At 40.9% G+C, this 72,089-nt stretch overlaps 1 protein-coding gene across 2 annotated transcripts; it reads right to left on the bottom strand.

Annotated features, from left to right (window-relative positions):
* Window positions 1-15,914: 15,914 nt before the first annotated feature.
* Window positions 15,915-55,974, bottom strand: VAPA (VAMP associated protein A). Of its 2 annotated transcripts, XM_070627448.1 has the most exons (7): window positions 54,246-55,974; window positions 36,523-36,675; window positions 33,463-33,566; window positions 32,702-32,782; window positions 24,364-24,498; window positions 19,918-20,091; window positions 15,915-16,684 (listed from the first exon to the last, which is right to left on the bottom strand). In XM_070627448.1, exons 1-7 carry the CDS (start codon window positions 54,322-54,324, stop codon window positions 16,526-16,528), a joined length of 885 nt encoding a protein of 294 aa, XP_070483549.1. In that variant the 5' UTR covers window positions 54,325-55,974; the 3' UTR covers window positions 15,915-16,525. The 2 variants fall into 2 exon arrangements, with proteins under 2 accessions (XP_070483549.1, XP_070483550.1); XM_070627449.1 differs by lacking the exon at window positions 24,364-24,498.
* Window positions 55,975-72,089: the final 16,115 nt, after the last annotated feature.

Here is a 72,089-nt window from a genome sequence, read left to right as displayed (position 1 = left end):
GAAGAACCACAAAAAACAAAGACACAGCATTGCCTGAAGGCATTTTTTTAATTATTGGATTAAGACTAGATTTCAAATGGAACAGAACGAAAATCGAGTTTCCTTTTATCACCCACCTAGCAGGTGGAGGATGGTGAGAAATGTCACTTTATCGGTAAAACAAAGCCCTGGTGTTTCCTCAGCTCTCCCAGCCGTGACTCAGCTGGAAGCCCACACTGCCTCACGGCCTGCACCATCTAAATGCACCGGGGGACCCCTTCCCTGTGGCTCCCGGAACGAGTTACCACAAATTTAGTAGCTTAAAAAACACAGACTTATTATCTTACAATCTGGAGGTCAGAAGTCCAAAACGAGAGTCCCCCGGTGAACCCACGGTGGCAGCAGGTGGTGCCCCTTCTGGAGGCCAAAAACGAGAATCTGTTTCTTTGCCTTTTCCAGATTCCAGTGGCCGCCACATTCGTCAGAGTGGAGCCCCTTCCTCCTTGTTCAAAGCCAGCAGCCTCGGCTCAGGCCTTCTCATGCTGCCATCTCGCTGGCTCTCCCTCTTCCAATTATAAGGACCCTCGTGAGGACCGTGGGCTCCCCTAGCTAATCTGGATAATGTCCGCATCTCAAGGTCAGTGGTTAGCAACCTTAATTCCATCTGCTACCTTATCCCCCTTGCTGTGGACCGTAACACAGCCACAATTGCCAGGGATCAGGATGTGGCATCTTTGGGGGCATTATTCTGCCTACCACACCTGGTAAACCTGTTTGATCCTCTGTAAAAGGGGGAGCATATGAAGGATTGCACGAGCTAACCTAAGACAACTAACAGTCACAGAGCAGACGCTCATTCCGTGCGTGGCAGTTCCACCCTTGACCCACCCGCATAATTGCTAACCTGCGCACTCACCCCTTCCTCTTACCCCCATGGCTATTATCTGGCCCAGACTGGGCACCCTTTTTTCCAGGTTCAGACCCTCAGAAAGAAGGGTTCTCGTCAAAGCTAAGCATCTTCTTCGTCCTCACTGCGCTGGTCATGAGGGTGGCGTGTTGAAGCCCAGGCGCGTGGGTCTTAAGACAGATCCATGCACGCAGCCCAGCCGGGGCGGAGAGCAGCCCAAGCTAAACTGAGTTCCAAAAGTGAGAAAGTTAACAAAACGACTCTCGTTAGAGCTCCAAAACAGTAAACTCAAAGACAGTTATGAATCGTTTCTAACAATAAAAAGAACTTAGGGGTTTTTGCTTTTTAAATTACTGCTATTTCTAAGCCCTGTGCAAGCTTTGCTTTCCCCTTGGCCAGAGGCTCCAGTTGACAGTTGGCGGATGGGCCGCGCCAATTACACGTTCACCTGGGCCGGGGGTTTATACGGAACCCAGAACTTAACCATTTCAATCACTAAATCAAAAAGATTTTCAACATTTGAGTTACGGGCCAGACACACACACGCAACATCTTATGCAATTATAAGGCATTATAAGAAACTAATGCTTGCAACAAAATAAGTCACACAGATGAAGGTTAGTAATGAAATTAAAGGTATTATTCTGTATATCTTTTCATCAAAGATACTACAAGGGTTTACCTACCTTATCGCTTTAATTATCCCAATTTTATAAAGGAAAAACAAACTTTACACCAACTATCTGATGTATTCTAAGATAGGAGGGAGAAGTTTTATATCTATCTTCAGAATCAAAACAAACGCTTCCTTCTGGTGATTATTACAGCTTGAATAAAAACATAATAGCTTGATTTTGTTTAAGATGTGGCTTTTTTGAAGGAATTCACATATCAGTACAGAAAGGATAAACCGACTCGGTTTTCCGGGGTCCAGAAAGACATCAGACACATGACATGAGACCACACTGCCACCTGGTGGCAGAATCAAATTTTGCATCAATTCGTTTCGCCAGCTCACCAGCCTTAGATTACATATGAAAAGTGAAAAGTATGTATTTTAGGTGATTATCAGAACTTTAAGAAAAATGAAAGGGTCTGAGGGATAGGGTGTTGGAGGTGTCAAATTAAAACAAAACGTTTTTGGAGTGCCAAATCATCTTAGAAAAGCCATTAGCCCAATTCCTTCTGTGGAACGAAGCCCCAGCCCCACCGACCACCTAGACGCCCCTGTGAGGTCACCTGCAGGGCCCCTGATGAGGAGTGACATATCAGCACTGCCAGGAACCCTGCTTCCTTGACCCTAAAATCCAGCAGTGCCATTTTGCCACAATAAAATCGGTAAGGCTTTGGAGGTTAGGGAGCCAAATACAGTTATTTACCTAGTTTTAGCCTAAAAGACACTCCAAGCATAGGGGTTACTTGAACTAACAAACGCTTGTGACTCCCTTCTCAGACACGTCACAGTGGTTAAAATATTGGGGTGGAGATATTGTAGAAAATTTCATAAGAAAAGTGATTTCACCCAGTAGCCGACGTTTTAAGGACACAGAGCGAAGCAGTGGAGGGGCGTCCTCAGCAATCGGTGGCGGGGAGGGCGTGCCCCCGATGCCCCTGAAACGGCCACCGCGAGGCTCCCTCTTGGTTGGTGACTTGGCCCTTCCTGGGGGTTGGAAGCCTTATCATCCTAAAAAAATCAACAAGATGATTCTATTTTAAACCAATACAATTTACGTATAACTATAATTGTATGAATTTGACCCAATTTTCAAATTGAGTCCACAGGCCTCTTCCTCATGGGATCACGAAGTCAAGCAACAAGCACCAGTGGCTTTCCCTGGGGCTCGCTCCCTGCATGCTCACAGGGACACATGGGGGTCCGCCAGCCAGTCCCCAATCCCCCCTGACCTCACCGTTGCCACCTCCCAGGAGAGGGACACACACGGAGTGTCCCCTGCTCTTCCCTCCTTGCTGGTGTCAGTGCCCCAGGCCTGCTGCACTGCCCTTCCCGGCAGAGGGCTGAGAGGCACCCAGCAACTCCTCACAGGATGAAGGAAGAAGCCTGAGGGTGTCCCGCAGGAAAACCGCCATTCTTCACCATCTGCTTGCAAGCCGGGGAATGCTACTGCGGCTGAGCTGAGAGGTGTCACCTGAGCCACACGCCCCTGGGGCAGGGAAGGGGCCCTGCTCTCCTGGCGTTCCTCTCACTGCCAGAGCTGCGGCCAGAGCACAGACACGCGCTGAGGCTGCAAGGACCCTCCAGGGCTCTGCCACCACGTCTCCGCCGAGGGAAGAGACCCCGTTCCACAAGAGCACAGGCAAGTCCATCACCACCCCAGCCGCCCTGGCTCTCTGTTCTTGGTCCTGGGCCAGAGAGCAGAGAGCAAGTCCCTCCTTGCCAAGGCCCAGGCTCGCCTCATTTCCAAATACCCATTTCCCAGAATGACTAATAATGGGCACACCAATACCTTACCAGAAAAGTCTCGACCCAGCCCCTGACGTCCCAACGACGGCCAAGAGGCCAGCACAGGTTCACTTCCTTCAGTCGGAGTGGTTTGGTCTTTCGTTCACATGATCACCTTGAATGCAATACTGGAAGGGCCCTAAACGAAAACAAAGGGGAACGCTCAAGCCCCTAAAGGTGTTTTCCAGACCGTCCCTGGACTGGAAGCTTCCCTGTGAGCCCAGAAAGGGCTGGTGTTCGCTAGATGGAGACGGAGAGGGGAAGAAATAGAGGTAAGCGTAGTGGCCAAGCAGGGATTATACTCACGGACAGTGGGACCAAGCCTGCATGAAGAAACCAGAAAACAAAGTTATTCTTAGTGAGAAGTCATCAACTTCGTGGTTGGAAGAGTTAGGGTCGAAAGTTACGGCAACAGAGGCTATTTCTGAAATGAAATGATAGGAAGCCGTGACTGCCAAGTAGATACGTGCAGTCAAGATTCCTCAATGTTTCTGTCCTGATGGTGACAACCTTCAGGAAGAGACTGGGAGGGCTGGGGGCAGAGGTGATGAGGAAGACAATGCCACTGGAGAGGGGAGGTCAGGAACTAGATGCCACCCAGTAAAGTCACTGGGAGTGACAAGAGCAGTGTGGAGAGGAGGGCTGGGAGCCAGCAGCGGCCGTGGTACATGAATGGGAAGCAACATGGTCACGACTAGAGAACAGCAGTGCGGCAAGGAGGCGGGCGGACCACAGAGAGAGCGCATTAGAAATGAGTGGCAGGGCCGGCCCGGGGCCAAGTGGTTAAAGTTGCCTGGGCTCTGCTTCAGCCGCCCAGGTTTGTGGGTTCGGATTCTGGGTGCAGTTCGCGGGTTCAGATCCTGGGTGCAGACCTAGTCCACTCAGCAGCTCCACTGTGGCGGCTTCCCACATAAAATGGAGGAAGATGGGCACAGATGTTAGCTCAGGGACAATCATCCTCAAGCAAAAAAGAGGAAGATTGGCAACAGGTGTTAGCTCAGGACCAATCTTCCTCACAAAAAAAAAAAAAAGGAAAGAAATGAGTAGTAGCTTTCGCAAGAGGAAGAGGAAATACTAATTCAGAGCGCATGAAAATGAGGAGGGAAACCAGCCCCTCCTCCTGGCTCTGAAGTTTCTTCTCCATTTGACGTCTAGGCTCCTATCAGAGCCTGGTTGCCCCAGGCCAATCCTAGACGGTGAAGAGGAGGAGGTCTGTTGATCACACATTGTGCAGAGACTAGGACAACGAGGAGGGCGAGGGCAGGGGTGAATCAGGAGGGGCTGTGAGAGTGCTCTCAACTCAAACCCACAGTAAGAACACGCTTTACACTGTTGGCCCCTTGTGCACGCACAATGGCCCCCTCGGACTCCCCCTTCTTCTCCCTCTCTCTCAACAAAGATTTATTGAGCACCTACTGTATGCCAGTGGGTTCCAGGCTCTGGGGACACAGCCGTGACCAAAACATATACAATCCCTGCTCTTAGGGAATTTTCACTCTGGTGGAAGAGCAGACAATGAACAGATACAGCACATAGCAGATTCGATGGAAGTGAGGGACGTGCAGGGGAGCAGAGCACGGAAGGAGGTGAGAGTGAGGAGGATAGGGTGCAGAGTTTTAGTTGGAGAGGCCCAGGAGCAAAGGCCTGAGAGAGGGGAAGGGTGAGCCATGTGGACACAGAGGGAAGGACATTCGGGCAGCAGTAAGGCCAAGTGCAGTCTCCCAAGACTGGAATGTGCCTGAGTGTTCCACAAATATCCAATGGCCAGCAAGATGGAGTGAAGGCTGGAGCAGGGAATGAGCCTAGAGAGGTAAGTGGTGGGGTTGGGGAGACTGTGGAGTCTTGGAGGACATTGTACGGTCTCGTGTTTTACTCAGAACGAAATGGGACGGCTCTGGAGCCTGAGGATGGGAAAGAGGCAATCTGACTGGACAGGCTCACTCTAAGAGCAGGCTGAAGGGGCACAGGGTGAAGTCAGGGAGACCTGTCCAAAGTCTACCGAGAACAGGAGGGATGTGAAGGGGACTCAGACCAGAGTGGCTGGGGGGAGGGGACAAAGTTACTGGATTCTGGAGGTATTCTGAAAGCAGAGCCAGCAGAAGTTTCTGGTAAGATTGGCTGTGACACGTGAAAGGAAAGAAAGAATCAAGAACAACCCAAGGTTTGTGGCCTCATCAACCAGAGGGGTGTCGACACAGAAGACTTGGATGGAGCAAGCAAGGGAGCGAGGACATATGTAGTTTGAGGTGTTCAATGGACGCCTGAGGCAGTGGACGCCTGGAATGCAGGGAGCTGATAGCCCGGCTGGGGAGCGGGCAGACAAGGGAATGGAGCCAAAGGAGGACAGCTCTCAGGCAGATGGAGGGGCGAGCCAGAGCACTGCTTCCTGTTGGAGACTGGAGGCCTCCTCGCCATGTGCCCCTCCCCGACAGGTGGCAGCCCTGGGAGAAAAGGAAGAGTAGTGTGGCCTGAGGAAGAGCCAGAGAGGGCGCAGCGTCCCCCTCCACCAGTCTGCTCTATGGAAGGACGCACAAGTTCCCGCTGGGGACTCAGAAACTAGCCCCGACTTGAGAACCAGCGGCCCTGCCTTGAGGGGACACAAAAGGGGAGGGGGAGGCAATACCAGAGCAGACACAGATGCAGAATGTTGCTGAGACCCAGGGCCCAGCAGTATGTGAAATCCAAATCTTTAAGATGAGAATGGTGCTGATAATGACTTGAATCTTGAGTTGAATATGAGAAAGACAGAACTAATCTGAAAGGACTGATTAAACCAGAAGAAACTAAGATCCGTTTAAGGGGTAAAGGTTTATTTTGTCTCTGGCTCTAGCTGGGTCACATTCCTCTCTCGACCAGCGGGATGTACCACTTGGCTTGGATGTAGATCTTCTACTTTGCCCTCTGCTGGAGGTGGCATCCAGCCTGGAGAACCCTGACTGAGTGGGGAAATGATGGTGCCTGTGCTCAGCGGAATGATGTCCCCCAAAGGAGTCCACATCATAACCCCCGGAACTTTTAGTATGTTATCTCCCAAGAAAGATAGGATTGTGTGAAGCGTCCTGAGATGGGAGATGATCCTGGATTCTCCAGGGGGCCACGTCATCTCAGGGTTGCTATAAGACGAAGGCAGGAGGGTTGTAGTGAGAGAAGTGATGCTGGAAGCAGAGTCAGAGGAAGCAGGTGGCCTCTAGATGCTGGAAAAGGCAAGAAATAGACCCTCCCAGGAGCCTCCAGAAGGAACCAGCCCTGCTCATACTTGGAGCCCATACTTTGAGTCATACAGTGACGGTTCTGGCCTTCTAGCCTCCTCCAGAACTCTAATAAATTTGTGTTGTTTTTAGCCACTAAGTTTGTGGTCATCTGTTACAGCAGCAATAGGAAACTCATACAGTTCCCCAAAGGAAATCGGAGTTTAACTACAAAAAGAGGAGGGAAAGAAGTCAGGTTGCAAAAACCAATGACCTACATCCATCTTTCCTTGTTCAGTTCTCCTTGATAAGCATGGCTTGTTGCTCTCCTTTTCATTATCTCAGCCTCCCTGTCCCACTCTTGACTCGGGAGAGAGGAGTCAAGGCCGGGGGGGTAGGGGGGTTCCTGTAGCCTGAGGTCACCATTCACTAGCAGAGAGCCTCCCGTAATTCTGCACGTGACACCCGGCGGACTGCCACCTGTAAGGGGCATGGTTCTGCTTGTTTGTCCACTTCACCTTTTGGAATAGAGTTTCCGGATTGCTGGGGCTTCCCCTACAAAGTCAATGGGATCAAATCCTTTCCCCAAATAAGAAGATGGACGTTGCTAGAGGTCTAGATCAGTCTGAAGTGTCAGTGAACATCTAAGCAAATGAGGGGAGAGAGGACCCAGATTGCTTCTGACGTCTCCTCTGCTGTTCTAACACAGACAGGAGGCCTAGTCCAAAAATGAAGAAGGAACACGGGGGTCTCACATGATCGCAGTGCTATGCAAACACACTTGTAAAGCACATAAAGAGAACCTGCCAATTTTATCACAATGCCTGAGGGTTGATTGGGAAATTAGCACCACTTTTACACTAAAAAGCTTCAAATATTTTCCACAAATGTCCAAGGATTTATCAGAATAGAATGAATCTGTTTTATCTGGTGATAGCCTTCAGCAGTGATCCTCGATTCCGAGTGAACGGGCTCGCTCCGTCTCTTGCAGGCAGAGCGGCACCCACGGCAGACTTCTCCAGCAGACTCAGGAGGGGCGCCAGCCCACCTTCTGTCCTGGAGGCTCTGCTGCAGGAGACACAAGAATGGACTCTCCCGATGTCTTCAAATCTCTTCAGCAGAAATTAGCAGAAATTAGGCGTGCTTGCAACACGTCTTGTGAAAACCAAATAGAGATGTCACGAATAAGGAGAGCTCAGTTAGTTCACAAGCCTTAAAATCCCATCTGCACAAGCTGAAACAATGCACAGAGCATGTCAGCAATTCTGAGACTTTCTTTTCCTACTTCTCAAATTAATGATAATAATTCGACCATTGGGAGAAGCAATTATCGATAATGATGGTTAGTACCCATGGGGCTGAATTATGTCGGTCACTGTTCTCAGCACTCTACACGTCTTAACTCATTTAATTTCGCAAACAACCTTATGAGGCGGGTATCAGTGCACTTTTTTTAAAAATTCCTTTTTTACAGATGAGAAACTAAGACACAACAATGTTGAAAGCTTGCCCAAGGATACATGGCAAAGCCAGCATTCAAACCCGGGCAGTCTGAATGCAGAGCCTTAACCACCCAGTGTGGGAGGCCCCTTCTCCCCCTACCCTGACTCAGTTGTATCTTCATTCAGAAGGGGGCAGAACCGCACGTGCCTCTGGGCATGATACCCTGAGGACATAATACCACTTCTGTAGTCATCCAGCTGAGAATCCATTCATTGAATCTAATCATGAGGAAATGTCAAAGAAAACCCATGAGAAATATTCTATTTTAAAAGTCGGAGGCAAGGGACGACTGGATTCTTCAAAAACATCAATGTGATAAAAGACAAAGGCAGGCTGAGGAACTCTTTCAGACTAAGGGAGGCTAAAGACACACGACAACCAACTGAAACACGTGACCCAGCCTGGACCTTGTACTGGAAAGGCGTGCTAGAAATGACATTAGTCCACTAGGATGTGGACAAAATGCGTCCTATCGATGTTCAACTTACTGAAGTTGAGAACTGTGCTACGATTATGTAAGAGAGCCTTATTCTTAGGGAATACACATTGAAGTGGCTAGGGATAATATATACATGCTATATGCTATATGCAACTTAGTCTTGAAAGGTTTAAACAGAAAATAAAACGTGGGTATATATGTGCATAGGTATGTAATACACATGTAAATGTGTACGTGTGTACATGTGTGCAATGCATTAGGAATGCGTGCGTGTGCATACGTATGTAGGCATATAAAACGCATATGTATCCATGTGTGGAGTGAGTGTGTGCAAATGACCATGTTTTGGACATTCTGGGGCCAATCAGCCGTTGACTAGGTACAAGTGACTTTAAATACTTTTTGCCTCTTGACAATAAGATCCCCCTAGATCCCACTGTCCAAAACTAAATTCCAACCTGGTACAATCTTACCCCACCTTCACCCCTCCCCCACTCCCACCGCTGTCCAGCACAGAGGAATTACTCAAAATTAGTAATATGTGATGACTGTCTAAACCAGGGGTCACAAATTCAGATGAATACAGGGATTGTGCAGATAACTAATAAGTAAAACAGAGTATAAAACAAGAAGTGATGGGAATTGTAGGTAAAACTGTTACTCAGTTCCAGCAAATTGTTGCATGTCGGAATGCAAGTCCTGTGCTCCAAAGCTTGAATTCTTCAAAAGTAGGAATTCCAGATTTTTGTGACATTTCTCAATTTTCAAAATACGCAAGAAAAACCACCTCCATACCAATATCCATGTGCACATACACTCAGTCTGCAGCACACGCATAAACTCGCAAACACCAACGTGCACAGTAACATGAAGATCTCACACACGTACCAGCCCGCCTCTCCACTCTTCCCTTAGGTTGGTTTTACTTACATCTAAAACTACGTGTGCATATTACATATGCACATTTACAGTCTCACATAGCAGGCAGCCTTTAGGGCAACATTTGTCTGACCAAGTGTCCTCTGGTCAGCCTTCACATCCCAGTCCTAGAACCACTGTGAGAGCCGGCTGCGGCAGCAGTGGCATGGCCTTCAGTAGGTATTCGTGTCATAATTTCAATCAGAGCACTGGCAGCGACAGAACACACCAGTACAATGGGTCCAAGCTGGTAGGGCAGAGGAGAAAACGTTGTACTACTTCATGGAACATATGTACACATATACACAAGGGATGCACCTCGAAGTGCGGGGGCTTCCAAGTAAGAACTTTAGGTGAAGGGACAGCTAGAGAAATATTCTGAGTAAAGCACATTTATGTCACATTTTAAAACATGCAAAATACTACTGATTATTACATACATGTGTAGTGAAGTCTTGATGCATGGAAAAGAATGATACACATCAACATCAGGTTAGTGGTTTGACATTGGGCAATGTGATCAGGGAAGGGTATAAAGTTCCATAATTATCTCCCATGATTTGCTCCTTAAAAGAAACCGAAAGATCAAAAGCAATTATGGAAAAATAAAATCTGGGGAAAACTTCATAATGAGAAAAACGAAGTCAAAGCAAAGGGGAAAGTAAACAGTATTCTCCAGCCACAACAGCCCATCTTACCCAACTGAAGTGCTGGGGGTAGGAACACAGGACACAAACGTAAATCCTCATTTCCCTGTGGCACCAGCATTGTGGTTTTGTGGAGTTAAGAGATTCAAGTATTGGTTGGAAATAATTGTTTACATATTTACAGTTTAAACACTATTTATTGGGAACATTTATCTATACCATTTACTACCTCAACCAAATGCACAGACGTTACAAGACTTGTTAAATACTAACAGTGTCTGAGCCCTCCTATTACATGGCGATGCAAACACAAGGATGAACACATTTTTAGCACTTTCAAGTTCACGCTGAAAAACTTTCAGCATATATTCCGAAATACTTCTCTCCCTGAAACTCCACTCCACCCACCGCTCATCTGACAGAGAAACCACTGCCCAACTAAAAACCAAGAATGTAAAACCTTGGTAAGAAACCATGATTTCTGAAAACGTAAGTAAACTCCTGGTTGACAAACTCCATGAGGGTGTCTCAAACTGCAAGAGCATTTTTCCCTCGGGTAAATGAAAATTCACTTATTTGATAAATTAACCATGATCATTAAACTTTTAAGAGAAAATCTGAACTCTATTTCAATAACTTCATAACACCTGTGTGATGGCAAAGTACATGAGAGTGTCAAAGAAGTACTCCACAACAAAACTTTCCTTGGATTCTCAAGTGTAAGTTGGATTTAGCAAGCGAAATATTTCCCTAAATTTAATTCATAGTAATCTGATACACATGTAGATATATTTATCTACATATTCTACATCTAAGGATATACACTTTGGATTAAAACAGCACACAAAGAAAAACCAAGTTTGTCCCCAAAACTGTATTAAAAACTCCTAACAGACCTCCACTTCTTAAAACAAGGAATGTACTAAAATGAGAGATTCTCATTGCTCAGGTATGTAAAATAGATTTCAATTACTTGCAATTTCAACTCTCTAGATTTGTTTAGAACTAGGGGTCAATAACTTCTCGCCCCACCCACCAAAAGATCTGGATTTTCCTCAAGGTTCTTAAGTACCTATTATTACTTGACATCCTTTGTTCTTTGTAGAACCATAAAAAGTGTCAAGAATTTAGACCACGAAATGTCAGAGTTCAGACACTTGGTTTAAATAATCCTTCAATCTTACAGGACGATAGAGAAGAGTGAGGTCACACTCTGTCCTCCAGCCCTGAAGGTTTACATAGCCGTTTCTATGAATGAACTCTGTAGCCTTCTTCTTTAACACATTGTTTAGAAGGTTCAATGTTGGTTTTGTTCAAGAGCTGAGACTGTTAACGGGCAGTGGTTTTCTTCTTCTATTCTTTGGGAAATAAAGACGAGGCAAAAAGGGTCCGAGGGGCTGGCCCCACGGCCTAGCAGTTAAGTTCAGCCCACTCCACTTCGGCAGCCGGGTTCGGTTCCCAGGCACAAACCTACACCACTCAGTGGTGGCCAAGAGAAGGACTGGCGCAGATGCTCGCTCAGGGTGAATCTTCCTCAGAACCAAAAAAAAAAGTCAAGTGTGAAAACTTAAGACCAAAAGTTTTCAGAGAGAAATATCAGTAAGGACTGCCTTTAAAGTAGAAGCACAGGCATCACGAAATTACCACGCTCATCTTCTGAGGAGACGCTATGCCTCGGACAGGGCGCGAGTCATTCCTGGAGCAGATCACAGCAGCATGCAGGCGCTAGGGCCCGGAACCTGAGGACCCAATCCCTGCCGAGTTACGGACAGCTGTGCAAACCGGAGCACGTCTAACCTCCACACATGTCCGCCCCTCCCATGAAACGGAGAAAGGAACAGGACCTATCTTATTGGATCTGGGTCAGGATTAAATGAGCTGACATAAAACTAACAGTGGGCACGTTGTGATAAGCATCTTTTGAAAACCACTTCATACTTTGAGAAATATATAATGGGCCCAAAGTTTCTCAGGTGGGTAAAGATAATCACTTTGGGTGTCAGCAAAGTGGCAATTAAAATCAAACCCCCTAAAATTTCTTAAAGCATTTCTTTCTGCACAGACAGCTCACATTTCTTACACAAGTCTTTACTGGTGTTCTAACAATCCTAACTTTACAGAAACAGCTCTTGCATTAAGCAATACCTAATGGTGACTCCTGCAACTTAGTGTTTTTTTTACAGATTAATCTACAAAGAATTCTGAAAAGGCAGTTTCCCTATATTGAAGGACTTAAGTCTTACTTAAACCTATTTTGTATCTGGTTTTGGCATTTAAAAGCCTATAAAGCAGTTGTCTGGCTGCAGATTAAAATGACTGGAAGTTAAAAACAAATGGTCATGCCATGTCTCCACTCCAGATTCAGGATCAACCAATTCACTATCTCTGGAGGCACTGTTCAAGGATCAGTATCCTTTAAGCTCATCATGTGAGTTAACGTCCTGCTGTAGTTGACTACCACCTACGAGAAACAAACAAGATGAACAGTTATCTCAGTAGTTCCCTGCGCCATCTTTCAAGATGGGTGTTACATATAGGAACAAGTGGAAAACAGGAAACTGAGTTTTAAAACAAAAGAAATGTGGTAATAGGAAGGTATGCATAACTAGAAATTACCTGGCACCTAAAATGTTCGTAACTTTACACTCAAGAAGGTGATCCCAAAAATAAAGCAAAGCATTTTGCAGCCACTTACACTGTTTTCAATAAACTAGAGAAATAATTAAGCAAAAAAAGTAGGATACAAAGTTGTATGTAATTTATGATTATGCTTAAAGAGCATTAATATTATAGGAAAATAAATCAAACGTTCATAGAAATTGATGCTGCTGGATGGTAGGGTTTAGCTTTTGTTTTCCAAATTCCCTAAAACGCACACATTATTTCTACAACCAGAAATGTAGGAAAATAAAATTTTCTTTCTAAGGATGGATGTTCAAACTTCTTTGCACCAATTCCCATCAGGCTGGGCATTCCCAAGAGGCCACTGTTCCTGCAGAGAACTCTCCAGAAGCATGGCTTCTAACAACAGTGGGCTATCAATGTGGGACTGAAAAAACAGCTATTCCTATTTCCTACTGAAAAGTACTTTACCACTAGGTCACTAAGCAAAAGACTCTCTCTCATCGGAACTCAAGTGCCAGTCAATGACTGGCTGGTGTTACTTGACAAACCATCATAATCCCTTGAAATCAAATTCCTTTTTCTGCTTTTTTTTTTGGAAAGGAAACTGACACTTCACCACGTTTTTAAACAATTTATTTTATTCACACAACAGTTTAATTTCCTTTGAAAGCTAGAAAATAAAGATCATTTATTTACTTTCTTTTGTTGTTCTTCCATATTGGTAAACAGTAATCTTTCCCCAATTCTCATAAAGGTCACGTTTTTAAAATCTATGCACACACCAAAATCAGTGAATAGGAATGTGCAAAGATCTAGGAAAACTGTTACTGCAATGTTTTTAAAGGGGCAGAAGATCACAATTAGGGGATATACCCTGAAAGAACTTTCTTCTTTTTTATCTTACTGATAAAACTTGTTCGCAACAGGTATATTTTGAATGATTACAGTTCAAAGTAATTCCCATAGCAGAAAATATCAATTTTAGAAGAACTTCTGAGCTAAGATAGTTGAAGAAGAAATTTAGGATATTTTTCTTTGACCAGAATTTTTGAATTTGATCCACACATTTTTTTCCAAAGGTTATTTTTTTTTAAGGTAACATACCAGACACGCAGAATACAGGTCTTAAAATTTGCTTCTTGTAAATACAAGAATGGGCAAAGTCAACGAACATGAGCTGTAGAAAGAATGAAGGAAGGTAGTGCATTTAGTGTCACATATGAACTTAAGGCCTTAGTTACTTGACTGGGATTTCAGTATTAGCAACAGTGCATTTCCATCATGCTTACACACACAAGTAAGCAAGCAGACAAAGCAAAAATTTCTAAACATAGAAGAATTGAAGACAAACAATTTAATCTATACATTCTCAATTAATACAGTTGGACTCTTTTAAACGTAACCATTGGTAGTAAAATAATCTAATCACATTTCATACAGCACTTAAAAAGAAGAGAAATTAAATGTCCCCTACAGAATCAGAGTATCTCCCAAAACGTAAAGCAGTTAAGAAGCCCATGTATACTTGATTTTGCAGATGCTACCCAGACTACAATCTATCTCAGAACCAACCATTGCATAATGCATTTTTTAAAATGCCTATTCTAAAAATACATTGCATTTTATAATATTTATTACCAATGTGGAGGGGAAGGGAGATTTCTAGCCTAAACACTAAAACCAAACATATACATGAGACTGTTGGACAGTAGCCTGTAATACAGTCTTATGATAGGAGACTTCACACACACCTATTAAATAGCATCTTACGTGCCTTACTCAGTCATGTCAAATTAAGACCAATTTTCTTTCCACAAAGTGACCAGAACAGACACTGTGCTTGAGTCAGGAGAGGCGACTTCTAGTCCCAGCTCTGCCTCTACCTAGCTGTGAGACACGCGAAAGTTCTCTTAACTCTCATAAAAGCCTGACTCCTCAACTATAAAGCAAAAGGACTGAAATAAATTCTAAGGAGCATTTCCATAAAACTGGATTTTGCCAAATTTTTTGAGAACTTTAATTTTTAAAAAAATGATAGCCATGAAATATCAAGCTTGATACTTATCACCAATAATGTTATTATAAAGAGAGCTTTAAGCTTTACTGATTCTGCATTTATGGGACAGAAACGAAAGACAAATTTTTTAGCATGCTTTTCCAGTTATCAGAAAGGGAGGGAAATTTTCCAATGACCATAAAGCACAGAATGGAAACACTACCCGCAGTAGCATGCTAGTAATGGACAGCATTACTTGTGTTTGTTTTTAGGAACTTTTGCAAACAAGCAAGAGGTTTTATAAAAGATAGCTTAGAGCACAATGATACAATCCATGTGATCTGACAAATTCAAAACACACCTGAAACGAAAAGGCAACCAAAGGACTTTACATTATGTCGCTCGTTTAGAAAATGTGCACACAGACCTGGGCCCAGCATACTTCACTGTGCCACATCGAGCCCCAAGTCCAATTCCCTTTCACAAGGAAGTGTGTCGTCTTTGACAAAACCAACACCTAGTTTCAGGAATCAAAACTCACTTGGATTAGAGTGTACTGAGTAGAAAAACAACAGATTTTCTCTGGTTCCAAAATTTTCTGTGCTAGTACAAGTGAGATAAATGAAAACATAAGACTAAGTACAGGAAACTATCAGACCCTATAATGCACATTTATACTGAAAATTTGTTTCACACTTAACAGGTTTACAAAGCATAAAGTCATTTTTCACAAAGAAAATTCCCAAGGCTTGCACAGTAACACCAAATTTCCATAATGGAAATTTACTTTGAACACCAAGTTGGGCAGGAAAAAACACCTACTTTTAACTATTATTATGAAACGTTACAAAATCAAAGGCATTATTAGGCTGGTTAAAAAGCACTTGACTAGAACCAAGAAGCAGTCATCTTTGAGAAGACACTAAAAGAACCTGCTAAGAATGGGGTAAATTAAATGCAGCAGAGCCAGAAGGCATACCTATAAGCTGACTGAAGTTCCAGCAGTTTTGTTCTCACGGTATTTGCTCATTTTATATTATCTTGAAGACAAACTGATTATGATCTTCCAAAAGCCCAAAAGTAGCTTAAAATGGTATCAATTCCTTTCCTTAAGAGGATGACTTTTAACTACAAATACTATAATATCCAAAAGGGTTTCAATGCAAGATAAAATGAGGCATTATAAATTTCACATTACCACACCGTGCACGCTCTGGTACCCATCTAATGACACGACAGACACAAACAAGCTATCGAGCAAGAATCTGTTAACAGTTTTATTATTTTTTTATGTTAAATACCATGGGACAGGATTGTAAGGATGAAAAACTCAGTCAACAACCGCCTCACAAGGGATAAGAAAAATTCTGCCATGATATTAGCAAAGGTAAAGGAGAAAATTTACACTGTAAGAGGCACCATTTCCCCACAGAATACCTCTTGGCATTTCCTGAATGAGTGGGATTAGCAATCTAAATAAATCATATTTCAAGAGGTAACAGCAACAGATAAAATTTAAAGGGATTATTAAAATAACATTTACAAGACTCTGAACAATTCTCGAACTCTTATTAAAACCACAAAGAAAGAACAAATCTTTATTTATGAATTTCATAAAGGACTGAATGTGCAACTGACATCTGCTAGTGATGATCTGGTAATATACAATTTGTCCAGTAGCCGAACAGTTTCTTTTTATTGTGTTTTCTAACCATAAGAGATCATTAAAGGCAAAGCCTAAATGACGCTGTACACACAAAAAAAATGGTCACCGTGGGCCATACTACCAATGAAATGGTAGGTAAACAAATCTTTTTCTGGTCAAGAGAAAAAAAAAGAAATAGCACTCTGCATGCTTCAATCTACAAGATGAATTTCCCTAGAAAGAATCCAATGAAAATGGCTGCAATCACAACCAGAAGTGAAGGAAGAGGACTGGTGACATTATCTCTGAAGGAAGCAGCTGAGGTGGATCCAGGTTTATCCGAATGTGCTACCTTTCTGAGCCTTAAGCCTTCATCCTAGAAAAAAACATACACACAAAAAGAGGTTTTAAAAACAGATATGTATATAGTAAGACTACTGAGCTACAAATCTGCAGACAGAAAGCAGGTCAGCACGCATCTGGCTGGGGACGGGAACAGGGAGTAAGTGCTAAGTGGCGTAAGAAAACTCCCTTAGGGTGATGGGAAGATGCTAAAACTGGATGCTAGTGATGGCTGCACAATTCTATAAATTTACTAAAAATCAGTGAATTGTATCCTCTGTGTCTTTATGGAATATAAATTATACCTCAATAATGCTAGCTTTAAAAACTGGAGCTGAAAATATACTCCAAAGAAACTGAAAAACAGACATGGCTATATTTACACAGAAGGAAAAACCCACTAAAATTAATATAATTCAAGAAGAGTTCCGGGCACTTATTTATTTCCAAGGAGGCCCAGTGTTGCTTCATCAGATGCAGCTGTCCTAGTGCATGCTCAGTGTAAGGCAGGAGGGCTGTGTGTAAAAGGGCCAGCACTGGGGCTGGACTGCTAAGTAGACACAGGATCGTTTCTTGGGAAACTACAAATTACAACTGCTGTGGAGGGTTGTACACAGAAACCCCACCTGAAGCGCTGCACCTGGACTGGAGAGGGAGACCGCTGCTCCACGCCAAAGTGACTGAGAGCCTCCCAACAAGAGCGGGAGGCCTCATTCTGACATGTACGGGTTTCACACAGCAAAGATTCTGACACTCTATGAGTTTAGGGGACAAGGTTTCTCAGCAAGAAAGCGTAGTCACTCAAAGAAGGAGGTTGTTGTGACAGTTTACCAGCTGCAGTGTGACCCTGGGGAAAATACTGATACCCGTTTCCTAGGTAGCTGGCTTTACCTGTGTCCATCATCCCACTAGATGAATGACAGGGCGCATTTTTACTTCCTCAGTGCAAGCTATTTTTATTTTCTCACACCGATTCCTTTAGTTGCTTCCTAATACCAACTCAAAGAGCCCACCTGATGTCATATGGTTTTGTTTGCATTACTAGATTTTTGAGGGTTTGTGGGTTTGGTCTTATGCTAATGAAGTCCTATGTGGAGAGAGCAAGGATTCTCAATCCCAGCAAGAACTGTAAAAAAAATACTCCTGCTGAGTCTAATTCACTAGGTCTGGGGAGGGTTAGACACGGGTATTTTAAAAAGCTCACTAGGAGAGCAAGATACACAGTCTGGATTAAGAACCACAGGGCTAGAGGAATAAAAAGGGAGAGAGATCAGACACGCTTGAGATGGCAACTATGATGGGCCTTATGTATGAAATGTTAAGGGGCCAAAATTGATTTATAAGCCAGGAGTCTTCAAGGTTCTTCTGTTTTATCTTTTAAACAGCAGAATGCTTTTTCAAAAAACAGTGCCTACAGCACAGCCCATAAAGAACACAGACCAGGAATCAAGTCTCACTCACCTATCTCCCCGCTGACTCTTCCTATTGTCCAACCCTACCTATGCCATTCCTACTGTTTCCACTTCTGCCCTCCCTACCAAGAGATGACCAAATCTACTGAGCGTGCTAAGGAGTACATCTTTCATCAAAGAACAGAACTGTGGAAATCATGGTAGATAAAGTAAAAGTAACAAAAAAAAGCATCCTTAAACATCCAGGGGGTGTGGGTGTGAACTGGACATAATCTTTCCACCAGCCAGGTACTGGGTGCAGGGGGCCCCTGGGAAGGGTACCATGGAACATGAAGAGAGAGCCAGAAAATTACTTCAGCACAGATCAATTCGAGATACATGCTTTTGATTCAGTGTAGTTCCTATATTCACTGAACAGATAGAAAAATGAAATACAGATTAAGTCCCATAATGTAGCTTATTATACATTTTTGTATCTACTTGGATACGAAAAGCTTCTAACGAAGCCTAAAAAAGCAATTTAAAGGTATTCAGGTCTTGAAATAAGTAAGTACTTATCAAAGGCAAATGATTAATAAACTCCACACATTCAAATTAGTCCTCATTCACCAGACCCTCCGTTTATTCATTCAAATATATGAATGCAAAGATGAACACAGTCCTTGCCCCCAAAGAAACTACTGCCCAATAGAGGGAGAAAGAGCTCCAACAAATAGAAGCAGTAAGATGTAAGAGGTATCACGGAAACAAAGGAGACAGCATTCCAAAACAATCTTTCTTTTCTTTAAGGGAGAGAGAATCCTAGAAAAAGTTACACTGAAAAGATGACAAGAACAAAAAGATGAAAAAGAGTACAAATGTGCGTGTATGTACATGCTGTGAGGGCAGGGGCAGGGTTTCAGGCCTTTTCAGTCAGAGGGAAAAGCTTAAGCTAAAACAAAAGAGGAGTGATAAAAAAGAGGCTTCTTCAGGATGCTCTAGCCCAGGGTTGTCCAATACAAACACAACGTGAGCTTCAAATGTGAGCCACAGATGTAATTTTAAATTTTCTAATAGCACACTAAAAAGGTGAAAAGAAACTTAAAACTAATTTTAATACTATATTTTATTCAATCCAATGTAAACAAAATATTCTTTCAATATGTAACAATACAAAAAAGATATTTTACTTTTTTTGTACTAATTTATGACATCAGTGTGTATTTTACACTCACAGCACACTTTTGTGTGTGTGTGTGAGGAAGACTGGCCCTGAGCTAATATCTGTTGTCAATCCTCTTCTTTTTGCTTGAGCAAGATTGCCCCTGAACTAACATCTGTGCCAGTCTTCCTCTGTTTTATGTGGGACACCACCACGGCATGGCTGGACAAGCAGTGCTGCATCGGTGCCTGGGACCCTAACCTATGAAGCCCGGGTGCTGCAGCAGAGCACGCAAACTTAACCACTGCGCCACCAGGGCAGCTGCCCTCACAGCACATCCTAATTCAACCAACCACATTTCAGTGCTCAATGGCCTCAAAGGGCTAGTGACTACTAAATGGGACAGCACCACTCCACACAGTTTATATGACTTGGACACAAAATGTGAAGGATGGTACAAACAAGACGAAGCCGGCAATGCCACAGGCCAGATCACAAATAACTAGGACATCTACTAGGAAAGGAACTTGCAGGCAGTGAGAAGCCATAGTAAAACTGTGAAAAAAGGCTGAAGTAGGGAGCAAAGGCAAGGATATCATCAAACTGGGGGAAAGGAGAAAGATAAGGATCAATTTTAAAACCAATGGAGAAAATGGCCTAATAATATTCACATATCCTATGCCTTCATTTAAATCAACTTATTTTCAAACTCACTCTCAGGTGTCGATTTTCTTCTGACAGCTTCATCATTTCTCCCTGAAGTCTTTTACACTCTTCCATGAGTTTCCTTGTTTCAGTATCGTTGAGTGAAACACTATGCGGTTTGGGCATGGGTCCATCTTGTTTAGATGCATTCACCGGAACAGCTTTGCTAGGCTCTATATCATTCTGTATCAACAAGACAGTGGGAATTTTTTGACTACCAAATCTCCTTACAGGTTTTAAACAAACAAAAATTTAAACTCCACACCCTTCTTTTCCAAAAAACTATTTAAATGAAAAGTTTTGACAATTTTCAATTTCATTAATAAGAATTTTTTTAAACACCAAATACTAAATGAGTAAATGTCAGCAGTTAGATATAGCAGCCCACTCCCTCTGCTCCCATAACCTCTGCACTTACCTCCACCATAGCACTTATCATCTATCATAATAATGTACGTTTGATGGTCTTTCCTACAACACTTCAAAGGCTGGAGAGCAAGAGGCATTTCTCTTTGTATTTACCCCTAAACCCAGCACTTTGGCCAACAGCAGTTATTCAAAGAAAGTATCTATGCTGAATGTCTGATGCCAACCAAGATCCAAATAAGGTCATTTTCAGTGCTCTGGTTCTGCAATTCAAATGAGGTTTTGGGGAGGCGGGGGGAATATTATCATAATAATTCCAATAAAATTAGGACACTACCTAACAAAAACATTTAAAAGACAACCTAACTTCTATTAATGGGAAAAAATAATTGAAGGATATAAACAGTGAAGGAAAGATAATGAACAAACATAATATGGCAAAAATAGGAGGAAAGGAAGTTAATTCCATGATCTTAAACTCAAACATAAATGATTCTTTCAAATTATCAGTAACACTTTGTCTTAATTCATGAAATTCAATACAGAATCACAGCAGTACTTAACACTTTTAAAACTACAAGCCCCCAAATTTTAATTCTTACCAACACTTACCAATTTGAAACTAGTGACAAAGGCATGGAGATAAATACCAAGGAAAATGCCTAAGTATTCCCAAGCCTGTGGTCTAAACTGCTTCAGAATCCCTCATCCTATCATCACTTACACCATCACATGCACCGTAGCAGTATTAGCGCAACAAGTCATCTTTTTCTCTCTTTTTTTTCTTTTTGTGAGGAAGACTGTTGCTGAGCTAACATCCGTGCCAATCTTCCTCTATTTTACGTAGGACGCCGCCACAGCTTGGCTGGGCGAGCAGTGCTAAGTCTGCTCCCGGGATCTGAAACTATGAACCCTGGGCCACCGAAGCAGTGTGCAAACTTGACCGCTATGCCACGGGGCCAGCCCCCCAAGCCATCTTTTTAATTGAGTTTTACTGGCTAAAAATTTAACTTTCTAGATAAAAAGATAAAAACTGCTTTACTTTATTCAGATATAAACTTCTAACAAGATTTCCAAATTCAACGTTATGGCATTGCACAGTACTCATTAATAAAACGTAATTATAGATTACACACATATTACACCATGTCAGCTCCCAAATTTATATTAAGTGTAAGTAAACTGTTCAAGGGGAAGAACTATTATTTCTTACGAAAGGGGTGTGATTTGATCACTATGCCTGAATTCATGTAAAAATAATGTTATAAAGAGGCTCCAATGTGCAACACCACATATCAGACCTGTCAACATTCAGACTTTTCCATTTTTCTTCAGAAGCTTCCCGGTTGTGAAGGGTTTCTACAAAGCCTACTTCAGCCTCCTTCTCTGAGTTTTCCTCTTGCTGGCTTTCTGGTTCTTCACCTTATCCTCCCCTGTCCCCAACCAATCCCAAAGCTATTATTAAAAATCTGTGTCAGACATATTTTGCTCTTCATCAATATTCTTTCCTATTCTTTTCCTTAATAATAATTAGAACTCACTTCAAAATGATTTTTCAAGTGTGCTCAAACTCCAACCTAGACCAAGCCCAAATTCTGAAAATGAGGGCAGCACACTGGCTTGCTCTGTAAAGACGAAGTCAACAGTCAACTACATGGCAACTGAGAAGGACTCTTTAGGCTTTTGTTAAGAATTGGGAAAAAATATCATACTCATACCAGAAAGCTGACTAAGAAATTAAGAGAAGATACATGAGGCCAACAAGTGAAAAAAATTAAAATGAGGATCAAACTGTCCACAAATGGCTTATTTTTTAAATAAATTCTCAAAATTCCAGAAAATCTAGAATTATGAAAGGGGAGGAGAGGAAATTACCTCCATTATCTCATCAACCCAACACAACTATTATTTATATATTATCTTCCAATGCTTCTTCATATGCACATTTTATAAAACCAGCATACATGTAATGTTTTTATCTTTCTTTAATTTATATGTACGTCTTTTATCATTTTAAATGACACAATATGTCATTAAATATCCTATTCTGTGCCTTACCAAAATTACTTAAACATTTCACTCTTGTTGGACATTTGATGGGTAGCTTCCCACTCTGGGATTTTTTAACATGTCAATGAGTATCTTCTTATGGTGACAGAATTAGATTTTTCTTTTTTATTAAAATTTTTCTTAATGTTGTTATACTGCTTTTATAACAAAAAGAAGAAAGGTCATAACCAATTTGTGGAGCCTAAACCTAAGACTAGAATGCAAAAGATACAGTGAAGTTTGAACACATTTCAAAAGTGAGCCAAGTAAGTGTGAAACGAGTTACTCGGAGGATGGTTATACCACATACTATTTAGGCCCCCTACAAACCAGTCAACATACATAGCAGATGCAAAGAAATCTAATTTATTTTTGTATATTTAAAGTATAAGCATATATAACCTAACTTAGTCGAGGATTAAGGGGGGCTGCTGAGTCATTCATGTACCAACAATCTGAAGAGCCTGATGGGAACACTAAGGCTCGCCGTGACTTTAGTCTATGCTTGCATTCAGGAGCTCCATTTGTGAGGTTTGGCTCCAGGAAAACAGCTCGTTCCTGGAGAGTTTCTTCAGACTGGTCCAGAAAGAGGAGACTGGTTGTTCTGAGAACCATGAAACAGGCAAACTAGACTGTGACTGGTAGGAAACTGATGAAGAGTAACATTATATTAACATTGTACTTCAAACTGCAACTCAGAGTAAACTGAAAGGTCAAGGCCACGATATCAGTAAGACATGATATGCCACACCTTGTTCATTTTCCATTGTTTCATGTTATTCAGCCTATCTGCAGTAATCCTCTCCATCTACGAGTTCAATTTACTTCTCTATTTCTTTTTAACAACCTTCAGAATGTCAATTCCAATATTCTAACTTATTCCTACTGGGGATAATTAGAAAAAGAGAGAGCTAGGGACTGGAAAAAGAAGGGCAAAGGTAAAATATAAGACAAACCAGGGTTTTGCAATACAGCTTTGGGAAGGACAAAGGAGCTAAGGAATGTACACATGGAGCTCCGTTCTTGGGACTATTATGAGTAAGGCACGTAAACGTATATAAAGTGAGTTAAAAGGCTAAAGTTAAGAGCTGAGGCATGTAATCGTCACAGGCATAATTTAAAGCCTTAACCTGAGAAGTAAGAGAGTATATCTGAATAACAAGTTTACCAAAGATATATTTTTTCCCTGAACAACCAATTTACTCTGCTTCTCTAGGATGATTCCCAGAAGTGATTAACTAAAATCACAAATCAAAAAAGTATCAGACATTTAGAAAAAGGGTCAGATTTTAAGCCTTAGTATACATATTCTCTAGAAAGCCAAATCAAAGTATAAGCAAGCTGGTTCAGACTGTGGGGTTCCTGAAGTTTCCAGTGAGCAAGAAATGGTAAAGGAATCACACAGCAAACCTTACACCACCAGAAAGCCACCAGTGTCTTACTGATGCAGCGTCATTGTACTTGAGCAAGTTCAACTATGACCGAAGATCTTCAGAGCTTTAACCACCAATTCTCCTACCCTGGGGCACCGTAAACAACTAACAATGACAGTTAGAGGGTCACTATTATTTGTGTTTGATAACAAAACACAAAATAGCAGTTTCGTTTACCTTTTTTGATATATAAACACAAATACTTGCCTGGAGAGCAACGTCTGCCAGCTCCTCCGTTCGCTGCTATGCTCGCAGGTCTATTCAAGCAAGCTCCTAACTCTCTTTTGAGAGAATGCTCCCAAAATCTCAGTGACAGGAAAAATTATACCAACTTCATAATAATGTTCACACTTACAATAATGTTCACACTTATATTTGTCCTGCTCACTGCTGAGATTTTAAGTGTAGAATTGGTTTCTTTAGAACAGAGAATAGTTCATGTGTATCATTTTTAAGTGATTTGTGGTTCTACTGTAATTTTAAACATCGGTGAAAATTTCAATTCTATCTACTTCACAGAATACACTCACATATGTACTAGGTAACTACATTAACATAACCAGTAACACTAGTAGACTCCTAGGGCTGTTAGCTCCCTAAAACAAACCTTCTGTTTCTCCTGTTTGAACACAGTGAGTCCCCTGGGATCATTCTTCATGTTATAACTGGCAGGTGTTGCAACTGTGTTGTTGATGCTGCTCACTGAAGTGACAGCCGGAGCAGTCCCTGGTGGAGTTATACCCTGAGATGGCAGGGGAAACACAGTCTCAGATTCGCACCAAACTCTGATCTCTCCTGCATGGTACTGGGAAATGACTAACACAGACATCATTAGGCTCTATACATTCACATTTTATTTTACAAAAATGTGTTACGCATAAGACATAATACTGGTCAATAATAGCTATGTTAAAGCAAAAAAGTACAAGTTTCCGACTAGCTTTCTATATTATTTCCCAAACAAAATTAGCTATGATCAGCTTGCATTACGTTCACTAATTAAATGTATAAACCTTATTAAATTTATGCTAGTCTTACATTGTCCTAAAATGAATACCTTCTAACTTTGTAGTTCTTAATTTGTTACTAATCAATACTTGCCAATATCTGCAAACAAGCACTTCATATTTTCTCACCTTTGATAACAATCTGAACGATTTTTAAGTTAAATGAATTTTTCCCCCTTGAAGCTCAAAAGATGCCATGATTTATAAACCTCTCCTGTACTTAATCTATCTTCTCAAGTTCCTAAATACAGGTAAATTCCTGTAAATTCCTTTAACACAAATAAAAATAATATTTTACAAAAAGGTTGGAAGAGACTGAAATAATACTTACTGATATCGAGGTCATTGTATATAACTAAGAGAACTCCATCCCCAATGTGTGTTGTCTCAACAGAAAATAACGTTTTTTGTTTTTTTTTTGAGGAAGATTAGCCCTGAGCTAACTACTGCCAATCCTCCTCTTTTTGCTGAGGAAGACCGGCCCTGAGCTAACATCCATGCCCATCTTCCTCTACTTTATACGTGGGACGCCTACCACAGTATAGCTTTTGCCAAGCGGTGCCAAGTCCACACCCCAGATGCGAACCGGTAAATCCCGGGCCGCCGAAACGGAACGTGCGCACTTAACTGCTGTGCCACTGGGCCGGCTGCCTATTCTTTTTTCTTTTGTTTTTTTAAAGATTGGCACCTGAGCTAACATCTGTTGCCAATCTTTTTTTTTTCCCTTCTTCTTCTCCCCAAAGCCCCCCAGTAAGTAGTTGTATGTTCCAGCTGCAGGTCCTGCTGGTTGTGCCGTGTGGGATGCCGCCTCAGCATGGCTTGATGAGCAGTGTCATGTCTGCCCCCAGGATCCAAACTGGCGAAACTCTAGGCCGCTAAAGTGGAGTGAGCAAACTCAACCAATGGGCCGGCTCCGAAAATAATGTATTCTTAATCATAAAACGTCTTTATATGTAGCACCCTGAAATCTCCTACTCTTGATAGCCCATCAGTCTTCATTAAGACAAGTAAGTAATTTTTCTAGAAAATATGTCATTACCAGATGTTGGATGGAGGGCATAAATGAAATGCAATACATTTAAGAAATCTGGAAAATGTCAAGTAGAGTTGGAGGCCTCAAAATAAACCAAAAAAAAATTTTAATTGAACACAAAGAACTGAATAGGTGATAAAACATAAATAAGTTAAACCCACATTCAATCCTAAAAAAACACTACCGCTAATTGGACACTAGACTTCTTAATACAGTGTTGATAATAACTAAAAGAGAGCTAACAATTCATTTTTATAATGGTAAAACACAAAAGAGTCAATGCTTTAGTATGATCTGCCTCCAGCTATCAACCACCCAGGGAACACGCTAAATGGCTCTCAGTATTAGCACTGAATACAACTCAACTGAAGACTCTACTGGCCATTAACTGACTGAAATATATCCAGTCAAAGACCTGCTCTTCCCTAGGACTAGGGTGACCACAAATTTTAGTGTCCTTAAAGGACATTAAGTTAATGCCTGTTGTCCAGGAAAAATTACTAATAATACTTCCATTTATTCTAAAGTAAAAGGGTTCCTGGATTCCTAGGTCATTCCATCTATAATCCAAATCAGAGAGCTATTTCCCAAAAGGAAACCCAGACTCTCACGATGGTTCAAATAAATTAGAATTGTTTTGTCACAAAGCAACGACTTCTTTAAACTATGAAAATAAAAAAACATGGACTCAATCACTATACATCTAAAGCTGGCACACCTTTCTTACCCTACACGATGACAACAAAACTTGAATCATTTTCTTATTTATGTATTCAGTATCAAGGTCCCAAAAAACCTAGAGAAATCAACAAAATAATAACATATCCTTTTCCACTGTTTTTAGAACATGTAAATGCCCAAGAACTAATAGCATACCTAAAAAGATCCAATCCTCAAACAGGTGGGGTATAATACATAATGTATACTTAAATTAAATGCCTTTCTACTTTTGGGGGGGTACGGGAAGGTGGGTGAGGGGCTGGGAGCAGCAGTGAGAGAATGGGATAGGGTGGTTAATTTAAGAAACACCGAATCAACATTGCCAAGTCCAAGACCTGCTACCTACTCTAACTCTGAGAAGAAAATATCAACCACTATGATGGCTACCTGTGGTACCTATGTGCTTTGGATACTAACTAAATTCTTCTCAAGTTGACTACTAAACAGCACAAATCCTGATGATCAACTCTTTAAAGTAAATGTACAAGGGACCACTAACTACACCTGGACTTCTCCATTGCTCTCAACACCGAGTGAGGCTGAATACGAAGTACAGGCGCCATCCTGAGAGCGCCGTCTGTTAAATCTCAAGTTGTCACCAGCAATTTAGTTAAAAACTAAACTGAATTTTGCTTAAGATAACATACTTTCTACAACATATTATTTAACAAATAAACTAAAAAGAGAATAAAGGGTCAAACGATATCAAAGAAATCACTATACAGCAATCATAACTATAAACTAAGAAATATATTTCGTACTCTGTACTTTTAAAAATATTTATTACCAACATAGTATTCATAACATTTTCAGTAATCTTGCATATTTAGAAATGTATTTTCCTTGAATAAGGGAGTGTCATCTTTAATCAATTTGTTTAAGTCAGGATTCAGCCTCATACAGCATTTTATCAATGTATCTGTAGTAAACTAACAAACTCTACCTAGGCATAACAGTATTCAATAAAGCCCATATTTCCTAAAAGACAAGTTTCATGCTAAACTGAAGATAAACATACAGAAAAAGGATGTTAAGTAATTTTGTAATTTTATCTATGGATGCTAGAAAGAAACCAATGTCAAAGATACTATGGTTTTTAAGCAATTTTATCAACTTCATCTACAGACAATACTGAACTGGAGATGTCAAAATGCAATTATCAACAGGGTCTTATTATCACACGAATGAAGTATTATAAAAGTGTTTTACACGTTATGTATTTATGTGTATATATATATATATATATATATATATATAAAGAGTTTCACCCTTATTACAATAAACAAACAAAAGCTTTATTATATGTTTTATACTATTATAACACCCCTGGATTTGGTCACTTTGAGGTTTCACATTTTCTATAAAGGGATGCAACATTAAAATGCAACATTAAAATAATGACTTGACAAAGTCACATGATCAACAACTCAGATGGAACTGGGTCTGCGCCAGGTTGCATTCAATTTAAATCCATTTCTCAGTAAGATTTTCTTGTAGAATCCGCAGGTTAGTAGCAGCACCAGAATGAGTTTAAGCAGTCACAGTCAGTGTTTCCAGAAATGTATTTTACAGAACACTAGATATTTCATGAGAAGTTATTTATGTTTAAATAAGAAGTGCTGGGTTAAACATATTTCCTTTATTCAGGGCCTTTAATATGCAACGTGTTTATTGGTAGATACAGTATTTGTAGCATTTCTCCAAACTCAGTTGACCAAAGAACCTTCCAACTCAAAACACTTTGGGAAATACTGCCTTATAAAAACACAGCTGTGTTTCAGCCCATCTTTTTAACATACCCATTAATCAATTAAGGTCCCTTCTAGGTTGTGTATAGTAGATACCATTTTTTTTACTCCTTTGAATTATATAAATTTGAGATACTGATATATTGAAACACCAGAAGTCTCACTGTGTGTGCAAAACTTGAAACATGAATTCCAAACACTTAAATAATGGCAAAGCTAGCAAGCCATGTAAGTTGCTATATCAAAGCAGCACTTCAGCTGGTTCAGAGTACCTGCCCATTCTTCTCAAGGTCACTGGTGGATTTTACACATTTTGAATTATTCGAGATCTTCAAGAACATTTCCCAATCATAAAATGCAATCACTCTCATAAGAAATGAAAGGACGCAAATCACCTTGTGTGTTGTTGGACATCATTTTACTATTAAAACTTTACCATTTGAAGAAGTGCCTTCAAGTGACAGTCAGATCTCCATTCTAATCTTGGCCAAAAGAATGGTTTGATAGAAATTCTGACAAAACTAAAAATCACTATCTTACTTGACTGTCTAGGTTGTGGCTGGAGATACCATCTCCCACAGACCCAGCGCTTCTTAAGAAATGGCTGATTCCAGGACTGGGCCTGGTAATATCTTGCCGTATCAGACATCAAGAAAATGACCAAAGATTACTAAGATAAAAGGACTCAGGAATAACCTTGCAGAGGCTCCTACCTACCAATCTGAGCACCAATAATGCTAAGTGCAAGGAGTTAAAACACACATATGTTTCAGTCCGTGAGTTTATAACACGTCGAAGACAGGGGGAGAGAGGAGGAGGAGATGAAGGAGGGAGGGAGGTTGACCAACTGTCTGTCATATCAGAGGGACACCTGAGACAAACTCATTTTTTGAAAGCCTATAACTGAAAAGAAAGACAGGCATTTACCCTGCCTTTATAAACTCTACCATTGAATGAAGAATCAAATATTAGATGAGCCCAAATTTCTCTCTACACAGGTATTCTAACTAATACAACGAAGTAGGAATGACAGAATATCACCATAATGCAACCCTTAATGGATTAATGAACCTAAACCTTATTTCCTCAATTTCTACTTCACTGACATTTTGGGCTGGATAACTCTGCTGTAGAGGCTTCCCCACGCATTGTAGGAAGCTGAGCAGCATCCCCAGCCTCTACCCATTAGATGCCTCCAACATCCCTGCCTCCCAGTTGTGACAACCAAAAAATGTCTCCCTTAACAAATGTCCCCTTGGGGGAAAAATCACCCCTGGTTGAGAATCACTCATCTACACACTGCACACCAATGGGTGCTAACTTCACAAAAAATACCCAACCAGATGTTATGTGCCTCCTTGAGAGAATATATCACCACCTACAAAAGCAGGCTTGCCTCTCCCCCACCAGCAAAAACAAATAAAAATTTAATCAAGTCCCTAGATCCAATTCTAGGCTACACTAAGACAGAAGTTAAATGACTCCACACGGATACAACCAGCAAAATCTAGTCTGTGGGGAAAACGCTACAGGACAAACCCATTTTCCTTAATAATTTGCAAGGAAAAAACAGGGAGGAAATCTACAGATTAAGAGATTTAAGAAACATCATCCAATCGCAGAATGTGGAATTTATTCTGATCTCAATTCAAACAAACTGCAAAAGAATTTTTAAATGACCCTTGTGACAAAAATTTGGATGCCGCCTGGATAGTTTGATATATTAGGCTTTTAAAGGCTTAAAAATAGTTTTATCATCATTAAACTCTTTTTTTCCCTTTTTTTGAAGTCCTTATCTTTGATACACTAAAATAGCTACAGATGAAATTATGATGTCTGGGATTTGCCTTGAAACAATACATGAGATGGGAAGTGGTGGGCTTTAGATGAAGTAAGATTAACCATAAACTGGTCATTGGTAAAGCTGGTCATGGGTTCACAGGGATTCACTGTACTGTCCACTTTTCTAAGTGTTTAAAGTTTTTCAAAATAAAATGTTAAAATCACTATCTTTAGCAAATATTCCCTACAACTTAACTGGTCAGTAATAACTACACCACAAATCCAAGGAGTTCAACTAGTGGAAATGCATGCTGCAGCTAGGCCGTCGGGGCTCAGAGTCAGCTATTCTCTGGAGGACTTTGAAATTATGGTACAGACTCTGCGTTACTGTAACACCTGCTCTGAAAAGGTTCCAGGGCCAAACTACCGCTGGTGCTTCACAGTGTGGGACTCTGGGAACTCGATCCAGTGTTTCATCGAGCCCTTTAGCAGATCCAAAACCACTTTCTTGGATTACTATGGGCTACACTAATATGCAGAACCTGCTACTCTCCTCTAAGAGGTGCTAAAATGGGCTAGGCTCAACTGTCACAGCCATACCATTTCTGTCAACTTCTGATTTGGTTTCCAAAGCAATGAGAGACACTCTTAATGAGCAATATCAAATACTGGCTTCAGCACTTTTCAGACTATAATTTCAAATTGTTTGCTAACAAGAGCATAACAGAAGCCCAAATGAAAGAGTCAGCTCTACGTTTACTAAATAAGTGTAAAAAATGACATAAAATTCTAAGTGAGAAAATATCCAAATGTGTTTTTAAAGTAAGTCAACCCTTATTCCACCCAATTCTATTTCTTGGAATATATCCAAAGGAAACGAAAACACTGTCAAAAACACACGTGCCTCCATGTTCACTGCAGCATGATTTACAATAGCCAAGACATGGAAACAACCTAAGTGTCCGTCAACAGATGAATGGACAAAGAAACTGTGGTAGATATGTACATTGGAATATTGTTCAGCCATAAAAAAGAAGGAAATCCTGCCATTTGCAACAACACAGATGGAGCTAAATTATGCTAAATTAAATAAGGCAGAGAGAGAAAGACAAATACTGTATGATCTCAATCATACGTGGAATCTAAAAACAAAAACAAAACTCATAGAAAAAGAGATCAGATTTGTGGTTACCAGAGGTGGAGGATGGATGAAACGGATGAAGGTGGTCAAAAGGAACGAAGTTCTAGTTATAGGATAAATAAGTACGGGGCATGTAATGTACAGCATGACTATCATGTTAACACTGCTATATGGTATATCTAAAAGCTGTTAAGACAGTAAATCCTAAGACTTCTCATCACAAGGAAAAAAACATTGTTTTTCCTGTTTTTGTATCTATATGACACAATAGATATTAACTAAACTTACTGTGGTAATCATTTCACTATATATGTAAGCCAAGTCATTATGCTGTACACCTTAAACTTACATAGAGCTGTACGTCAATTATACGTCAAAAAACTGGAAAAAAATAAAATAAAATTAGTCAACCTAGACAATGTGCTGTTACGTTTTCTTGGTTCCAATAGTAAGAGCTATACAAGCTATTAGTTTCCTGGCAGCCTAGGCAAAAGAGAAAGAAAACTCCAAAGGGGGAGCATAAACATGCCACTGAACCCTCACTTTCCAAGAACATAGGTATTCACATTTTTTGTTTTTGGCAACTATCTCGAAATCTCTTTTAAAACGCATTAAAAAACACAATAAATAATTTGGCCAACATCCAATTACCAATCAGGGACTTTCTCATTTCAGCTCATCCTGAAAGAGTAACACATAATTGAGCCCATGTATTTAATCTGCAAGTTTACTTTTCAAAAAGGTAAATGGCCTCCAGATCAAGGCAAGAGTCATGTCAGATGGTAACCTAATTGTGTCAAACAATTCTATTTTGTCCATATTATTTTACATATTAAGTCAGGGGAAAAAAAAGCCTACTTACCTTTCAAGTCCCCCCTACAAACCACAGAAAAAGATTCAAATGTGCCTTTCAGAAGAGCAATGGGCAAAGTACCCACAACCCATTCTACAATCACAGACTACTTGTAAACTACACACATATAGCCCTCAGTCCCCCACACTGGGTTTGCCACATACTAATCAAAAAGCAACATAAAAATTATTAAGGAATAAAATCAGATGGACTTTGACCAAAATCCATAATGAGCAAAATACCTGGGAATAGTCAAACTTGGAAGAAACTGCTTGTCTATGGAAACTAAATCTTTTATCCCCAGACTTCTGGTATACACTTGCCAAAAAGCGGCTTATGTCTTGTTATTTGGTTATATTTATGTATACACACGTCTCATTCTAAAAAAAACCGAAGTGGTTTAAGTGGCAAAAATTTGGTAGAATTAAATGATTCTTCTCCATCATGCAGCTTGTATCTAAAAGTATTTTTCTTCTTGAACAAACAAATGCTATATAAAAAGAGAGTTCAAGTTTTTTTAAAACGTAAATAAAGCACTGAGTCTAATCAAGTGGATAGCCATTTCACACCTCCCACAAAGGCCAAAAACAGACAAAGGCAAAATTAATCTGAAAGTAACTGAGTTCAACAGCTACCAGTTTTCTTATATTTTCCTACTTACCAATTTATCATTTTCATTGGGCATTTCAAATACACATCTCAATTTAGAATCCATTAATTCATCAGGTTTTGCCTCTTTCCACTAAAAACAAACAAAACCAAACATAAGACACAGAAGGTATGACGGGGACAAACAGGTTTCACCTCAAGGCATAACTAAGGAATAGTGCGGCTGCCTGGGGCAGGAGTAGGGTCTTTGGCTCAGCCAGGATGCACTGCTGCATCGGTACTGATCACCCTGCATCATTACATGGCAATGCCATGGAACTTTGTATACAACCCTAAAAGCTACTATCACTATCTGTTAAAATCTCACTAACATCTCTAGAGATCACAGGACATTCTTCTCAGTACAGTCGTGGGCCTCATACCCGCACCTGGGTCAACAACAGACCACATATACAACAGTGGTCCCATAAGATTAGAACCATACAGCCTAGGTGTGTAGTAGGCTATACTTTCTAGGGTTGTGTAAGTACACCCTGTGATGTGTGCACGACAACGAAACTGCCTAATGACAAATTTCTCAGAACATGTCCCCATCACTAAGCGACACATCACTGTAGTAGCATTTCTAAACTGTTTCTAAGAAATACTATCTCCAAATTCTTTCATTCTTGAAATTGTCAGGATTATCTGTAATGAAGAGATTTACAGATTTTTTTTTTATTTTAAAAAGCAGGTTTCTCACTTGAGAACTACACAAAGCCCACAGTTTAAACAACATTCCCCAAAATAATTCTGTTCAACTTCCATACTTACCACAGCTTCCATATCTGAAGTGTTTGGTGGAGCAAAAATTGTCTGTACCATGAACTTGTGTTTACTCTTTTCATTGGGATCATAGTCAAAAGGCTGTAGCATTACTAAAGAAGAAGAAAGGACACATTACTTGGTCTTCCGCATTTGTTTGCTTCTTATCATTCCTATTATCTCACTGACTAATATGCAAATTTAAAGGAAACCAGGGAGGGTTCAGAAACTTAACACTGGATTATTTACATTAAAGATCCAGAAGCAACTTTATGGTTTCCAGTTATTTTTCAATTGTCTACTTTTCTGATTTGTCAAGTCTTTAACGACCCACAAAATAAACAAATGGCTATTTAAAACATAAATAATAACCTATGATTGTCCCCTTTAAACTTAAGTTTGGGAAAATTTTCAAAACTTTGCTAACACTATTATAATGCCTGTAAACTCAAATTAAATGTAGTAAATTAACTATTAAAACTAGTTATAAATTTAGGCTTCATTTTAGTACTTAGTGATGGTACCTCTTAAAATTAGAAATCTGGATTATTTAAAGGAGAAATTCTAAGTTAACTTAAAAATTCACTACCATATATTAGTGTTCTAAATATAATTTTTCAAAAAGTTTTAAATAAACCATTCAAGAAGTTTATCAATTAGTTAAAATCTGATTTTAAGAAAAAGCATGAAAGGAAACCATAGACAGCCTCATGATTTCTAGAATTTTTCTAGCATCCTAATAATTATATTCAAATTATTTTCTAAGCATTTATAATTTTCAGTAGCCTGCAAGAGGGTTTTTAGAGGCTCCATGTGTCACAAGTCATGCTAAATTATGTACAAATCTACTAAGAGACTACAAACAACGAATCAACAACTTACAAAATATGGTATTTTATAAAATTATGGTATATGGTATTGTGGAAATTAGTCCCATTAATATTTAGACTATTTTAAAGATATATGTCTGTCTGTGTGTATATGTATCAACACTTTCAAAAGAACAAATGCAATTAAGCAAATGTAGGAAATATCAATTATATAAGAAAGTCTTATTTCTAACATATGTGTGAGAAGTCCATCCACTCCCATCACAATTAAAGAAAAAAATTTTAAGGGCCAAATACATAGCAGCAGAAAATGTACAGGAAAAATGCCTGAGAATCCAGAGAAAGCAGAATAAATTTCCATTAACGCCCTTCACTGAGTAATCACTGTAGGCTAATCACTAAGACCTGGACTAAAAAAACTTAAAACAGGGTTGTGACTTTGAGTTATACTCTAAGGTTGCAGACCATATAACAAGAGAAAGACAATCTTAAAATACATATATAAATACATACAAATTGTAAGAGCAAATTCACAAAACAAAGCGCTAAAGGGAGAGAGGGAAAAAAGAACTGAGTGTATAGCACAGTCAGCCAGTCAGGGAAAGGTGCTGGAGGAGGGCAGCCTGAGTGACTCCTCATATGGAAGGCAGGTGCCACACTGAAAGCTGAAGAGCTAAGTTCTAACCCAAGGAGAGGAATCTGAGGGCATGATGTGCAAACAGTAACTAGTGTGTCTGAAGTTTTTAATAACCCAGGTGCTCAATACAAGGGGTTTATGTGGGATTAAGTGCTTTGAAAAGTATACATTTTCTTAAGAAACATTAATACACCAAAACTTGAGCAATCTAGAACCCTCAAGGGAAAGTCATTCTGAATAGTTTTATGGATTTCTAGGGATATAACTGCATCAAAAACTAATTTTAACCACGTGGAGAGAAATAATTCTATCTTCCTCCAATTTAGCTAAAGACTTGAAGATTTAGAGAGCAGCTTTCAGAATGCATGTACTCACTGCTTCATCTTCTCATTTCCCATCCATCCTTCCCATGAACTGACAACTTGGACACACACATACACAAAAGCATTCCTCCCAGGCCACCATACCACAAGACTCACTAAAAACATCTTTTCTAGGGCCTTCTAGCTCTAAGGTTTTGCCTAAACCTACTGAGGGAGGATTCAGTGTCACCAAGAACTCTGACCTTTATTGCCTTTGCAGTCAGGATCCACTTCTAAAGACTTTTCATGTAATTTGCCAATTTTAATCTGCTGTGGACTTGAAAACCAGAAAACTGATACAGAATTATTATTATTATTATAATATCTGAGGAATACTTAGCAGGATCACCCAGGCATGTTTTGTTGTTTTTTAGTTATACATATCTAGGCCAGGCCCCCAGAGACTCTGATCTGGGGGAGGCCCATGTGTGTTCCTGCTCCCCATGTTATCATGACACACAGCGGGAGGCACAACTACTTGCTAGAAGGCAACAGTAAATGGTCTCTGGGTGAGCCTGAGAAGCTCTCCCATAAAGTATGTTCTCATATTTGCTTCCTATTTCTCAGTTCTATCAGATGACACTGTCATGGAGCACTGTCTAGGGAAGTGTGAGGGAAGAAAGGAACAGTTTACAGAAGGCACTAACTATGGCACTAGCACGGACTCCAGAGCAGGAGTAAGCAATCCATATATGGAAGAAACCAAGCATACTCCTTGGACTATAAGTAAACACAAAAGGGAGCAATGAAACTAAAGTTTTCAAGTACAGGACGCTGTTGGCATTTATAGTAAAAGGCAGAAAGACTCATCTAACGTGATACAACAGGCAAAAAAGAGGCACTGTAAATTTTTAAGCAAAAGATCTACATTAATACTTCCATAGCTGCATGCAGTATGTAACAACAGCTAGAGATCTGAATGAGAATGATCATTTCAAAAATGATGCAGTATTTCAAAGATAAAATAATAAAGACAGAGAATGTGGTAATGAGCTGTAGTAATAAAGGATACAAAATTTCAAATTGACCACATACACCTCCGCCACAAGATAAAGGTGAAAAATTTTCTGCAACAATTTGCATGCAGTAAGACCACAAAAGGACATCATTAAAGGCAAAGCCAGAAAAACTTAAAAACTATTTCTCTCCCTCCAGATGAGACTCTATTAAAAACCAAATTAAACATAACCATAAAAGGTAAAAATTCAAAATTGTATAAATTCAGCACATGACTTGTTACCTGAAACAGTCACAGTCAACCCTGGATCAATAATTCCACTGTTGGGCCTCACACAGTACCGACGAGGTGCTGTAGTCTTCACTTTGAAACACACTTTTCTATCCGATGGATTTCGCAACTTAAGATTTGTAGTGACTACATCTGTGAAGGGGCCTGTAAGATTTAAAAACCAAAAGCAGAAAAAAAATTAATTGGATTCACACACGGATTAAAAAAAGCAGAATTCAAAACTGAACATTTGTAACCTCAATTGTATTTTAAGAATATCTTGAAGTCTGTGTAAATAACTATACCAGGTGACTGACAGTACTTTTCTCTAAGTGATAGACAGTGAGTTTTTTTGTTTTTTTGGGTTTTTTTGTGAGGAAGATTAGCCCCGAGCTAACTGCTGCAAATCCTCCTCTTTTTGCTGAGGAAGACTGGCCCTGAGCTAACATCCGTGCCCATCTTCCTCTACTTTACATGTGGGACGCCTACCACAGCATGGCTTGCCAAGCAGTGCCATGTCCGCACCCGGGACCCGATGCAGAGAACCCCAGGGCCACCGAAGCAGAATGTGCGAACTTAACCGCTGTGCCACCAGGCCGGCCCGACAGTGAATTTTATTTTCTTTTTCACTCCTTACCACGTTTTACAAAATTTCTACATCAACATGTATTATTTCTATCAAATAAAAAGTAATTTGAAAGTTTCAATTCATGAAATAAGTCCACAATTATATTCTTATAGTATGCTCTTACCACATTACTGAAAAGATCAGGATTTTCCAGTGGTCTTCAAACCAGTGTCAATCTTCAAATTCATTTTAGAAGCAACTGTAAAATTCTCCACATCTGAAGACGCTACACCCAATGACAACTGTGCTCTTGCTTCACCTCAATTAGGCTAATTCATTTACTCATTTCATTCACTCACATATTTGTTAAGCGTTTATTATGAACGCTGTGTCAAATGCTCTAGATACAAAATTCTCAAGCATTGGTTCTACACCCAAACAGCATAAAATCGTGAAACAAAGAACCCAGAAAGGTGATCCACTCCTGCCTGAATTAAATTAGTCCTAAACCAGTATAACCTCATTTTTTTTAAACAGGGAGGAAAAGAAAGATTATAGCCACTTTTCCTCTTGACTGAAGAAAAGTCAGTAAGATATTATGCAGAGTAACTTAGACAATAAAATGAATACCTGTCAATTTGTAGACAGAAGATAAACTCAAAAATATGTCTCAATGAGAAACAGTAACTGCACACTTCTAGTTAACCGAAAAGTAATTTTTTTAAGGTGTTATTTTTCCTTTTCTCCCCAAAGCCCCCCGGTACATAGTTGTATATTTTAGCTGTGCATCCTTCTAGTTGTGGCATGCGGGGCACCGCCTCAGCGTGGCTTGATGAGTGGTGCCATGTCTGCGCCCAGGATCAGAACCAGCGAAACCCTGGGCCGCCGAAGCAGAGCACACGAACTTAACCACACAGCCACAGGGCCAGCCCCTCAAAAGCAATTTTAAATGGTTTTTAAAACAATCAGTCTTAAGTTATTATTTTTTTTTTAAAGGGAGAAGGCTAAAATCAAAGGCAACCATTATAAAGGCTACCTTTATTTAAATAAACAATAAGTATGTCTTTTTAAACTTTAAAATACTTATAGTATGGAGCCCAGATTCAGAAAATTCTCCAACTCTGCCAGATAAAGTTTCCAATTTTGTTGAATATTAGAAAACTATCTAAGACAAAGGCTTGAAGCGAAACGGCAAACAACTAGAGGCATTAGGAAGGCTGCAGGAGATGAAAACAAACAGATCTGCCTAATGCAGCCAGAGGAAAAGAAACAGCCTTATCTTAAGTCCTAAAAAGTGAAATGATTTTATCCTGTGCTTCAAATTTGTGTCCTAAAATACTTTCTAACAAATAAAGATTTGGAACTGAAACGAGAAGAAGGAGATAGAAATGAGAGAACATTAGAAAAAAACATATAAGGGCCAGCCCGGTGGCACAGCAGTTAAGTTGGCACGTTCTCAGCAGCCCAGGGTTTGCCGGTTCAGATCCTGGGTGCAGACATGGCACCGCCTGGCAACTCATGCTGTTTTAGGCATCCCACATAAAAAGTAGAGGAAGAAGGGCATGGATGTTAGCTCAGGGCCAGTATTCCTCAGCAAAAAGAGGAGGATTGGCAGCGGATGTTAGGTCAGGGCTGATCTTCCTCAAAAAAGAAAAAAAATGAAAAAAACATATAAAGACAGAGAACCAGTCACAGAAAAAAAAAAAATTCTTACGTAAAATAGCCAAATCAACAGGTATGCATGTTTTGGGGGGAAACAAAAGTATATACACAATATATATGAAGTATGATCTTTTGAACATCTTGCTTTAATTATATGGTCAAGTTAACCATTCACTTTGTATATTATTTTACACTCCTTGCTTCTTTTATAATCCCAGTTGTTTGCATTTTTTGACAAGGAGCTCCACCATACACTGGCATATGAAAGTCAAGGAGAAAACTCCATTCTACCCATATAGCTACATGAATCCACAAAATGGTTGGCTAGAAATACATTTTAAACTACTGAAAAAACTAGGAGTCTTACAGGACATACATTCCATTTCTTCATATTCTTAAAGTCCATAAATTACTACACATAACTGAGAACATGTAAATTTTTATAGGACTAACTTCAACTGGGACTATAACATTAGCAGCAAGCAGGTATTTTTTAAAAAACTTTGTAAAATGACAAAAGAAACATCTGACAAACTTTAATTTTAAACAATCCAGTATTTTCACAACATAATTATGTAAGATTTTTAATTCAATTTTTTAAATTCCCAATTTTAGAGGAAAATATCAATTATTCAAAATAGGCAAAATAACAGATTTTTAAAACTGATTAAGAAGATGTCCATGTGTCAATTTTCATCAACATATGAATTCTGAAATAGTACTTAAATTTTATATTGCCCAGGAGGGCTTACAAATCTTCAATAATAGATTATGGTCTTTCAGACATAAAAATACAAACTTTCAGGGCTGGCCCAGCGGCGCAGCGTTCTGCTTCTCAGGAGCCCGGGGTTCGCTGGTTCAGATCCCGGGTGTGGACATGGCACCACTTGGCAAAAGCCATGCTGTGGTAGGCATCCCACGTATAAAGTGGAGAAAGATGGGCATGGATGTTAGCTCAGAGCCAGTCTTCCTCAGCAAAAAGAGGAGGATTGGCAGTAGTTAGCTCAGGGGTAATCTTCCTCAAAACAAAGAAAAGAAAACATTCTAAAGATGAAGATAGTATGTCAAAAGAAAAAAATCCACGAATTTTAAACAAAATTCACTTTTTTTAAATTTTTTTAAAGACCTGCCCTGAGCTAACATCTGTTGCCAGTCTTTTTTCTTCTTCTTCTCCTTCTTCTCCCCAAAGTCCCCCACTACACAGGCGTATATTCTGGTTGCAAGTCCTTCTGGTTGTGCTATGTGGGACATGGCCTCAGCATGGCTTGATGAGCAGTGCTAGGTACACGCCCGGGATCCAAACCGACAAAGCCCTGGGCCCCCAAAGCAGGGCACACGAACTTAACCACTCAGCCACAGGGCCAGCTGCTAAAACAAAATTCTTAACTGGATATGTTAACCTTACCAGTAAAACGTAAAATTAGCTATAATAAATCCACCTAACAAACGAATTTGAGATATTCTGCTCCACTGTGTCCCTCTAACCAAGACTCTCAATTAATGGTTGCTCTTAACAGACTAGTTCAGAATCTGAGCCCATTTTCATGGTTAAAATGGAAAATTAGCAAGCACTGATGACCAACCATTAGATTAAGAATGACCAGACTTCATATTTATAAGAGGTCTTGGAAGAGACAGTCCATTTTTGTGGGTCACAGACACCCCTTTGAGAATCTAATGAAAGCTATATACTACCCCAGAAAAACATACACGGCAAATATTCACAAAAATTTTACGTTGAATTTTTTTGGAGGGTAAGGGTAAGATAGAAAGATTAGGGGAGGGGGTGTATCATGGATCCCCAAAGCCTGCAGGTTAAAAAGAGTTGATGAAATCTACCTTTGCAGACCCTCAAAAATAGAAAAGGAGGAAAGTTACGTAAGTTACTGAAAGCACTACAACACAATCCTAAATCCCACTGGCCCTGACAGGTGGTTTCGTATGACATCAATTGGGTGGTGCGATTGTTGGGGGGAGGGAAAGAGGAACAAGAAATTTCCTCATTCTACAATGCCAGGGCAGACCCATACAATGAAGTATTATGCCCCTATCCCACCAAATTTTCAAATAACCCTCCAGAAATACATACTTGTGAAAAATCTCTTTTCCACAAACACATCTATTGCGTAAAACAGAGAAAATTTGTTCTCTTTCCTCCAAAACTTTAAAAGGCAAGTTTACCACTACAGAAAAGTATTCTACTAACAGCAATGCCACTCACAATACCTGAACCACCACCACAACACATGTGTGTCAGTCAGCAGACCTTTGCAGGTGACACAGTCACGTGAGTCTACCTATATGAATAAACATTCTTATTTTGCCCCTATTTCAAAATGGTAAAGAAAACTAGTCAGCCCTACTCAGGTAACTTTTGTCTTCTCTTAAATCCAAACTTACTTGTTATAAGGTTACAAGCATCTAGCTCTTTCATTATGTATTCTAATATAATAGTGCCCAAAACTTTACACTTTGAAATGCATACTTCATTATAAATTTACTTTCTCTTTACTTTTCATTTATGTTATAATTAGGGTATTACATAAAAAATTTTATTATATGTGTTGGTAGGTATTATATATGAATTTCATTTTGGGATGATAAACGGGACATTACAAAATACAAAATTTAAAAATGGGGTATTGTGTTGCATAGGTTTAAAAACCACTGCATTATATCAATAATTTCCTGCTTTACTAATTGAAAACTTACACTTTACAATGCTTTAAACTGGCTAAACCATTAAGAAAAAGAAGTAAACAGTTACCGTAAGATCGGGATAGGGGTTAACTTTGCAGGGAAAGGAGAAGGTAGGAGCTGGGAAAAGGTACAAGGAGAGCTTTTCAAATGCCGGCCAGGTTCTATTCCTTGTCCTGAGCAATGATTACATATTTACTTTCTGATAATTCTTTGAACTGTACCTATTTTTCCTTCATGCAAAACAAGGTTTTTTTTAGAAAAGCTAATCCTTAAAAATAAGCTTAAAGAAAAAAGAACCTGAAAAACAGTGAAAAGCAGTTTTGATAAGAAAGTGAACATTTGAAGCAATTTATGAACAAAACAAATTCTCCTATTTTTTAGGGTTTCTAAAACTTAATCCCGCTAATTGAGGAAAATCCTGTCATCTGGTCCAATATAAATGTACAGTTTAACATTTAGAAGCAATTACTAAGATAGTCTACTTTAAAATTACCTGATAGTAAAGTATACTAGTCACCAATCACAGGTACCATCTGATACATACTTCCTATGTTAGAGATGAAATTACACTTTATACGTAATAATGTTCTGTGTAAAACAAAATTCCACACAACACAGGTTACCTTCCCTTGCCCTCTTTCACTGGGGAAAAAAAACTACAATCAAAATAACTCTACCTTTTAATTACATGGCTTGTCCTCCTTTAGTCTCCGTGTTAAATAGTCATAACATTTCCTGTCACTAAGTATTCTGTCCTAATGTGACTACAACTGTCATTGCCACTAAGCGAAAATCCTATTCCCAGCCCCACATCCTAATAATCAGAAATGTTACATACACAACTATGGCCTCTGTGTAAAAAAGTCTGGACATAGGTCTGAAAGCCTTGGAACCCGAAATTTCAAAAAGGTAGGACAAGTTTAGGACAGCACATTTAGACAGATATCCCAAGTGGGACTGGCCTGCCTCCTTTGCGTAAAAATGATTTCCAGCATGAAGCCCTTTACATTCAGGGTGTACACATAAAATTTTAGCATTCAGGGGCCAGCCCCACGACTCAGTGGTTAAGTTTGCACGCTCTGCTTCGTCAGCTCAGGGTTTCGCAGGTTCGGATCCTGGGAGCGGACTTAGTACTGCTCATCAAGCCATGCTGAGGCGGCGTCCCACATGCCGCAACTAGAAGGATCCACAACTAAAAATATATACAACTATGTACCAGGGGGCTTTGGGGAGAAGGAGGTAAAATAAAATCTTTAAAAAACATTTAGCATTCAGGGTAATAATATCTTTTTAAATAGTGGGACTTTTATTCTCCAAACACCCCCCCAATCTTAAAAGGAATCCCATTAAGCTCAGAACAGCTAAAAGGAGAACCATTCTGACCGCACAATTTTTAAAAATGGTTATCATCCATCCATATTTTGAAGTGAAGTGCCTGTTAAAGTGTTCTTGAAATGCCAGGCTGAGTTTAGTTGTAAAGAAAACTGACTTTGGGCAGAGAAGGGAAGAGAGGAGTTGGCCTTTCCCTCAACATTTTATTTTGAAAAATTTCACACAGAGCAAATGAAATAATTATACAGTGAACAATCATATACCCATTACCTAGATTCTACAATTAATATTTTCTATATTTGAGACGTATCAATCTATTTATCCAACTCTCTGTCCATCCACCCATTTTTGATGCATTCCAAACTAAGTTGAAGACATCAGTGTACTCACTCCTAAGCACATCAGCATGTACAGCAACTTGAGTTCAGTATTAGCTTACTGTAAGGAGAATCAAATTTTAATTCAGGATAAGCAGTAGTATACAGCATGAAGCGTTTCAGAAACAGAAATGGCTCTGACATGAAGCTTAAGATCAAACAGGCAATGTACATCAATATAAATTCATAAACTCTGTGACATCCATTTAGGCTAGCTCCTCAGAGGCCTGTGGGCAGAGAATCCTCATGGGTCTCTAGCATTTCTGCATGTTTTACAAGTAGAGACACTGGGGGCTTTTATCCAGACTATCTTTTCAAAGATGTAGTAGATAGCGAACAGTCTTGGAAGACGATGTCTCCCCCCTAAGGAGAGAGCAGGTTTGTTTACTGTCCAGTGTAATAAAGATAAGATCTTCCTCTGGAAATAAGGTCAGGTAGGTTTCCATGCAGCCCATTAAGAAAGATTCAAGTTCCCTAACACTCTACGTTTTTCAGCTACAATGAAAGCTCACTACACGTGGGTACATCCACCTAAACTGAACCCCTCTGCATTGCCCCTGTGGAACTTGAGGGGGCAAAGGAAACCAACACACATATGAAGTTCATGCTGCTTGCAATGCTGAGAATAATAAAATCCTCTGATTCTTTCTACCATGTTTTCTGCCATAAAACACCCATAAAAGTGAAGCAGGCTAAATTTTCAGACCCTTCAGTTCCTGACAAGACCTTTCTAAGTTCTTGGCTATGATATACAGACTGACTTGGTAACCTCTGGATGACTAATACCAGAAAGAGCAGTGAACCAAAGCATGAATCTTGGAAGAGAAACATGGCTGACCATACGATTCACACGGCACATAACCTACACCTCTTCACTTACTGCCCTAATTAAACAACATCTTCCACTCTATGGTAAGAGGCCAGAGAACTCCATCCTAGTGTTCTGTATAAAGCTACCATAAACACTGAGGAGGGCTTTGTCAGACCTTCAGGTGCACAGGCTGTTCACTCTGCCCAAAACAATCCCACTGACAGTCTTGAAAACAAGGGGGAGACAGAATAAACAAATTGTCTTCACACTGAAATGAAGCATTAAATTATGTCCTTCCCTGTGTAACCTTCTAAAGAAAAATAAGGGGCTGGCCCCGTGGCCGAGTGGTTAAGTTCCCACGATCCGCTACGGCAGCCCAGGGTTTCGCTGGTTGGGATCCTGGGCACGGACAAGGCACCGCTCATCAGGCCATGTTGAGGCAGTGTCCCATGTACCACAACTAGAAGGACCCACAACTAAAATACACAACTATATACTGGGGGGACTTGGGGAGAAAAAGTGGGGGGGGAGAAAAATAAGATGCACACATACATCTTAAAAAATTATTTGAAACAGAACAATGCTTGTGTTCAAGATTAAACATGAAATGTAGATGCTACTTAAAGGTCTAAAGCCTATCATCATCTAACTAAAGCTGTGTTTAAGGGGAGGGAAGAAAACTTCGACCGGCTGGTCACGAGCATATATATTGGCTGGCCTGAGGTTAGGTGCCCACCAATGAACCAGTCAGCACTGTCTGGGGGAAGAGGGATCCTATAAACTTATGTGCTGCTTAGACCTACCTGCCTCTTTAATACAGTTGATGGGCAGGGGCCATTCTCAGAGAAATAAATACCCCCAAACAAATATACCATACTTCTCACAAGAGACCATCAACTGATGCCAACAATAAGAGCTCAAGGAAACAACACATTTAGGTACAGTTATGACTTGTGAACTGTTGCAGGACAGTTATCAAGTGGATTTTGGGTAACCATGGTTTTCTGCTTGTCTTTATATGCCTTAATTGGTGAACAGTTACAGGGTGGTTACAAACATTAGACTTGTTTTCTATTTACCTTTATATTACTTGCCTTATTACTTTAAAAAAAAAAAAAAGACTTCAGACTGTGTAAAATGCTTAAGCTATTAACAAAAAAGAAAACAGTAATACAGGAAGGACAAATTAAACCTTTGATTAATCTCCCAAAGGTATCAAGTCTAACAGCAAAATAATTTTAAGTTTTTCCCTTATTATAAAAAGCATGAGGGGCAAGCCCCGTGGCCAAGTGGTTAAGTTCGCGTGCTCCACTTCAGTGGCCCAGGGTTCGGATCCTGGGCGCGATACGGCACCGTTCATCAGGCCATGTTGAGGCAGCGTCCCAAGTGCCATAACTAAAAGGACCCACAACTAAAATATACAACTATGTACTGGGGGGATGTGGGCAGAAAAAAGCAGGAAAAAAAAAAGAAGATTGGTAACAGTTGTTAACTCAGGTGCCAATCTTTAAAACAAACAAACAAAAAAAGCACTGCATGTTCATTGTAGAAATCTTGGAAAACACAGAAAAGTGAAAATATAAAAAAGGCACCCTAATCCTAAAGCAGAGCTAATGATTACTAACATTTTCTTTCTAATCTTTTTTCTCACACATATTAGCATAAATGGACTCATATTTATGCAACTTTTCAATGGAGAGACAAGGATGTCACCACCAATCAAGTTAACATCACTAAAAGTGGGACAATCAGATATTATCTACACCTGATGTGACCCACTTCCATCTATGAAGTATTCTTACCAAAGAATACTGAACCCTGATCTAATCAAGCCCTTAAATCTAACTCTAAATTTACGGAAAAAACAAATCGGATATATCTAGACTATGAAACAGTTTACTGAACATGGTCTTTTCAAGAAGTAAATGGCATGATAAAAAATAAAAGGTATGGGGAAGCACTGTTTAAGATTAAAAAGACTTGGATACATGACAACCAAATGCAATGCGTAGATCAAACAAACCAAGTAAAAACAGGAGTACAATTGGGGAAATTTCAGTATATTAAATATCAGATGGTATTACAGAATTCTTTTTGGTTTTATTAAGTGATAATGGTTATCACTTATCACTTACATGATTATGCAAAGAAAATGTCCTTTTTGTTTATTAGAAACGCAAGCTCAAGTATTTGGGTTCGAAATGTTATGATATCCAGAATCTGTTTTAAAATACTGCAGCAAACAAAAAGAAATGAGCAAATTTGGTAAAATGCTAATAATCATTAAACTTAAGTATATGAAGTTATTAAATTTAAGTGTATAGAGGTTCAACATAATTTATTTTTATGAATATTTAAAAGTTTTCATAAGAAATTTTGAACTTTTTAATCAAGTAATTGAGTCACATTTCAGTCATAATAAACCCAGTAAATAAGCATTTGCAAATAATAGCCTCCCTCTTACATTTAATTCTTTGAAAACAACTTTTAATAGTTGAAAGAAAGATCTATCCTACATTAATTACTCTCTCCTGTGAAAGGCAGATAAGTCTCCACTGAATGGTCAGTCAAGGTTAAAATACAAAAGCAACAAGAAAAAGGCCAGGGAGCGCCTCTGAGAAATTACAGTGTCCTCACTCATGACTCTCTTCACAGACCATCTCTGCATGCTTAGGTAAAGTCTTACTTAAAGGAAATTTAAAAGCTAACTAATACAGTAAACCAACAACAAAATTACCACACTAACAATCACAAAACACCAAACTTTGATGAACTTAAATCAATCAACTGTTCCCAATTCTTTACATATATTTTTCCACTTCATAGAACAACTGTGTTTCTTTTTTGCACTCAACTGTCATATATTCACAAACCTTTAGGGCCAGAATAACACCCAAGAAATCACTTAGTCCTGCCTCTCATTTCACAAATGAAAAAGGTGAGGCTCACAGAATAAACGATTTATCTCTGGTTAGCCAGCTCTTAACAAAATACCCTACTAGCATCTTTCTGGAACTACGAAATTTTGAAAACACAACCACCCCCAAAGGCAGATGAAAAACCCTACTGAAAAGAGATTTAAGACTAAAAACATGGGAATTACCAGAGAAATCATCTGAGTCTTATTAATGCAATCAACGTTTATTGAGCAATCATCCCATGCCAGACCTTGTTACTATGGATATAAAAATAAAAGAAACAGGTACAGCCTCAAATAGTTCACAGTACAGTTTGGGAGAGAAAAATATGTAAGCATAAATACTGTGTAACATGTTAAGTGCTCTTATTACAGGTAAGCACAAGCTTCAGTAGTGACATGAAGAAGGCAGTCACCAGCCTGGACTGGGAGAATCAAAGACATCACAAGAGGAAGTCATTCTTGAACTGGAGACTGCCTGAGATATGAAGGAGAGTATTTTGAAAAGAGTACCTGCAAAGTCTTTCAACAGCTTAAAGTGTTTGGGAAAATGGTTTCATATAATCAAAGCTATCGGTAGAAGAGAAATGGAGGGGTTGGCAGTGAATTTTGGACTTCTTTAAGTACATAATGGGAAAATATTACAGGTTATTTAACCACGGGAGCAATCGTATCAGGTTTGCATTTTTCTTTTTTTCTTTTTGTTTTTTTGGTGAGGAAGGTTCACAGACGAAGTAACATCTGTACCAATCTTCCTCTACTTTATACATGGGACACCTCCACAGCATGGCTGATAAGCAGAGGAGGTCCACACCTGGGATCCAAACTCACGAACCCAGGCACCGAAGCAGAGCGCATAGAACCTTAACCTCTCAGCCACCTCTCAGCCACCTCTCAGCCACAGGGCCAGCCCCAGGTCTGCATCTTTCAAAGGCTAGTGCTAGCAGCAGTGTAGAAGATAGGCTGAAGAGAGAGGGACACTAGAGAAAAGGAGACCAGACTGCTGGCTGGTAGAGAAAATGTAAGACAATCACCTAAAGTAATTATCCAAGGCCCAGACCTCTCCCTGAGTAACAAATCTACATAACCAAATGCCTACTAGTCACCTCCTCATTAATATCTTGAAAAGACCTAAACATAGCAAACATTATCTAATGTGGTCATGATCTTCCTCTTGCCTCTCCCACACACCCCCAAATAAAATACAACTGGTCCGCATCCAGACATCCAGTGTTTCTTAGCTCAGTGCATACTACCACCATTCCTCCAGTTATGCAAGCCAGAAATCTCAGAGGCATCCACGATACTTATGCACTCTCTCTCAGTGCGCACAGCTAATATATCACCAAGTCTCTCTGGTTTGACCCTCTAACTTTTCACCATCTCCAACATCACTCCCTCAGTCCAAGTTGTCACCTCTTGCTTGGACTGTGGCAACTGCCTAATTCATCTCTATCTTCCCTCTAATATTACTTCACAGTGCTAGCAGAATTATATTCTTTTAAATACAAATGTGATGTTGTTCCATTCCCTCTACCTCTACCATTTCCCTCACTTAAAATCCCTCAGTGGGTGAGGATAAAATGAAACTCCTGACTTGACCTACTAAACAAACCATCATCGCACTCATCTCGGCTGTTTACACTACTATCACACTGACTCTTTCAGCCTGTAAGTAACAGGAGATGTTATTTAACATGTTAAATAACAGTAAATGTTTCATGTTTCCTCTTGCCACAGGATTTTTGTGTATGCTGCTCCTACTGCATTTTCCTCTCTTCTTCATCTAGGTAACTTCTACTCATTCTTGGAACATCTTAGTCCAATGGTGACAGTCTTCCCTGACCAGATCAAAGTCCCCTATTTTACACTCTCACAGCACTACATACCTCTTCACAGTTACCCTTCCTTCTTCTGATTACCTGAGTATGTCTATCTCCCCCACTAGAACTGCCTCATGAAAACAAAGATTGTGTTTTACTCAAAACGATAGTTCCAACCCTTATTCACCACGTATTACAGTAGAAACTCAAATCTTTAGTGTATAAACTAATGAATTAAAACAAATAAATGAATTTAAAAGTAGAGATGCATTAAAGGGAATAGATCCAAGAGCTATCTCTGGGATACAGAAACACAGGTTTCAATTATTAGACGTGCAGTGTCTTTGGTAGGAGTAATCATGATGCCACTAAAAAATGAAAAATACGTGAAGAAGAGTAGGCTCAGGGAGTAAAAAACCAGTTGGGGATATGTTGAGCTTGAGATGTCCGAGTAACATTCAAATCCAGACAGTAAGTAATTAGTATGTATTCTAAAACTGTCAAGTCTGAATTAAAATACAGATGAGTGTGTATCAACGTGTGCAAAGAGAGCAAGGAGAGAAAGAGAAGCCCTCAAAACAGACTGAGCAAGGAAAGTTCAGAGTGAGATAAAATTCAAACAGAATCAGAATCACAGAAATATTAGCATTTAAGAAAAAGGCCACAAGGGAGACAATAAAGGGAGCAAAGAAGAAAATTAGAAGACAATTGTATCACAGAAGTCAGAATTGAGTTTTTAAAGAGGAACTGTCAATAATGTCAAGTGCCAAAGAGAGATCAAGCGAATAAAAAAATAATCAATGATCAATCAGTTGGCAGTCAGTAAGCAGTGAGGACAGAGACGGCACTACAGTAGACAAGAGATGAGGAAGTGGAAAGACAGGGAACATCGACTATTTTTCCAACAAGTGTGACTGCAAGGGAAATAAAGGAGAGGGAGGGACACTTACCAGGAGTTGGGGGTCAAGGAAGTATTTTGTTTGCTTATTTGTTTTTAAAATGAAAGACGAGTATATTTATATGCTTAAAGAAAGAAGCCAGAGGTTGAAAACACGAGAGGGAAAATATCTGATGGAACATGGTCTAAGTATGAGTCACGAGGGATTTTACCTTACCAACAAAACGATTAGAACAAACAAGCGATGATATGAGAAGGGTTTTTCTTTCTCAGGGAAGTACGGATGTGAGCAGATGAACAGGTATTATAAGAGAAGACAGCACATCATGGAAGGGCTTGTATTCCATACCAGAAAAATTAGATTTTTATCCAATGGGCAATCAAGAGCTAGCTGAAAGGCATTAAGGAATAGACTATTAAGATGATATCTATGTCCTGGCGGGGGAGGGGGGGAATCACCCTAGGAGTTTGATATAGCTACTATGAAATAGGAGCTGATTTGAAACACCTAAAAATGTGCCAAACATGCACCAAAAATAGGAGTACTCTATGACCTCACTTGTGCTGCTTCTTACTCAAAGATGCTCTAGCTGAGACATCACAGGTCCCTTAGTCCCTCAGAGAGCTTAATTTTCTTTATTGATCTGACATTGTTATGCGCCACCTTCAACACAATGGTTTTCGTCTATTTTCCTCTCTCTCTGTTCATTAGGAGGAAGAATATATTCACATTTTAGCATTTTCTAAAGTTCATTCTTCAAACTTTCCTCCAAAACCACTTATAGGTAGGAAAAACAAAATGTATAATACAAAGAAATTTTACCATAGTAAAAATTTTGAAGACAAAAAAATAGTCTCTCACCTGTAATACCAAATTCAAATCTGAATTCTAGGTCAAATTACTGCCAGGGTTTAAACAACAGAATATGAAAATATCTACCTCTTCTTTTTACTAATGCAACAAAAGAGCTACTTTGGAATTCATTACATTATTTACATGAAAGTGAAAACACTTTCATATATTAACAATTGTATGAAACAATAAGTTTTTTGAATAAAATATTGAGGTATGTAGCAAACGTATTAAACTGGTATCTGCTTCTCCACAATTGGTCACAGTGCTGATAATTCATATCAAGATGATTATGTTATGCATTTAAGAGAAAATTTCACCACTCATTCTCAGAATGATTAAATGAGTCACTCTTGGAGAAACCATCTTAGCCAAATGCAGACTCAAAATAACTCAAATAAACTCACTAGAAGATGACAGAATTTTGCAAAACTATCCTCTGACAGACTATTACTTAAACTAAAAATTACAGATGATTTAGGGCAAGTCAGAATTAAATGACTTCTTATATCATCAAACTAAGCATAAGGAGACTGCTGATTCTACAGGAGTCTCCTCATTTAATGTGAACTGTGCACTGGAATACAGAGAGATTTCCATCAAAGCAATCTTTGAATAAAATAACATTAAGGAGGAAGGAATCAAATGACACCAAATGTCACTTCCTAATTCACCCTACCTCTCCTCTTTCCCAGTCCTCCCCACTACTCCACCTTTAAACAGAAGTACACAGCAAACCACTGGGTATTTTAAGTATAAACCATCCATTCTGTCACATCAGTGGGTGAGTACACAACCACTCCCTGGCAGAAGCCCCTGCTCCTCCCCAACTGAAAACAAGCCTCTTCCTAGAAAGCTTCCTAAAGTAAAGGGGAGAAGATGGCAAGAGGAGGGGAGAGGAAAGGGCTTCTTTCCTGATTCTAGTTTTGTTTCTGTTATAGCATCTATACGCCTTTTCTGTCTCCCTCCTTAGTCTTGGAGTTCTTCAAGGGCAAAGATAAAACCAACACATTTTACTGTTAATTATATGCTTTCTCCATTAAAGCACAAACCGTGAATCTTTTCTCCACCTTGTTTAGCACCGAATCCCCAAACATAAGCTGATACCTGTTGAATGAATTACTCATTGTTGAATACTCTTAATCAAATATAGAATGGCAGAAAGCTTTCAGTAAGTGTCTGCTAAACAAAGGGCCCAAGTGGGCCGGCCCCATGGCCGAGTGGCTAAGTTTGCACGCTCTGCTTCGGAGGCTCTGGGTTTCACCTGTTCGAATCCTGGGCATGGCCCTAGCACCGCTCATCAGGCCACGTACCACAACTAGAAGGACCCACAACTAAAATATATACAACTACGTACTGGGGAGCTTTGGGGAGAAGGAAAAATAAAACCTTAAAAACAACAACAACAAATAGCACAACTGAATGTGTCCCCCTATAAACTTTTCAATGAAACATTTTTTTTTTCCAAGAGAAAAACAAACAAGTTTATTGACATGCATACCTCGTGTATACATGGGAGACAGGGAGAAAAGAGCAACTCCCAGAGGTGGATTAGAATTCAGGCTTCAATACCATCTTAATAGGGAAAGGGGAGAGGAGATATAGGGCTGTTAGGGGAAACTAAAGGATTTTTAGGAAAGATGAATGGGCTTCAGAAGAAGAGTTTATGACAAAGTTCAATGAAACATTTTTTTAAATCAATTTTAAAAGGTGGAAGGGGCCGGCCCGGTGGCAGAGCAGTTAAGTTCGCACGTTCCGCTTCTCGGCGGCCCGGGGTTCGCTGGTTCGGATCCCGGGTGCGGACATGGCACTGCTTGGCAGCCATGCTGTGGTAGGCGTCCCACGTATAAACTAGAGGAAGATGGGCACGGATGTTAGCTCAGAGCCAGGCTTCCTCAGCAAAAAGAGGAGGACTAGCAGTAGTTAGCTGAGGGCTAATCTTCCTCCAAAAAACAAAACAAAACAAAACAAAAAAGGTGGTCATTGATGTCCAAAGTTTTAAAAACGGGCCTTGTGAATTACTTTCATTCATAACACAAGAACAACCTTTTCTATAATAAGTTAATAATTCTTCAATACCTAAAATAAGTGAAATATATGGCTATGTCACTGGGTAGGGTTTTTGGTGGTTGTTTTAACCTGCTTCTCCGCTATTATTAGTCTTTTACTATGACAACAATACAGTTTCTCTAGGGAGAAAGCTTCCAATTCTGTGGACATTTCCTGGCCTAAAACTGGTTTTAAAGGTTTTTAAGTCCCTAATGGCAACCCACATATGGTTATCAAGGAGCGGAAATTTCCTCAGTAAAACTCAGCCTGTCAAAAAGTCAAAGCAAAATATTTAAATTCTCCAAAGAACACACAGACCATAAAGGCTTACATTAAATTCCTCCAACCTAAGATAACGGCTATTTAAGTTAGGTAATTTCATGATTCCTCAAAGGAGTTTTTCTTCTTTCAGCTAAAATTATGTAAAATCATGCCACACACATAAGCTTGCCACACTAAAATGCACTTAGTGCCTCTCAAAATACTTCTTAGGTTTGTCTTAAAACTAAATCCTTACCTAACAAACAGCTCATTTACATTCCCATTCAAAGAAATTTGCAAATGCAGTAAAAAGCTTGCAAAATAAAGGAGTTATACAATATACTCTCATAATACGAGAAAACATCATTTTGAAATTCCTAAAACTATTATCTTTTCCTATGGAAAACAATCTAGGTGTTTTTCTTTTGGACTTAATCTTGTACAACAACAAAGGATTTGTTTTAAGCACTGGAATGGCTACACATTTCACAAAGTGTTCTCATCACAGCTACTGAAATCGAAATACAACATACTGAACCTTCCAAAAGGCGATTCTCTTTATGCTTAACCGAAAATAGGAAGAAATCTGCTTTCTATTTAGGATCTTCACGCACTTTAAGTATTCCTAAATAGAAACCTGGTCAGTTTAACTGTCTTCCCTAAACTACCCTACATACTGAAAACAAATGGGCCAAACAGCGCCTCGGATTCCTCAACGCTCACCAAGTCAGACTAACAACTTAGCACGGGCACTGCTACAAAATAAATCCACGGCGCTCCAGAACTGAGCGACACCGATCAGCCTTCTGGGCGGCTTGCGGGGAAACCGCAAAGGCAGAAGTCACAAACAGGATTCTACAGCAAAAGAGCGAAGCGAAGAGGCTAGGCAAGAGCAGACAGGCAGCAGGTCCGTCAGAGGCCGAGGGACGTGTACTACGGCCCTCCCACCACCCCTCGGCTGCCGCAGCTGTCCCGCCGCACGCGGGTGTCTGCCCGCTCGCCGGCCAGGCCAGAGCCAGAGGGCCCCCGGCCCCCGCGTTCGCGGACCCGACAGCCGGGCCGCCAACGGGAGAAAGGGTGGGAGCAGCCCTCTGCGCCGGCCGGGGCCCTCTCTCGGAACCGAGTCCCGGGCCGCCGCCCCGCCGGCGACCCACGCACTCGCCGGCCGCAGCCCCTCCCCGCCGCAGAGCGCCCGGCCTCGGTCACCGCCCACCACGCCCGCCCGGACGCCGCCCGCCGCCCCGGCCAAGGACAAGCGCCGGCGCGGGCAGAGCGGCAGCGCCGGGAGGCGCCCGCGGGGCCGCAAGATGGCGGCGACGGGCCGGGCCCCGGTTCCCCGGGCACCGGGGCGGACCGGGCGGAACCGGGGGAGCGGGCTGGGCCCGGGGCGCCGCCGAGAGCGGAGGTGCGGGGGAGGGGGCCGCGGCCCGGCGCAGCCCCCCGCACGCCCCCCGTCCCTCCCGGGCTGCCCTGCGCCTGCCTACCTTTGAATTTGAGGTCTGTGGGCGGGTCGAGGACCAGGATCTGCTCGTGCTTCGCCATGGCCCCGGAGGCGGACGCCATCGGAGACAGCGCAGAGCGGGGGCGCGCCCGCGGCGGCGGTTTGGGCTGGGGGCGGGGGACGGCGGCGCCGGCTCGGCCGAGCTCTATGAAGGGCCAGCGCACGGCTCCCGAACCCCGACGCCCGCCGCTCTGTCGCGGGCCGCCCGGCCGCCCGCTGGGTCAGCAGCTCCGGGTCTCACAACTGACTCAACCCCACACCAGCCGCCGCGGCCACGCGCACTGCGATCCTCGGCGCCCCACGTGACGGCCTGTGCGTGCCGACGTGCGCGCCGACGTGCGCGCCCCGGCGCCGGGGCCTCTCGCGCTCGTCCCGCCCCCGAGGCCCGCCCCGCGCGGCGCGGGCTGGTGCGCCTGCGCGCTCCGGGTCTGGCCGCCGCTCCGAACCCAGCGCGGCTGTCAAGGGATCGGGTGGGGACGGGGGCGGGGCTGAGCTTCGAGAGACCCACACGGTGCGCGCTTCGTGGCAGGAGGGCGCAATGCTCGGTAACGTTTAGCTCCTATTAGGAAACTGGAGAACCCGCTATGGCAGCGCATCACCATATTCCGAGCGGGAATGCCTGATGGAGGGAAGGCGTGGCCAGGCTCCTTCACTACAGCTCCCAGCAGGTTCGGTGCGGCGCTGCGCGGTGGCTGCCGGGAGCGGTGGTCGTGGCTGTCTGCAGGCGGCAAGGAGGACGGGTCCGTGGGAGGCGAATGGCGAGGGCGCGCCGATACTCACTTGGGCGCTCCCAGCGTCTCGTCTGCGCTAAAAAAGAAAAGCAGAAACTTGGAGACTGACCCGAGGCCCCTGGTTAGAAATATAAAACGTACCCTGTGGAAAACATGCCGGGATTTGTCAGCTTGCTCTCCGTTCTATCCATCCCTCTGTTGGTGGAGCTGAATTCTCCGTCGAATTCCAGTCCAACCTCTCCTGCTTCCTGACTCCTCTCCAGTGATGCAAAAGCACATGAGGAAGCACACCTCATTTAAGAAGCAGATGCGTCGTTGGGGACATCAGAGGAGACGCACGTATCAAGCTAGAAATAAAAGTCAAAATCTGCAGCCTTCAGTTGCTGGGTCTGTTCTTCGGTTTTGATTAAGAATGGACCCAAACCAAAACAGTTGTCCCGTTCACATGTTGGAAATGACTCCCTCCGCATCATTTACTGTGGCCTGTAGTAAACTGAACCAAAGGTGAAAAACCCGGGGAGCAAAGTTGCCGACAAATCTGCAACCGACCGCCAGGGTAATCGGGGACCGGAACGTCAAACGACGCGAGCGACTGTGCTGCAAATAAAGCTTTATAGAACCTCTTGAATTTAAATCCCTAGGAAGCACCACGAAACAAGGGACATATCGATGCTGCTGCCGTGAAGGAGCAGCCCAGTTTGTTTAGAAAATAAGTGACACAAATGGAACAGTTGTCTAGGTTTAGGCAGAAAGACCAAGCTCGCGTGTGCAGTCCAGGTGTCGGAGCGCGTCTGGGAGCAGCTCCTCAGAGGGCTAACCTGGGGTTCACAGACGATCGTGCGACGTAAGAGCCGCGGGAACCTCGGAGGAGGGGAGTGCTTACATGATCTGAAAAGCGTATTCTAAATTTACCTTTCCTTTGATTTCCTTTTTTTCCACAAAATTTATTTTGAAATTTCAATCATCAATAAAAGGAGAATACAAAAATTACATGTTTGTCTAAGGGGGCTTAAGGTTAAAAAAATAAAAATTTGAGGTTGACAGTCGCTCCACAGGATGGTGCCCCACATATATTTAGTTGTGAACTAACAACTCTAAAGCTGTCACGATCTCCCCTCTTTTTGCTTGCGCGAGAACTCTTATCCATGGGCAAGTTAGCCTTGGCTGAACCGTCTCTTCTGCAGCTAGAGGGACGCTTCCCTTACCAGAAAGCATTTGGGAATCCTCGGTGTGGAAACAGCCAATCAGTGGGTATAGCATGCTGAGGAAGTTCCCGAGGACTCCCCTCTGGGACAATGGCTGCCCATTCACCCTGAGTTCAATAGGAAGCCTAAATTGGAGGTGGTATTTCAGTTTCCCAGTCTATATCATTAAGAAACCTCTGCCCACTTAAATCATCACCTTTGGAGTCAACTTTCTGTCTTCTCAATATTGCTTTGAAGAGTATGTAGATATAGTTTTAAAATGGACAAGCTTACTAAGACTACATGAAACGTCTTTTGAATAATTCCCCTATTACTGTTTTAGAGCATTGCCTTAATAATGACTCAGAGCCCTCTTAAAGCATCTACTCCCCATTAAATAGTGTGCTATTTAAGTGGTTTGTGCTTTGGCGGTTATTAATACCTTTCTTCTAGCAGTTCAAAGAACTTTACCAATATGATCACCTGCTACTCAGAACAATTAGCAGTTGTTACTTTTGTTGTTAAGTATGGAAGTTAAAACACAGGTGAGAGCATGTTGTTTCAGTAGCAGAGCTAAAGCTGGTAGGGGCAACTTGCCCAGTTTCCCATTTTGTGCATTTTTGCTCTTTCCAAAGCTGCGATAAAATTATAACTGAAAGTGATTAAGGCAATTTAAAATGTAATTGACTTATCTATGTTTAACGTTTAAGCAAGGAATGGAGAAACATGGGACCTAATGTTCATTGTTTGCTCTTTTTACATTGATTAATGCAGCACATAAAGGTCTCTTAAGCTATTAGCAAAAAATATATACGTAAGCATATTTCTCTAGCTACCAAGTTTTCATGAGTCTAAGAGATAGCAAGTCCTTGAATATTACTTTAACTTACTTGAGTCACCAATAGTATTCACCCTTGGACAGGTTATCTCTACTGGGTTTGCCAAGGATCAAAAAAAAACGTTTCCGGTACAGATGGTAACAAAGTATAACCATCTCCTCCATAGTTAAATATATTAAACTTTACTATGGAGGTACTCTGTATGTAATTATGAATTTGTTTATGATCAATTCTTTGTGTAATTCAATTCAGTAAATGTTTAAAAGGGCATACTTTCATTAAATCTTGAGGCCGTAAAGCATATTGAGGAAGAGGATAGGCTTCCAATCTGAACCGCTGGATTCAAGTCCCGTTTTCCACTGTGTAGTCTTAGCATCTTTATCTCTCCATGCCTGTTATATCTGTAAGTTGGGGAGAATAATAATACATCCATCCGAGGTTTGTGATGAGAGTTAAATGAGTTAATACACACAAAGAATTTAGAATAGTGACTGGTTCTAGCACAGTTACCTTTTTAATGTTAAATGTTAAATTATTGCTGTGTGCCTGGCACTTTGGTAGGTGATGGAGTGGTGAGACAATAGACATGATCTCTGCCCCTAGAGGCTTACATGCAAGCAGGAAAGACAGGCGTGAAATAGCTCCTTTGCAGCCGTGATTCTGCTCTTGAAATAAGTTCAACCAGTGAGTTACACTCACATGCTATTTGAAAGTTAGAAGTGAATCAGAGGCCAGCTCTCTGCCTCTTCTGGCTGTTTTTCTGCTGAGGCAAGAGTGCAGAGATGCGCGGCTTTCTGCAGCAGCATTCCAACACCCGGTGACTCGTTTCCTGGATATCAAGAGGCAGGGAGTTGTTGCCAGTCAGCAGAAGCAGTGGCTCCTTCTCAAGTCCAGCTTCCTGACCCCTGGGTCCGAGGTAAGAGTTGCAGCCTCCACGGCAGCTGCCCCTGGTTGGGCAGTTCGGTCTTGCCCCGAGAGTCGTTCCTGGAGAGCCACGTCTACAGCCTGCTCCTCCACCTCTCCCCACAATTTTATAAACACCTAATTCCCTTTAGTATGTTACTTCCTGCTTATGCTATTAGAATGCTGCAGGGAGTGAGGTGTCAGGGAAGCTGAGTGGATCAAGAAGCTCAATGGGTAGAAATCCGCTGAGCTGTCCTATAAGGCAAGGACTGGAAAGCATTCACCTGACAGAGTAACAAGGGTGCTAGGGGTAAAACCTGAATGAAACAGAGTCACTGCACACAAAGAGCTCCTCCTAAAACATATGGCTATGGTCGAGCGTGGCAACCAAATGAAATACACACCAGGTCAGGAAGTATCACAGGGATGCAATGCTTGGTACATGTGGATATGTTGGTGGTGCTTATTGTAGCACATTCATCAGACTGTGTAAGAAATATATAGGGGCCAGCCCAGTGGTACAGCGGTTAGGTGTGCACGTTCTGCTTCGGCAGCCCGGGGTTTGCTGGTTCGGATCCCGGGTGTGGACATGGCACCGCTTGGCACACCATGCTGTGGTAGGCTTCCCATGTATAAAGTAGAGGAAGCTGGGCACGGATGTTAGCTCAGGGCCAGTCTTCCTCAGCAAAAAGAGGAGGATTCGCAGCAGTTAGCTCAGGGCTAATCTTCCTCAAAAAAAAAAAAAAAGGAAGAAAAGAAATATATAATGGGGCCAGCCTCATGGCAAAGTGGTTAAGTTCATGTGCTCCACTTTGGCGGTCTGGGGTTTGTCAGTTCAGATCCCAGGCACGGACCTACACACCGCTCATCAATCCATGCTGTGGCAGTGTCCCACATACAAAAATAGATTGGCACAGATGTTAGCTCAGGGACAATCTTCCTCAAGCAAAAAGAGGAAGATTGGCAACGGATGTTAACTCAGGCCAATCTTCCTCCAAAAGAAAAAAAAGAAATATAGATGCCAAGAGAAGGCAGAGGGAAGCTTCACCAGATAAAGACAAGGCTGGAAGAAAAAGATCTGGAAAAAAGCCTTGACCTGGGGATTTTTCTCTGTATGACCATTTAAAGCAGTTAAAACAGTAAGATTTATGTTTGTTTATGAAAAATAATTTAATGAATATGTGTTTCCTCTGTTAAGCTTTTATGTGGTAACAGCAACATGTGCTATTGTAACAAGCAACACAATCCAAAGGCGTATGAATAAAAAGTTTCCTCCTGTGCCTCACAGTTTCCACTCAAGTTAAAGTGACTAATGTTAACTGCCTGCTCTGTGTATCACTCTCCAACTTTCTCCATACTTGTAAAAACAGTTGTTTTGGGGGGGGCTTTTTTTTACAAGAATTCTAACATATTGCATACTATGCAATTACTTTATTCATCTAACAATATATTATGGATATCTGACCAAGTGAATTGACATAGATTTAATTCCGCCTTTTAATAGCTGAATCTATAGACTAGATTACTGTGATACCATTTGTTCCCTTATTGGTAACATGTAAATTGATCTAGGCTTTTATCACAACAAATAGTGCTGCAATAAACATCCTTATACACATATCCTTAATATAGGATGTGCTTATTTCGACAGGGAGATTTCCAGCCGTGGGACCGCTGGATCAAAGCTATTTCCTAGTTCAATACGTATTACATACTGTTCATCCAAAGGATTGTAGTAGTTAACACTTCCGTCAGGAACGTATGAGGGTGTCCATCTGCCCCATCCTCACCAAGTGCTAGATCCCACTCCTCACCAGCAGCTGAAGAAGAGGCGTGTATAAATAGCCTTGGATTCTTTGGGTCAATAGTTTTGGCCCCCAAAATTGTACATTTTCGTTGAAGACATCCTCGTACATTGAATCCATCTTCTCCTCTTGCTCATTCCATTTTCCTTCTGTAGATTATAAAGACTATAGCACCTGAAGCAACCAGAGAGTCTCTGCAGCTCATAAGGTATTTTCTCCCACAAATGCAGTTATTCTTAAAGGAAACCAAACAAGAAGAAATCAAAAGGTGTCTATGAACATTAAATCCACACTTGACACCTTGCCTGACTCCTCAGAGTCTCTGAAAAGAGGCTTCTTCCCACAGCAGATGTGGGCGAAGAGCACATGTTTGCACAGCAGACAGACTGGCATCCAAGGCTTGTTGCCCAGAGTTGTTGTGCAATGAAACTCCATGGCCTTCTCTATAAAATGGCAACAATGCAAACTATATTTCATATTGCTCATGAGTACTGAATGAAACAGTGTGTATAAAGTGCTTCCCATAGTGCTTGGCAAATAGTAAGCTTTTAATAAATGATTGTGATTCATAGCTCACAAAATTTGATATCTCCTTTGAAGTATGAGCTATATGTATGTAAGTTGTTAGACATTTAAATCCACAACCAAATGCTATCTCCTTAATGAGATACTTCATAAACAGAAGATAATTTTCCAGAGTTTTCTGAAGAGATTGGTGATTGTTTTTTTTGTATTCATTTATTCCTGTTGTTGGCTGATGACCTGTTTTGGGCCAAGCCCTGTGGTACAGGCTGGGGTAGACAAAAAGAAGTCTAATACCTAATTTCAGTCCTGAAGATGGTCTGAATGGACTGAAGCAAGCATAATCCAATGTGTGACGTGCTTTAAGAGAAGGAATTGAAAAGAATTATGGAAGAATAGGAACAAGAGCGATTAACTTGGGGAGAGCTGGGAAATGCTTTGCGATATCTGACCATTTAGAGATGATGACATGTTTTATGTCCAAGTACATATAAATACACACAAACACACTCATCTTTCCAAGATTTTCTGCTAGAACATCTATTTTCCTAGATGGTTTTGTTGTTTTTTTTTGTTTTTGGTTAATAACAAAAATGTGATATTCACAGCAGCATTATGCACAATAGCCAAAAGCTGGTAGCAGCCAAGGTATCCATTGACAGATGCATGGGTAAGCAAAATAGGATTAATACATACAATAGAATATTATTCAGCCTTAAAAAGGAAGGAAATTCTGACTCATGCTATAATACGAATGAACCTTGAAGGCATTGTCGAAGTGAAATAAGACAAACACAGAAGAACAAATACTGTGTGATTCCACCTATACGAGGTACTTAAATTAGTAAAACTCACAGAAATAGAAGGTGGAACGGTGGTTGCCAGGGGCTGAGGGAGGGGGAATGAGGGCTTACTGTCTAATGGATGCAGAGTTTCAGTTTGGGAAAATGAAAAAAAGTTCTGTGGATGATGATGGCAAGGGTTGCACAAAAATGTGAATGTACTTAGTGTCACTGAACTTACACTTAGAAATAGTTAAAATGGTAAATTTTATGTTAAGGATTATTTTACCACAATAAAATAAAAGAATAAAAACAATTTGTCTTGTTTAGCACAGATGGGTAGTCATTTCATTCTGCAACAGGGCCCTTGCTGTCTCCTTCTATTTCGATGACTCTTCTGACCTCACTTATCCTGGCCTTTTTAAGCAATAGCTTGGGGGTCAGAGCTTAGGCTTTCTCAAATCTGCCTTCAGTTCCTGGCTCTATCACTTACATGAGGATATAAAACTGTTTACCTCACAGAGTTGCTGTGATAATTAAGTGAGATGACACTTGTACCTATCTGAGCACAATACCTGGCACTTGTAAGTACTCAATAAGTGTTACCACTATTGTCATTTACTTCATAATTGCTCGTTCATAAGCAGGCATGAATGTCCCTCTTTTGGCTCTCTTTTTAGAGGTTATATAGCTCGGGATAACTTGGATCACAAATTTATCTGAAGAAAATAGAGCTCCAAAAATTGAACTGTTACCACTGGAGACTCAATGGCACCATCTGACAAGTTATTTCCAAAAGCAGTCTCTTTAGACATCCTGTTGACCTTGATGCTAGCACTGTCACATAAGATTGGACTATGATTTCATCAGCATATTAAGTAAGTTCTCAATCATTACATTAAAAAATAGGAATATGAATCCATTTTGGGATCACTTTTTTCTTGCAGAGATAAGCAGTTACCTGTAGTCCTAACCAGTGGTTTAAGACTAAGGGTCAAATGAAGTCTGGGTGACCCCATGGTTAAACACTCTATCTAGTGAGGCATAACCAGTTGCCAGTTAGGAACCTGAAATGTTTGGTCTAACCATGGATATGATGAGTTCACTCACCACACCCAAAGGACCTGTGAGGTGGGGTGGGGCTGGTGAGCTGGGAATCCGCAGTCCATTCAAGTCAGTCCGGCTGTGAGTCTGGACTCCACTGATTCATTCACCTGGAGAATCTGTGCAGTGAAATATGTAAGTCAAGCGGACAGCATGACGTGATGGAGGAAATGTTCAATAGTGTAACGTTCTTGGTCCTTTGCTTAGTCCAATGGCTTTAGCCATTGTCAGTTTGTAATATGTTTGAACGAAGTTGAAGCTAAGTATGTAGATTTAATTCTATTTCAATGCAATTACAGGGCCAGGTCATGAGAACTTGTGGAAGAAGTTCATTGAGCTGCTTCTTCAGATGGAGGACTTTCTCTGGAATTAAAAGGCTCTGAGAAGTTTAATTTATCATAGCCTCCGTGGTTCACAAGGTTTCACTTTCTTACAGATGTGATAAAAATACTCAAACCCTCAAAGAAACACACATATTGCCTACTTTTTTCACATTCTATTTGTCTCCTCTCAGCTCCTTTAAATGACTGATCTGCCAATTCAAGAGCATGCTGCCAGAGTAGAAGCCTCACAAACACCAGGGCTCCAACTCCAGAATTATAACATCGATCCCCTCCTCTGGCTGGATTTCACCTTCCGGGGTTACTTCAATATGCCCACAACTGCACGCTCTGTGGTCAGGGACAAGCTCCAGCATTGGGACTGACCTGCCAGGCTGCCCTTTGCCCAGTTTCCTTGCCAAGGGAGGGTGATTTGACACAGTTCAGACAAATGAAGTGAACACATGGCAACTGGGATATAACTATTCCTATTTTTAATCTGGTCAGAGATCGATAGAATTACAGATTTTGAAGAATTGTAAAACTAAAGAATGGAAATGGAATCACAATTCAGATGTGAGCCATGGATTTTAATGTGTATGAATCGTTCTTTAAGTTTCTATAGTTACGTATAAAATGCAATCCAGATAATGTGTGGTTTATCATGCATCGATCTTACCAGCGTGGTTCAATTTCAGAAGAAATACATGAAGCTGAAATTAGACTATGCGCACCAGGAAGATTTAGCAACAATGCAGTTTTGGAAATGAGTATGTAAATCCCAGAACCGCTTGGCAGTGTAGTCAAGGGTTCTTGGGCCCTGATTATACGTTCCTTTTTATGAAACCATTGAGATGAAAGCTGAGTATCACTATAAATTTTGCAAACCTTGGGTCAGAATAATTCAATCTCTAAAGAAATGCATTTGTGGGGACCTGGATTTGGCCACCCCAAGATATGTCTCTTTGGCATGATGATTATTTGAGGCTAGTTACTTTGCAGACAAGAAAGCAACTGAAAAGTAGAATTTACTTACCCTTTGTAAGAGACATTTACATTGTAAAGGAACTCTCCATCTGTAAAGATATCTCCCTCTGTACCAGGTTAAGGTGTTGTCTGCCAGTAGTTACTATTAAAAAAGTTACTGTAGGGGCCTGCCCCGTGGCCAAGTGGTTAAGTTCTTGCACTCTGCTTTGGCAGCCCAGGGTTTCACCAGTTCGGGTCCTAGGCACAGACGTAGCACCGCTCATCAAGCCATGCTGAGGCCGCGTCCCACGTAGCACAACCAGAAGGACCTACAACTAGAATATACCACTATGTACTTGGGGGCTTTGGGGAGAAGAAGAAGGAAAAAAAAAAAATAGAAGTTTGGCAACAGATGTTAGCTCAGATGCCAATGTTTAAAGAAAAAGTTATTATAAAAGTTGCTGTTTTTCCCTTTGTAATAAGTATCTTGTGATGAGATACTTCAAGACTGCAAATACTGTGTTTCTATCAGACTTTCACTCACCAATTTCAGCATCCATCAATGATTCTTGCCTGTAATAATTATTACTGAGTTGTTTGCTTAATAGTGATTGTCTATATCCATCATTCCTTCTACGTTCATTCATTCATTGGAATCTACAGTAAGGAACAGCTGACCCTTCTCCCCCACTTATTTATTTATTTATCTTTTTATTTATATAAGTATGGACTCATGGAAATTTATTTTATTATAGTCCACTACCATCATTATTTATGTTGTTGCTTACCTTCTTCCACATTTGGCCTTTAGGAGTTCCTTCAGGTTGGCTCCTGTGTTCTTCCAACATGCCTCCATCATTTTTTGAGCACTTCCTTACTCTACAGTACCACAAGATGTTTCAGGAACGTCCTATATTTTCCCTAGGTCCCAGGTCCCTGAGGGCACTGGTTCCTTTTATTGGATAATGGTATTTAGAAACCAAGATTGGCCACTAGATGTGTTCGTGCTACTGGAGTATCATAGCCTCTAGGCCCCTTCAGTGGACAAAGCTAGGAAATACATGTACTAAAATATGCCCACATGTATATTTAGTTCTATATCCATCTTTATATGTATTAAAAACAGTGGGTTCATACCGATACCTTCCGTTCAATCCAACATCACAGAGTTCATGCTTGCCTCCTCCCTGCTTTCCTTATTTGCAGCTCCTTTCTCCAATAGTAAGAGACCTAACTCTCATCACACACAATACATGTACTTATTGGCTCAACGCTAGAATGCATATAGAGTAATCTCAGAATTGCTAACCCACACCCCTGTGAAAACAGATTTACTGACTAGAGTACAATATTTGTGTACAGTCCTTGAGTTTTTTACTTTACAGTGCACAGTCAAAATATTTTTCCAAAGTTACTTAGGTAAGTGCTTTTCCTTCCCACTCCCTTCCCTGCAGTTATGTTATTCACAATGTAATTCAAATAAATTGATTTTTACCATTTTTATTATATTTTGCCCCTCCCTTTTGCTTTAATTATTTCTTTTGTGGGTATGTGAAGCATTAACACAGTTCTTAGAGTAAACAAAATGCCTTTTTTTTCCTTTGGTACAAATGAGCAGATGCACGTATGTTTTCTAATATAACCCTCATCTTTACTTGAAGGGTAGATTATTATATTCTTTTTTGCACGTTGCTTTTTTCACTTAATATATCCTGAAAATCACTCCATATCAGTTCCTAGAGGGCTCCCTCATTCTTTTTTACAGCTGCATAGTACTCCATTGTATGGATGCTATTCACCTACTGTCTTATGTATGAGCATTTAGGCATTTCCAATATTATGCAACAAGCAACAAAAGCTTCAGTTAATAACCTTATGCATATGTCTTTTCATGTTGTTTGAGGTCTATGTGTAGGGTATAGTCCCATAAGTGGGATTTTTAGATCAAAAGGTAAATGTATATGTAGTTTTAGGTATCAACAAATTCACTTCCATTTGACTTGTCTTTTTTCTCTTCTCCAGAAGCTATGTGTTTCAAAGACTACTCCTTCAAAACAAGCATATTTTTAATTCTCTTCTCGGTAGTCCATGTTCTGAACTCTCAGATCCTGTTTTACTAGGTTCAGACTTAAGGTGGACCTAGTCTTTTTGGCAGTGGGTTTAGATCAAACTTAGACCCCATGCTAGCTGCCTTTATCTCTGTTCCCTGCAGTTTTTCTCACCTTTCTTTGCTCACCATGAAGCCTTGCAATAGAAGGCACACCCTGGGATTTCCATCTCCACTATTGTTAATTATTGTCCCCTAAATGTGGCTATAACGCAACATCTGTTCATTTTCACCTTGCACCCAGATATGAGCTGACGAAACTATAAACCAAGCTTGAGCTCCTTTCTCCTCTTTCAGCTTGTTGTACAGAACCTCCATGAGGCCATGGGTGTGAGCTAAGGGAGGGGCACTGGGGCAATCCCCATGGGTGATGTGGGGTTTGGGCTACCTGCTCATGCAGTTCAGTTCTGCTCTCTTTTCTGCTTATCCTCAATCCAAAATGTACCATGTCCCCCTCATAATGGACTGCTGCGAGGCCTGCCCAACTTTATGACTTGGTAGATGGGACAGAAATCTTTACAACAGCTCATCAGGAGCAGTCCCAGATGCATAGTCCCTTGGTACCCCAGTAACACACCAGGATCTGTTTTTCAAAAGGTGTCGGATTCTCTGCTGCAGACAATATGAACATGTTCCAGAACACCAGGGCTGGAGTTCTGGAGCATGCCATCAATTGTGCTACTGCATCTTTTCCCACCACTGATACCCCTAACACCACAGGCCCCACTGGATCTCATGGGTCACATGGCAAGGCTCAGGACCCCTCTCAAAGCTGGCAGCCTGCCTTCTGTGTCATCTGAACCACAGCAATATTCCCAGTGTGGAATGTGTTGCATCCAGAAACTGAAGAGAACTACCAGGCACTGTGCTTCCTTCTTGTGGTAGGGGGTGCAAGAACAAGTATTTATTTTTTAATTTGGAGAAGGTATCTCAGCACACCTCTGATCACTGGACTCCTAAACACTCTCCTAATGTAGCAGGTCCCTGAATCTCCACCATCCTAGCAAGCTTCCAGTACACTAGCCCCGCTTGCTGTCCTGCTCGACCAGCACAGTGTCGTCAATGTAACGGAACGCTGTGATGTTACACAGGATGTCCAGACAGTCCTGATTTCTTCATACTGTAACATAACAGAGAATGGAAAAGTTCACAATGCCCTGGAGTAAAACAGTAAGTATATTGTTGTCCATTCCACGTGAATACCCACTGTTTCTCTTCAGAATAGAGAAGAACTTTTTGCCGTATCACTGGCCACATCACATGTACCTGAGGCCTTATTAATATTAGCAACAATACTGCTCTGTTCAGCAGCTGCAATGGAAGTACAGTTTGGTTTAGTCTGTGGTATTCTACCATCTGTCTTCTGCAGGCACCAGACTGGCTAATCACAGAGAGGCATGATGGGAGGGACCGCCAGCCTGTCCCTTCCAGCTTTCATAGCAGCACTGATCCCTGTACTGCAGCATTGCGTGGATTCGCCTTTCCATCCTGAGGTGTGGGGGTAGTTTAGGGCTCACATCTAGCCTCCCCCAATGTGATTGCTTCCAGAGCTGCCAATTATACACTCAAGGCCCAAGAAAATGACCGCCAGGTAGATGTGTGGCCGTAAGGGGGCCAACAATAAGCCAGACATTAGGCAGGACTCTAAGATTGGGGCAGGGGGAGGAACACGCACAGATGACATTTCAGATCTCCAGGCATCCATGTTAACTAAGACTGTGTCCAACGATCCTTGAAAAGTCTGGGTATTTCCTTTTCCCCAGTGTATAGTGATCCAAGCAAATGGCCAGAGGTACCTTTAGGGCAGTCCTGAGGGAATCACCACAGTGTTTATTTGCTATGGAATTGCTGCAGCCGTCCTCCTGGAGACTCAGCCGTCTCTTCAGTCAGTGGGTTCTGAATGTGAATATCGGTCGGTCCAGGACCAGGCAGGGAAACATTCCTTTTCCTGGGGCAACTCCCCTCAGCTCGCTGTGCCTTTCTTCTTGCATTCCTGCACACATTCTTCCACCCACCAGGGAGAAATTCCAGCTTACATTTCACTTTAATCCTCAAAAATGCCTTCTGCTCAAACAGCATCTGGCAATCTCTTATTATCCTTAGGCGGTTGTTTCCCTTCTAATGAATTTGTTAATCAACATTCTTAGGCCATCTTTCATCTGTGTCATATTGACCAGCCTCTCTGTTCGGAACATGGTGTAGGAGCTAAAGAAAAAGAAATACAATAAAACATACAATTGTTTTTTGTGTGCAATGGGTTATAGATTGTGAAAAAATAAACAACCAACATTTCCATACTACCTGATCCTATGATAAATGAGAGTAATTAAAATATTTATGTGAATAATATTCTCATAATTGGACAGAATACAAACTTCTTAGGCTGTTAAAGAAAACATCATACTAGAAATCCTTATATATAATGCAAGAACACATTACTCAAGTATGTCCTAACACTGACCTATCAATGCTATTTTATGTTTATGCCCCTTTTGCAAAAATGTGTTATTCATTAGTATATTAGTTTCTTGTGGCTGCTGTAACAAATTACCACTAACTGCGGCTTAAAACAACAGATATTTATCCTCCCTGAGCTCTGGAGGCCACAAGTCCAAAATCGAGGCGTGAGCGGGGCTGCCGTCCTGTGCAGGCTCTACAGGCGAGTCTGCTCTTCCTTCTTTCAACTCCTGGCGGCTGCCGGCGGTCCTTGACTTGTGGCCGCAGCACTCTGACTTCTGCCTCCATCTTCACACCGCCTTCTCCTCTGTGTGAGTCCCCTTCTACCTCTCTTGGATAATGACACTTTTGATGGTATTCAGGGTTAACCCAGATAATCCTCATTTCAAGATCCTTAACTTAATCACGTCTGCAAAGACCCTTTTTCCAAGTACAGTAACATTTACAGGTTCCAGGGGTTAGAATCTATTACCTTTGGGGCCGTAATTCAGTCCACTATAGTTGGTACTGATAAATTTCACATCGGCTTAAGAATTTAGTTAACATCATCTCTGAGAAATAATCCACCATAGAGAAATGTAATATAAAGAGGTGCCCACATGATATTACTATTAGTTGAAAATATAAAAAACATTCAATCAATAGATTGCTTTGTATAAAGTGAAAATTATTTCCCTTTTTCTAATTCTCTTATAAAAATTTCTGAGGCATTGTGAAAAATAATATTTTACCTCAAATATGTGTAAATTTGCTAGTGATTACTACACAAACCTAAGAATCTCATTTTTTTTAAGTAAGATTGAAAATTATCAAAAGTTGAAGTGCAAGGGATGCCAGAGACAGGTTCAGGTCCACGTGCTCAATCTTTCTTCTCACACAGTAGTAAACTTTGTTTTATCTTTTATCAAGGGACAGCAAACCCCATTATGGGATTACATATGCCATATTTCAGATGGACATTTTGGCCACCAATCATATTACCTAATTTACAGGGATATTGATAAGCATAGTCTAAAGTCTATCTAGTTTCTAAATACAATTTTAGATTTCTGGTATAGCCCAATGATCTACTTAGAAAAGAAACGGCAAGCATGTTGCTAGGGTGGCACTCAACTGCTAAGATCTTGTCTGTTCTGATGACAGCTGTCAAAGCCAGGATGACCCAGCTCTCCACTGTACCTCTGCCCCGTTCATCAGGGCTTGTCCCAGTGACAACCTCCTCCACTTCCCACACCTTCCCCACATCTTACCCGAGCCCATCTTGTCTCCATGCCCAGTAACCGGATTGTGACTTTTATACCCGCCAATCACCCCTATTGTTTGGGCAACCTCTGCAGTCCCCTCCTGGTTTCTTGGGTCACAACCTCACTGCTTCATTTTCGGCTTTGTTGGCTTCCTCTGCTGCTGAGGCGAGAGAGACCTCTGCTCTCAGCCCTGGAACTTCAGGAACTCCCCATTCCCTTACTGGTCAGCTCAACTCCTATTCCTCCTGGAGAGGTGACATTGGGACATGTTTCACTTGAATTGTTGAAAAGGCATCTAATTTCCATCCAAGAGGATAAACTAAGGTTCTCAAGATCTTATATTTAAGCAAATCAATAAAGTATAGAAGAATCCTAAGAATCACAAGTCAATTTATTGATTTTAATTAAAAACGAAGAGTATTCAGTTTCATATGCACCTCTAAACAGTTTTCTCCAAGGAAAGCCTATGGGCTCTGAACATTCACTGCATTCAAAACAGTTTCTTGCCTGTGAGCAGAGTTCATTCCTGACATATGTACCTGTCTTTCTGCCTTCAGCTTGAATATCAATAGTAAACATGTGTGGTCTCTGAACCTCAAGTAATAAATCTTGGCCTTTTTTTAAGCACATAAGGAAAAAATCAGTACCATAGATGGGACCCGAAAAGGATGAATGATGGCAGCTAGTGTCCAAACTACACAACTGCCAATTTTATTTTGGTGTTTTTACATCAATATACAGATGTGAAGGTAGCAATCCGAAACGAAGTAGAATTATAATTTGAGTTTATAAATACTTTCTAAAGACCTCGGATACCAAAACAGAGATTATTTGAAAGTAAGCATCTTTATCATATGAGTAATTTTTTTTTTTAAAGATTTTTATTTTTTCCTTTTTCTCCCCAAAGCCCCCGGTACATAGTTGTATATTCTTCGTTGTGGGTCCTTCTAGTTGTGGCATGTGGGACGCTGCCTCAGCGTGGTTTGATGAGCAGTGCCATGTCTGCGCCCAGGATTCGAACCAACGAAACACTGGGCCGCCTGCCACGGAGCGTGCGAACTTAACCACTCGGCCACAGGGCCAGCCCCTCATATGAGTAATTTTTGCTCACAGGAAGAGATCAAATTTATTAGGGAAATGAACACAGGGAGGAAATCAGCAAAATCTATTGATGTTGAATTGTTACACTGAGATGCTGCTCCAAGTCTAGTTAATTTGGCTGTTTCTGATAGCACGCCAACACACTATAGCCATTGTTAACTGGCATGGTTTAAAGGAAATCTTCTCTAAAGCCTTCTCTGGGAGACAGTTAGCCTCATCTGACGTTTCTAAACTAAGAATCATTAGCTAGCTGATGACTTCCTCCTGTATCTTCCTAATGTCAGTGAAAGATACAGATCTATGAGTCTTCAGACTTGCATTTCCCTTTGCCTTTCAACACCAAGGCTTTGGGCCTTCCTGGGGCACAGAGAGAAACAGTCCTTTCCGCATTTCTCAAGCTCTACCAGTCAGGTGGCTCTCCAGAGGCCAGAGACCCTCCAGGGGCGGTTAGTGAAAACAGCAAGAAAGGCCCGCAGAGAGCAACCCTGTGCTCTGAGCGAGAGCAACCCTGCTCTTCTCCATTCTTCCCGAGGCAGATGTCACTCTTACTCGGAGTCACCATCTTAACTTAAAAGATGGCTCTCAACGTGTGTGCGTAAGAGTCATGCACTTCTTTTTTTTTTTTTTTTTTTTGAGTCATACACTTCTAATCCACATGGAATAGAGCGATCGCATTTTCTTTCAGTTTCCACAATTCACCTTTCTTCACTTCAATCAGGGCCTCTCTTTACCAACCTTAACTTCTTTGTGTTTGCCTTTTTCTATTATCAGCTTTTTCATATTCAAATGAATCATCTTTTTTCCATTCTGGACTTTGAAAATCCTGATTTTCCTAAACCTTGAAGCTACAGCCTTGGGCTTTCTCTGGCCCCATGCTATCTTGATCCCAATATTTGTCTTTGTTGCACTGGGCAACTATGTTCACTGTAGGTATTTAAAGATCTCCTGATTAAAGTGCCACTATTATTTCAAAATTTGAAGCCTAACTTCTCCTTGTAACTTTTGGTTTATTTTGTTTTTCAGTTAACTCTTATCTGCATAGAATGTACCATTCCCCAGTTCCCTTACAAGATTTTGGAAACCAAAATCTGCCAAAAATCACAACAGAATTCTCTAGGCAACAATGTACCATAACTTTTAAACACTTGCTGAATATAATATATTTGAAATAAACATTTCTGCCTCAAAAAGGCAGTAGTGTTGAATACCCAAGAAGTATTCTATGTAGACCCCCACTGTTAATTAAGTTGCTCATACTTAGAGAAAAATAAATTTCAAAAGCCTCACTTAGAAGAGCAGACTCCAAAACTGTCTTACCCTGTTCACACCCTTGTAATCTTTCTGAACATCCACTTCACAAGTGTTTCATACCTCTTTTGATTCATATTCCATATGCCATCTTTAGTGAAACTTACACACTGACCCTGCTGCAGGGGTGCAAAGTAACCTGGCCCAGACCGCTCAGAGTACCCCATCTCCCCCAAGTACTCAGAATGGCTCAGAGACCGGCACGTGATCCAGTCAATCAGAGTTTTTCGAGGGACTTTTGTTGTAGTTATTAAGAAACAGGTTCACTTTTTGTGTATAATCATGAGTTGTGCAAGCAGTCGGTGATGAAATCAAGATGACCAGCAGAGCTGAAAGGTGGAAAACTTCAGTGTCCTGATGACGTTTGAACTCCCACATCCACCTGAAGCAGTTTGTCCCCCCAGACTTTCCAGTTTCAAGATCCAATACACTCTCCATTTTTGCTGGAGCAGGT

Source organism: Equus przewalskii, chromosome 7 (assembly GCF_037783145.1).
Source record: "Equus przewalskii isolate Varuska chromosome 7, EquPr2, whole genome shotgun sequence".
Classification (NCBI taxonomy): domain Eukaryota; kingdom Metazoa; phylum Chordata; class Mammalia; order Perissodactyla; family Equidae; genus Equus; species Equus przewalskii.
Note: the sequence above shows the minus strand (reverse complement) of the source record. Positions and strands in the feature narration are given on the sequence as shown.

What these genes read in the sequence shown, in the direction of transcription:
- VAPA (XM_070627448.1), bottom strand. Translation starts at nt 54,324, where the DNA reads ATGGCGTCCGCCTCCGGGGCCATGGCGAAGCACGAGCAGATCCTGGTC. An exon ending in GTTGACTGTGACTGTTTCAG is followed by an intron (nt 33,567 to 36,522) that starts GTAACAAGTCAT and finishes CTTCTTCTTTAG; the next exon opens with TAATGCTACAGCCTTTTGAC. An exon ending in TCAAACAGGAGAAACAGAAG is followed by an intron (nt 20,092 to 24,363) that starts GTTTGTTTTAGG and finishes TTGTTGATACAG; the next exon opens with AATGATATAGAGCCTAGCAA.